Consider the following 72,089-nt stretch of genomic DNA (forward strand, 5'->3'; position numbering starts at 1 on the left):
ATAATAATTTTATACATGATGTGGCATTTCTAGCATCTTATAAATAAATCTAGGTAAATAAAAAACCAAGATCCATAAGAGCTATACTAAGACTTCAGCAAAATCATTGGGCTTTTCAGGAAGGTTTTGTTTTGTTTTTTTGAGAAGTCAGTTATATATGCACCAGAATGAAGCGTGCTTACCAAGTAGAAAAACTGTAGTTTAAGAAGTGAATTTGGAGCATTCTCTTTTAAGATATTCTTTAAATGTACCTTGAAACATTATAAATTTAAAATAAGTCGTTACAACTTTTTAAAAATATTCAACCTTGAGAAAAAAATGTAAATTCAAAAATATGTAATCAGTTCATGAAGACGTATTATAGACTAACTCCAAGTAGCTGTCATGCAAGCTAGCTAGTAATTTTAAATAATGACATTTTATTTCCATACTATGAAATCTTTCTATCTTGAACATAAAACCTTGAAAAAGAATCTCTGCTGGCATAATTCTAAAAATCATTAAGCATGAATAAAACTATGAGAGAATAATTCAATAATGGATTTCACATCTTCAGTATATCGACAGAGGGTGGTGTTCTTTCGTAATAGGCAATTTACCTCCAATACATGAAGCAGAAAAGCATCTACAGTAAAGAAAGAGGAAAAAAATGCTGGTTTGTATTATTGACAAAGATAAGATTAAACCCAAGCAAGAGATAGTGGCAACATGGAGGCTTCAAAATTCTACAATTACAATGGAAAAATAATGATGATATAATAGAATTATGTTAATGTTTCACATACTCAAATAAAATAAAAATGGAGAAAAACAGGACATGAGACTGGGTGTGGTTGCTCATGCTTGTAATCCCAATGCTTGGAAGCCGAGGGAGGATGAATTGCTTGAAGCTAGGAGTTCAAGACCAACCTGGGAAACATAGGGAGATCCTGTCCCTACAAAAAATAATTTTTGAAAAAATTCGCTGAGTGTGGCTGTGTGTGCCTATAGCTGCAGTTACTAGGAAGGCTGAAACAAGAGGATTGCTTGAGCTAAGGAGGTTGAAACTTCAGTGAGCCGTGATTGCACCACTGCACTCCAGCCTGGGCAACAGAGCAAGACCCTGTCTCTAAAAAATAAATAAATAAAAGTAAGGATCATGATTTCAATTAACTTATAAAAGTTATTTTTACAATTTTAGATATAAACTGAGGCTCAAGCTTGGCCAAAGCAGAGGGACTCTATTGGGGAAAACAAAACCAGTACGTTTTTTACATTTGTATGGGCTTGCTTTAAGAAGCCCTGTATACTTGAAATCTTTGATGAGCTCTGGTCTGGTGAAGCTTTTGTGAGGCTGGAGAGCTAAGAAGAAAGCTTCTTGAATATACTGTGGGAGGGAAACTGACTAAAGGTAATGAGTCTCTGAAGACATTTGGCAGAATTTAGAGCTTCAGGGTATTGACACTGAAAGGTAAGCTCAAAATCCCCACAAAAGCAGAACTGAATCTCCTTTCACTAGTGAAAAAATCAGTATTTAAAAATAACTCTGAATAAAGTTTTAAAGAAAGGAAATATGCATCAAATGGAGATGCTAGAATAAAGAATGAGTGAACCCAAATTACACAAAATGGAAATTATCTTGTTTTTGAGACCAAAATATGATTTGAGGAAAGACATAATCTTGGGGACCTATTTGATAACATTGAAAAGTCTAAGATACATGACGTTGGAGTCCCGGAAGATTAGGAAAATAAAGACAAAATAATTATGTAAAAAAATGACTGGAAACTTCTTAAATTTGGTGAAAGATACAAATTTACAAATTCAGAAAACTCAGCCACATGCAAGAAAATTTAAAGAAAACCATTCATAGTTATCTTACACTCATATTGATGAAAATCAAAGATAAGAAAAATTCTTGAAAATTACTAGGGGAAAATCACACATCACATGCTGGGAAGCAATATTTTGAATGTTCACAGAATCCTCATTAGAAACAAATGATGTCAAAAAGAATGGAACATCTTTAATTTCTAAAACTGAGGAACTGCCAAAACAGAATTTTACATCAGGAAAATCTCCTTTAGAAACAAACTTAAAATCTTAAAAGAGAGTGCTCCAAATTTACTTCTTTAACTAAAGTTTTTCTACTTAAGATAAGCATGTAATACAAAAAATTAACTGAAGATGGATTAAAGACCTAAATGTTGAACCCAAAACCGTAAAAGCCCTAGAAGAAAACCTAGGCAATACCATTCAGGACATAGGCATGGGCAAAGACTTCATGACTAAAACACCAAAAGCAATGGCAAAAAAGCCAAAATTGACAACTGTGATCTAATTAAACTAAAGAGCTTCTGCACAGCAAAAGAAACTATCATCAGAGTGAACAGGCAACCTACAGAATAGAAGAAAATTGGTTGCCCACCAGTGCCCATCAATGATAGACTGGATAAGGAAAATCTGGCACATATACACCATGGAATGTGCAACCATAAAAAAGAATGATTTCATGTCCTTTGCAGGGACATGGATGAAGCTGGAAACCATCATTCTCAGCAAACTAACACAAGAACAGAAAACCAAACATCGCATGTTCTCACTCATAAGTGGGAGTCGAACAATGAGAACACATGGACACAGGGAGGGGAGCATCACACAACGGGTCCTGTCGGGGGTGGGTGGGGGCAAGTGGAGAAAGAGAAGTAGGACAAATACCTAATGCATGTGGGGCTTAAAACCTAGATGACGGGTTGATAGGTGCAGCAAACCACCATGGCACATGTATACCTGTGTAACAAACCTGCACATTCCGCACATGTATCCTAGAACTTAAAGTAAAATTTAAAAAAGTCAAAAAGAAGACATTTTTAGGTAAGGAAAAACTAAGAAAATTTGTCACCAATGGACTTGTTCTACAAGAAATGCTAAATGCTGAAGAGAAATGATACAAGTTGCATACTTGGATCTTTGAAAATAAAGATCAACAGAAATGGTAATACCTGGGTACATGTAAATGATAATTTTACTCTTAATTCATTCTAGTGTGCATGACTGTTTAAAGAAAAAACATTGTCTTTTAGAGTTTAAACAAGAAATATAAAAACTATAGCATAATTAGAGAATGTAAGCTTTTTATTTTTTACGTGAGGTGGTATAATATTAAGTGTAACTGTGCATGTACAAGTTAGGTTTTTGCATTGTAATTCCTGGAACAGCAAGTTTAAAAAAGTATCCTTTTAAAAGATATCCTTTCCCCCATCATCTTTTGTAAATACAACCAAAACCAAGAAGCCGATAGATAAATTGAAACATCAAAACTGTGGGATGCAGCTAAAGCAGTTCTTAAAGGGAAACATATATCTTTAAAATTGTTATTTGATAAGAATGTTCTACAACTGTTGACCTAATATTATGCTATTAGAAGTTAGAAAAGAAGAGGAAGTAAACTTAACATAAGTAGAATAATTTAAATAAGAAATAAGAAATAAATCTTAAAATTAGAAAAAGTAAATCAAAATCTTGTTGTATGTAAATATTAACCAAATTACCATACCTTTCCCAAGACTAATGAAGAAAATAAAAAATACATTTATCAATATTAAGCATGCATGAATGGCTATTATTACAGATTCTACAAACATTAAAGGGATAAAGAGAATATTATGAACAATTTGATACAATCACCTGTGAACCTTAGACAAAGTGGCAAAATTTCATGTTAAATACAACTTACCAAAATTGACAAAAGTAGAAATAGAAAATTGAACATAGCCCTATACCTATTAAATAAAATCTGCTTGTTATAAATGAAACAACTCTCCACAAATAAAAGCTCTAAGGCAAGATGTTTTTACTCATGTGTTTACTCAAATATGAAGGAATTATTAATGCTAAACTGATACAAACTTTTATACAAAACAGGAGAGTCTCTGCACAAGTCATTTCATATGATCAGCATATTCCTAATACTAAATTTTGACAAAGAATTATAAAACTAGGAAACTATAAAACATTATCTCTCATTAATGTGGATTCAAATCCTTAACAAGATATTGCCAAATAAAATCTGACAATATGTAGAAGGATAAACACCATGTTAAAGTAGGGATTGTCTTAGTAATATCAGGTGGAAAATCAGCCAGTGTGATTTATCATATTATGACCATAAAGATATAAGAGCTTATGATATTTAATACATGCAGAAAAGACTCCTGAAAAAATACAACATCAATTATGACTAAAAAAATCTGAGCAAACCAGGAAAGTAGAAAATCTCACTAATCAGGTGATGAAGATCTTTGTAAAACCTAGAGAAAACTTTATATTTAATACTAAAAGACTTAAATTTCTCCCCTGACTGGAAACAAAGCAAGGATGCCTGCTATTATCATTTCCAATTAACATAGTACCGGATATTCTTAACACTACAACAGGACAAATAAATAAAATTCATAAAAATATTCAAGTAAGAAGTAAAAATTCTACCTATTGTCTTATGATGTATTAGCTTACATCGAAAATAACAATGAGTTTACTAATGGACTGTTAGAATTAAAAAGTTTAAGTCACAAGGTATTTTTATATGCTAACAGAACACATTTAGGAAATAAAACTTTAAAAATCCCACTTCAAATAATGCCAACAATTATAAAATATTTATAAATAAGTATAATAAAATACGTACAAATAAACTCCTGAAAAAATTCAACATCAATTATGTTGGAGTAAATTGCTGAATAATTAATAAAAACATTGCTGAAAATAAAAACATTGCTGGGAAAAATAAAGATTAAAAAATAGAAATTTACAAAAATTCTGAAGTAGACAAAAATAAATTTACTATATTTGTGGATTGAAATAATAAAACAAAAGAAAATCAACCTTTGCTATACTTTCAGACATAATGAGCATATTACTTTCAAAGGAAAACTCAAGGAGTCAACTTCTCAGATGCCATATGACTAGGTGTGAAACAATAACACAATACCTACAAAACTAGTTATACAAAAAGAATGCAATCCTAAATTTTATAGACAGCCGTATTATCTGTCATTTATTATGAAGGAAAAAAAGTATGACTTGGTAAGAGTTCAGTTAATAGGTTACCCAAATATCTAATCCAAAGACATTACTAAAGATGGAATACTAACTATAGCAAACTAAAATAGAGACTTCGAGACAAAGAAGTTCAAAGCGTAGGAATAGGAATTATGAGAAATGAGCCTTGACGTATATGAATTTAATGGTAACCCACTGTGAGAATCTATCTCCTTGAAATAAATGTACCAGTAAATAAGGACAAATAAACAGGAATATCCATAGCAGCACTACTTATAATAGCAAAAACTAACAACAGTGAATTTCCCTCAGTAAGAGAAAGGTTGTGAAGATTGTGGCATATGCATACCACAAAGTTGTGTAAAACTGTTACTGAAAGAGATAATTAGATCTCTAAGACACAATTGGGAAGGTTATCTACAATCTACACTTAAATGGGAACATCAAAAGCAAGATGTAGTTAAAGGTGCATAGCATAGTGTTAAAGTAAGTTTTGCCTAGAGCTGCCTTCTTGCATATTTTAAGTTTAGCCTAAGGGTTTCTCTGTACCTAGTAAATTGAAGCCTACCTGGATGTGTAAGCAGACTGTAACATACTCTTGTGCCAATCGCCAAGTTTTGGCCAACTAATTGTGGCCAGCGGTTCAAACTGTGTTCAAACAAGGCAAATATCAAGTCAAGCTGTAAATAGTCTGGCTGTTTCTGTACTTCACCTTTGTTTTCTGTAAGTTACTTTCCTTTTTCTGTCCATAGATCTTCATGGCTGAGCTGGAGTCCCTCTGCGCCTGCTTGGGTTTGGGAGTCTGCCCAATTTGTGAATCATTCTTTGCTTAATTAAACTCTGTTAAAATTAATTTTTCTAAGGTTTTTTTAACAATTGTGTTGAATTTTTGTAAAACACCATGAAAGTGAAGAACCCAATGATTATATGAGCCTTCTAAAAACAGCATTTCTTGCAACAACTTCAATATTCAATTATTGGCCAAATGGATTATATATGTATAGATTCAATAGATTCCAAAGGATTCTAGGTCTTCAGTGATACTGTAAAATCACTCCCCTCTTCTTCCTTTGAGTTTGAAATCATTCAGAGAAAAAATTATGAGCCAATCATGTGAGACTCAAAATATCAGCTTCATGACTTACGAGGATAAATTGGAGAAAAAAAATAAAACACAAACTTGAATTGAGACTCAGGCAAAGTTGGACATCACTGGGTCTTCCTTAAAGCGAGAAGCCATTTTAGCCTGGCAGAGGGAAAAAAATCTATGCATGTCAAGGATAAACCACTACTGTGCAAGAAGGAGCCAGGTGAGTCACAACTACTCCATCGCGTCTTCCAACTTAGTCTTCCCATGGAAGTGAAGCAAGGTGCTAGAAAGTACTTCTTCCCTGTTTCTGTTCTTCTGAGAAGTGGATATTCCTTTCGTCTATGGGAAAAGGACTGAATACAAACATTTCTTACTAATGTGCTATCTTTTAAATTGAAAGGAATGTGAGCCTAAAAAGAGATTCTTCCCATTCTCCCTCACCTACTCAAGGAACACAGCTTGGCGAAATATTTGAATTCATTGTCTTTCTTAGGCTTTGCTTTACTATCCAATGTCAGATAAATAACCAGAAGCAATCTTATAATAAAGCAAGTGTCAATGAGTCCAAGTCATCCTTTGAAAAACGTTGTGATTTATTGAATTACTTTGTGTATCACTTGGTGAGAAAGTATGTAGGTTTTATACTTTGCATTACATTTTGTAAAAAGTAGTTTTTTGACAATGAAGCTGTTAAGACTTTTTAATTAAAAACCTTAGAAAATGTTATTTGGTTAAGAAAAACTCAAATACTGAATAATTGTTTAAAAGATTTTGCAGTGCACCTGATCGTTGTCATCACAATTACTCTTGAAATTTGATATTTTTTCAGTAACTAACAATATTATATGACTTAGTGTTACACAATCTCTATTGCATTTTTCCAAAGAACACATCTAACACAGGCTTAAGTTCTCTAAACCATACAAAATAACTAAAGTAATGTGAATTATAGAAAAGTTAAGTAGACGTTTGGATAGGTAGGTTTGAGACCTATCCAAACCTACCTTATGATTGGTTCAATTGTGCCTGTGTGGAAGATCCAGGTAACTGGACCTTTTTATTCATTTTGGAAGTTAGAAGGCAGGTCAGGAATGGAGATGGGAACAGAAGGAGATAGACAGTGAGGTATAACTACAATCTTTAGGAAAGTTTTCAGATCAAGTTAGAAAATCTCTGTTATGTTCTCCTCATTTGAACCTGCAAAACTTTCATCTCTTTCATCTCATTTAAAAGTATAATATCCTAATTTTCATAGTATTTCATTGTATTCTTTTTATAACCCAAATAGAACAAGTCATTTGAGTTCAGGAAATGTATCATACTCTCGCTGGTTTCCCCACCTACAACTAAGTAGAGAGCTTTTGTCTTGAAATGAGTTCAATAGACATTTGTTAAAATAAAGAAAATATCATCCTAACTAGGTTTCCTTAGCTAAGATAAATGTCAGCTCATCTTGACTAGATAATTTTTCTTCTATTTGGAAGTCATAGATGACATACCCAAGCCTAAATAGGTTTATCATGAATATCCATTATGGGTATCTAGATTTAAAGACAAGATTGATTATCACAAAATAGTAGTTCTCCCTACAATAGGAAGTTTATAAAAGCTATGATGATTTGGTATCTCCTAATTGTAAATATATCACATTATTGTTAAATTTATAGTGGAATCATTAAAAGGAGGCTTCTGGTGGAAACTGGCTTAGGGATCATAGACCAGCAGTGACCTATTAGCATTTTCTGTGATAATGGAGAAGTCTTGTATCATCTCTGCTGTCCCATATGGTAGCCACTAGCCACGTGTGGTTAACACTTGACATGTGGCCCATGTGACACAGAAATTGAATTTTAATTTTTAAATTTTAATTAATTTAGATGTAAATAGCCATGTGTGACAGCAACTACACATTGGACAGTGCAGTAGAACTTTTTGCAAATCAAACTCCAGATCCTAAGTTGTCTTGCCTCTCTGAACTTGGGGGGACAAGCTCTGTGGCATTTATAACTGAAGGAAAAGCAATAGAAAGAAAATAGAAAGCAATATAAAGAAAATAATATTTAAGGGTTTGGCATTGAGAGTCTGCTGATCATACGACAAATGGGACCTAACAATAGCTAACATTAACTGAAGATGCTATCTATGTGCTAGCCATTAATTAAAGGATTTTGTAGGCACTAACATATATATATATATGTCATAAAACCCTTGAAATTATTACTCTTCTTATACCTATTTTGTTGATGAGGAAAATGAGACATAGAGAAGGTAAGTAACTTACCCAGGGCCACCCAACTAGTAAGTGTTGGAGTCTAGATACAAACATACAGTCTGGCTTCAGAATAGATCCTCCACGTATAGCTTTCATCCTTCCTGGGCTATATACTAGAACTTACCAAATCTAATATTGTTGGTTTAAAATTCTCCATCATTTTTTCTACCTATAAAGGAGAAAAAACCCAAAATATTGTCACTAACTGGAAGGTCATTAATTGTAAGATGTAATGAAAATATTATGATGTTAAAAAAGTATGGCTTAGGATAGATAAAGTATTTTAGCATTGCTGAGAAGACAATGTTATTTCTAGTTAAAAGTCATACTCTACTCGTGAGTCAAATACACCAAGTTGGGCTTGTTATTTTGGCTCTTCACCAATCTATAACAAGAAAGGAAAACCAACGTGGCCCAGAAATAAGAGACTAGAGCAAATACTTAGATTGGATTTTAATAAAATGTTTCAGGATCTATCCCCTTTACACAGAATAAAAACAAGGGAAGATTTGTTGAAAGCTTAGATTTATCAATCCTGATTATTCACCGTTCAATATATCTAAACACCAAACTCCACATTCCGTGTAAAATACAGATGCATCAACTCTACAGGGACAAAGCAAGACTCCATTCTGTTTGATTTTGATAGGGCAGCATTGTAATCTACTTCTGCCTTATCCCAGACTTGCCACAAATAAGGAAAGAACCACGTCTGGGTGGCACTGGGAATTCAAAGTGGCTGCTAGAGCATACAATATTTTTATAGGGGGAAGCTGTTGGAAAAGTATCTTCAATTTAGCATACTGTGACAAAGTCTTTTGAGACAGATTCTCACTCTGTCACGCAGGCTGGAGTGCAGTGGTGCAATCTCGGTTCACTGCAACCTCCGCCTCCCAGGTTCAAGCGATTCTCCTGTCTCAGCCTCCCGAGTAGCTGGGATTACAGGTGCCTGCCACGACGCCTGGCTAATTTTTGTGTTTTTAGTAGAGACAGGGTTTCACCATATTGGCCAGGCTGGTCTCAAATTCCTGACCTTGTGATCCACCCGCCTTGGCCTCCTCAAGTGCTGGGATTACAGGCATGAGTCACCACACCTGGCCACAATGCCTTTTTATTAATACCTAGATACTTAACCTGAAAAGCCTTCCTTTTCTCCCTAGACTGACGTGTGCATATCGCAAGCACCAGTTGGTCTTTGTAGCATCTGTACTACAACAGTGATGTCATGGCATTGTGATCAGGTATTTTCAAGCCTAATACGCTGTCCACATTAGTGGTTGTGTTTTTCCATCTTTAGTACCCAGAAAACTAGAACACATAGGAAAATCATTTTTGAATTAAAAAAAGCTATTCAACCGTGGGCACTTAATGACTACCAGAAAAAGAGAGAAATGAAGCGCTCTTAGGTGCTTATGACACTTCCTAAATGTATTTAACACTCTAGAAACTCTCTAAATCTTGCCATGGTAGCTAAGTAGATGTAGTGGATATGTGTCATTTGGTTTGTCTAGAATCTGTCCTCCCTTCTGGTACTTGAGACTCTATTTCTGGTGGGGTTGCTGAATTGTTAGGATGTAGATCTAGAGCTGCTGGCAGCAGCTTTTGGCTCCCTTGTGGGAAGGCCTGCATGAGAATGAAATCATCACAAACAAAAGCACAATGGAGAAAAGTAGAAAAAGATAATTCTAATAGCTTCATTTGAGCACCTGCATTTAGCAGTAAGTAGAATTTTCAACTATTTAAACTGGTGATTTATCCCTTTTTCCAAGCTAAAATAAATACTTATGTGAATAGCTGTTAACTTGGAATGTTGTCCTTTCAATTATGCAACACTGAAACAAAATACTTCATGTGCCTTCTTACAAGTGCCACTGGGTGACGAGCATGTGACAAAACTTTTCTCACACAAAATATGGAAGATATTGGTATCAATATGGAAATGTTTTACCTCTGTATCCCAGGTTCAAGTGATTCTCCTGCTTCAGCCTCTAGAGTAGCTGGGACTATAGGCATGTGCCACCATGTCTGGCTAATTTTTGTATTTTTAATAGAGACAGGGTTTCACCATGTGGGCCAGGATGATCTTGATCTCTTGACCTTGTGATCCACCCACCTCGGCCTCCCAGAGTGTTGGGATTACAGGCGTGAGCCACCGTGCCTGGCCTCAATACGGAGTTTTAAAAACATGTCTCATTTACCACTCAGTACTCAGTTATTATCCACAAAAGTGGTATTCCCTTGTTAGACTTTGATAGAGCAGCTATATATGGAAGTGTGAGTTATCATGAGACTATATGAACAAGTTTCCTCTCAAGACTGAAGCTTGAAGAATGTTTGCCCTGTAGAAGAGTACTGCCACTTACCCCATTCGTTTGACATTTAGCTAATTTGCACTATTTTCCAAACATTGCAGTAGATACTAACTTTTGAGAAATAAATAGGATCCCAAGGTCTAATACATAATATTTTAACTTGATGACTCTAACAAAGCAAAACACAGTCATGTCCTTTTCTTTTTAACCTACTACCTAGCCAGTTAGGAGATATGTGCCCACTGGAAATTATGGAAGAATGGAATACAAACTTGAATTCTAGTCCAGTCTTGAGATTCTTATCTACAAATTCAGGAATGTTGGGTAATTTGTTTAATCTTTCTGGGCTGTGAGTTTTTCACAATAATATCAATGGATTAGATTAAGTCCAAGATTTCTTCAATCCCCTATAATCATAAAATGGGAAATGATATCCTTAAAAGTTCATCTGTAAGAGTTCTCTGATTCTGAACAGAATTATACATCAATTAGCCCTGGGAAACAGCCATGAAGAAATCTCACATCTTACTTTATTCTATGAGTCTTCACTCTGACTAATAAACTTCACATTTTCATAATGAGGCCATTTACCTTAATGTTGGTAAAATATTCTTACTAAACCAGTGCTAACCAATTTGGAATTTATATTAACCATTTATTATTAATCTGGTTTATGGAACTAAACTAAATAGTACTAGAAACAGGATTCAGTAAAAAACTGTATGTAACTTACTTCTGAAATAGTCTATTCCTAATATAAATACATTTAACCACTTAAAAACTAAGAATAATACTTAGCTTAATTGAAAACTAACTACATATCCAGCATGGTACTAAGTGCATTACATGAATCATCCAATTTAAACCTCATTCTAATTGATGAGAAACATAGTTCTTATGGATAAAAACATAGAGATAGTTAGTAAATATTCAGGGCTTAACGTTTTGCCTATTTGCCCAAATTTGAACCTAAGTTACCAAACCACAATTAGATTATATTAAAATATTTTCCTCATTCTCATAATTTATATAGGTTAAAAATACTTTTTCTAAATTTTATTCATAATTCCAGAGAAAACCACAGAATTAGGAAGCTTATAATTCCAAATAATATATTATTGTAATAGTAGAATCTCTCTTTTTGGAATTCACCACCCTAGGTCTTCTAGCTTGTAGTGCCACTATTCTCTTATTCAGGATGTGTTAGATTATGCCATGGTAACAACCACAAAAATTTGATTTCACACAGCCAAGGTTCCTATTCTATGTAAAGTCTATCATAAGACTGAGCCCCTCTCCATGGAAAATTATCTTCATGGGGCCAAACCTGAAGAAACCTTCACCATCTTGCAAGTTCAACTTAAACATGTAGCCTCTTTGGTCAATGAAGTAGAGGAAAGTGAATCACTAGTAATTAAATTCTTCAGTCTAGAAGTAACCAGTATCACTTTTACCACAACTGGAAAAGGGGCTCTTGGAAACAGTTTTCTACGTGTATAGAGAAGCAGAAACTGTATATAGGGAGCACTAGCGATGTCTTCCACAACCATCTTCAACACATGATTTCGAAAGTCACTGTGCATTTCTGTTATCAAGTTGGTAGAGGGTGAAGGAACAAGAAGAATTGTACAGAAGAAATGTTTTTGCCCCAGACTTAGAAATGGCACGTCAGCTAGAAATCAGTAATATATAGCTTTGTCAACGGGAGCCAGGAAATTTCATGGAAATGTGAAGCCAAGAAGAAAAGGAAATGGATTTGATATTAGCTCACATTCTCTGTTCCATGGGCTTTGCCAGTATTTTTTCCTCTCTTGGGCCCTCTCCTCTCTCCACTCAAATGTTAATGTTAGTGCTTTCTTCTCATCATGCCAGTGTAAAACTCTGGCTCACATCTCTCCCCACATTTCCAACTTACATATAAAATTGGATATTTTAAAGTCACATTTAAAATGGAATAATCCATTACCCGTCCCACCTCACAATACTATGTCCACACCCCAGATCATTAAAGGCAATTTCCTTTATCCACCTGATCAGACAACAATCAATCAATATTTGGGAGCACTCTTGACTCTTTCTTTGTTTTCTCACATTTATTATCCAGTAGGCTCATTCCCTACGATGTGTCTTCAGACCATATCCAACATTGGACTGCTCCTCATCACTTCCACCACTGGCCCCTGGTCAGTCATCATCATGTCACCTGGATGATGGCAGAAACTTATTGTCAGCCACTTTTATCTTTATTCTAGTTCAGTTCTCATCACAGATGCCAAAATAACCTATGTAAAGCAAGAACTGGATTTTGTCACACTACATTTTCAGACCTAGGCTGGTGACATTCATTTCATGAATGAAAATATATCCTCCTGGCAACAAAGACATCTGATGTTTTGGAGAAGAATAATTAAAATGTGCTCACGCACAATCAAGATCTTCAGACGCAACCTGACTTCTTACTTGCTCTGTGAAGTTCTGTGTTTCCAACTTTTACTCCCCATATAATCGACAGTGACTATATAGAATAAGAATGTTTTCTTTCTTCTTGGTGACATTGGGAATTAGGTTTTTTCTAGTCTTTGGTAGGAATATTATAAATTATAAGACAGGTAATAATTCTTAAGATACTGAGCAAGCCATCAAGACTGAAAAACACTTTATGCTTTTGTTCCCATCTTAATTGTAATTTATATGTCATATATTGAGAGTGAAACAGCTCAAAACTTACAATATTGTCTCCTAATGGCAGCTTATGAAATTCACCTTGTCTCCATGTGAAAGCAGACGTCACAGGGGAAGTGGCAATAGCGTGTCTGTCTTAGCACAAGTTCTTCTCCCATTGCAGTTATATATACACACACAGACACACACACACACACACACACACACACACATCTTTGTCCTTCCATTATATGTGTGTGTGTCTCAATAACTTTCTTTATCACATGATATTGCTGATTTGTATCACTTTCTGTGATGCACGTTGTATCTTACCTTAATATTTGCAAATATTATTTCACGATTTCACTAAAAAATGATTTTAGTCATGTAGACAGACATTCTCTGTGTGTGTGTATTTTGCTATATTTTTGCCTTTTCAATGTACCTTTCCCCTTTATTAAATTTATCAAAGTGAAGTTTCAAAGACCCTAAGGCTCTATTACAATGGCGACAAGATCAAATTCAATTCTTTGTAAAAATCAAATGTGATTTATGGTTATGTTTTTCAAATTCTAAAATTGCCAATACATTTTTGTATTTGCCAGTTTGATTTGATATTTGCTACCTCATAGGAAGTTTGGCTGATTTTTTTCAACTTATTTTTTATTTTGTTCATTTTCCAAATCAAAATGTCTTCTACACGATTTTAAAAACCACATAGTGTGTGAAGGGTTATAACAAATACTATTATTTTACTTTCCTCAATCTAGAATGTAGTTACAGGTTAGGAAAATGTCAACTTTGGTCATCATATTCTTGAAGAGCGAGTAGGGAACACTTTTTCTAATTATGAAGCAATTTTCTTCTTACACATATAGAGCTGTTCTGAAGAGTGTACAATTTCTGTTGGAAGGTTGCATTTCTAGCGAAGCTACCATAGTTGAATGCAAATCCTAGTTACTTTCTAGTTTCTGTAGTATTTAGCAGATATGCAGAGTGTTTATTATGAGGAAAACTTTGTGTGGGGACCTGTTGAAGGACAAAATGACAACTCTATCATGAAGTTTGCTCTCAATAGGTTTGTAGTCTGGAAGGGAAATAATAAAGCAATTAAAATCCATACATGAACTCTTGCCTGATTCACCTCTTTCTACCAGCTGATCTCTTTACATTTTGTCCCAATGTTCTTTATCATGTTATCATTAGTTGTTTTTGCATATTCTACAAAACTAAAACAACTTGAAGGTAGTTAGGGGATATACTTGATTATATCTAAAAATATCTGTCACCCATTGGATACTTAATAAACATTTGTGGAATCAATAAACGGTGCATATACAAAAGGTATGCATATACTTAAGGACATTTTGATAATGTACAATAGTATTCTGAATAATTGAGGAATCTGATTAACATTATGGCTATCCTGTTAAGAAGAGGAAGGATAAAAAATAAATTATTTCTTTTATTTCATAAATTGTTTGAATTTTTAATTCACTAAGTAATAGTAAGTATTACGTTCTCCACAGAGATTTTTTTTGAGGATTCTCTCCTCTCACTCATTCTTTTTTTCTTTTTGTCTCACACATACACATACACATTCTCTCCCTCTTTTCTTGCTGAAATCCTCCCCTGGGATTGTTTAGTGGTCAAAAGGAGCCATATGTGCATTCAGACTGTTTTAAGAGGCAATCCATTAAGGATAATATATAGATACACGAAAAGGTCATGCTTGCAGGTTTTACATATATTATGGTCTTTAGGAAATAAATTCATGGGAATGAAGATCTCCCAATTCAGTTTGGTGTAAATGACTTTATTGATGTACTAAGGACCGTATACATCAGTTGTCAAATAGATAAATTTAAATCTGGGCTTTTATTTGGGGATGACAAGGAGTTTTGATGAATTGGCATGCTTGTGCATAGACTCCATGAAAAAAAGCCTCTAGGTGCAAGATTGCTTTTCCATGTTAACAATCTTTAAATAGACACTCAATGTGAAGAACCAAAAGCCCTTCCATGGTGAAACTAGCCAATTAGCTAGCCAAGGTTTTGTATAATTGGGGCAGATATACTATTTCAATGCTTAAAATAAAATCTGTGGACTTATCTGAAAACCTGAGATTTTTACTATTATTATTTTATCTTTTCAACAACATATTATCATCTTAAGATTGAGGTCTTCTAGTATAGTAATTGACATCATGAATCTTTGATTTAGCTATGCCAGTCTGTGCTTCAATTTTTTATCATTTTAAGAGAAATAATAATACCTAGGGATTATTCTAACGAATAATGAAGAAATTTTTTAAAATTTTTATTTTAAATTCAGGGGTACGTTTGCAGGATGTTCAGATTTGTTAGATAGGTAAACGTGTGTCGGGGGGTTTGTTGTACAGATTATTTCATCACCCAGGTATTAAGCCTAGTACCCACTAGTTATTTTTCCTGATCCTCTCCTCCTCCCACTCTCTACTCTCTGGTAGGCCCCAGTGTGTGTTGTTCCCGTATCCATTAGTTATTTTTCCTGATCCTCTCCCTTGACCTACCCTCCACCCTCTGGGAGGCCCCAGTGTGCAATTCTTCCCCTCCATGTGTCCATGTGTTCTCATCATTTAGCTCCCACTGATAGGTGAGAACATGCGGTATTTAGTTTTCTATTCCTGAGTTAGTTTGCTAAGGATAATGGCAATAGCTCTACCTATGTCCTGGCAAAGGACATGATCTTGTTATTTTTCATGGCTGCATAGTATTCCATGGTGTATATGCACCAATATTCTTTATCCAGTCTGTCATTGATGAGCATTTAGGTTGATTAGTGAGGAGGCCAAGATGGCCTACTAGAAGCAGCTACGGTGCATGGCTTTCATGGAGAGAAAAAAAGGGGTGAGTAAATACAGCACCTTCAACTAAATTTTTGAAAAGTATTTAGAATAGAGTCTACCTATAGTGCTAGGAAGGACTTATTAATTGTTCAAGCTTTTCATAATTGTCATGATTGTTGCTTTTATTATTATTATACAGTTACTAGCATGTTAGTTATTCACTCTTTCTATATCTCAGTTTTTCATCTGGATAATTGGAACTGTGCAATTTACCCCAAAGGGTTCATTGTAAGTATAAATATGTGATAGCTAGCTCAAGGGACACATTACACAAACTACAGCCAATATTTCCATTGTTGTATTATTGTAACCATTTTTTATTGCTATTTATTATATTTGTATTTATTTACTTACCAGCTATGTGAAACCTTGGAAATATTATTTAATCACTCTATGCCTTAATCTCTTCATCTGAAAAATTAGGACTACAGTACTATGCTTTAGGGATTTTTTAATAAGAACAAATGTAGCTCACAGTAAGCATTCAACAAATGATGGCTAAAATTCTTTTCATATTGGGATTGTTGTTGTTATTGCAGGTGATTGTGATGATTTAATGTAGAATAACTACCCATAATATTAAAAATCTGCTTTTCAATCAGCTCAATGGAATTCAATCAACTCCAACAGTTAAAAGGATTCATTAATTGAAAAGAGCAGATGTCTTGTCCTACAAAATCAGACAGTTTTAAAAATTATACTATGTAGTATATTTTATTGTATAAATCTATATATGTTTGCCCATGGATAGAATAGACATATTTTCCTTTTATTTCCTCTAACAATCATATGTTGCTTGTCACTATTTTCGAAACAAAATGCCAGCTCCAATGGGAAAACTGAAATTTCACTTGTCATAATTGTCAGGAGATTCACAGCAGATTATTTAAAGATTAATAGATGTGCTGGAAGATAAGGGAACTAGATATACCCTTGATTATCCCGTGAAGAATTTGATTTGCTAACACATAATGCATATCTATCTAGAACACAAATGGCTGGTTCAGTCTTCTTTATGTCACCTGCCAAGCATAGTTCCCTTCAGTTAAGGACAGTAAAGAGATGTTTTCAAATTAATAGAGCTTAATGAAAATTTTAGACTAAATCGTGATCAAACATCTACCCTTCAGGACTGACAATGGAGAAAAAACTTAGATGAGGAATTTTTTTTGCCTTACATTTTAGTTTTCAGTGATTTTTATTGATAATGAGTTTTTTTCTTATACACAGGATTTATATAATCTTTGTTTAATACTTTCTATGCTTTGAAGAATGTACAATCAAATTAAATGTAAGGTATTTTTTTCTCTCAAATGCAAAGCTATAGCTTTGTAAAAAGATAATAAAAATTCTCACATTGAATGCTTCTGACTAGGATCAGAATAACATTATGAATATTTAAAAGTAAGTTGACTTATAAAGTTTTATTTGTGGAGAATGATTTTTTAAGCAGAATTGAGATAACTATTACATATAACCTATAGTGCTAAGAGGGACTTTAGACAAAAATGTCCTCACCCACTAGTTTGCCCAGAACAGAACTGGTTATACCATTTATACCTCTTATAATATGTGGTTATCAACAGTATATCCTTCTCACTTCAAGTTGTCCTTGTTTGAATAAAATATAATCACTCTACTTAAAGGAGACAAAATCTGAGCTTCATTCTAAAAGATGAATAACTCTTAAGTGGAATAGGTTGCAAAGCTGGAAAGAATATACAGGAAGAGAGAATCATGTGTTGTAAGGACCACATGAATGAGAATTTTTGAGAAAACACACAGTGTGAATGAAATGTGGCATATCAGGTACTGAGAGTTAAGTCTAAACACGCAGGCAAGAGTCATTTCAATTCCCCCTTCTTGTAGATTACTTTAGTAGTTGTATTTTACTTTATTTCTCTTTATTTTATAGTATTTTAAATTTAGACTTGCTTCTAATCTTCCAGGTATCATGGCCCGGATCATGCACCTTGTTGCCAACATCTGATATCTTTTAAAGACAATGATTCTGTCATGAAACAGGTTTCCCGACTGTAGCTCTTCAAACTTTGCTCAATACCTCTACATAACCATAAATATGACCGTAGCATGCAGCTGGAGTGTGTTTCCTTTTCAATATCTCTTACTAATAAATATGACCCTCCAACAGACATTACAGGAAGTACAACTGTCCCATGGCCCACTCCACAATTCTCCTTAGTATTTGAAATTTAGCTTTAACAAGAATGAGTTTATGTTGGTTGCTGTGTGTCCTAGAAAGAAACTTGGAAACCAAAGAGAGTTAGAAGTGAAATGGAGTTTGTGATTCTTTTGCTGTTTTATAGATCATTTGGTTTTAAACTATGCTTGTATGCTCCACCCATCTCCAGAAAAAAAATCTTACTTTTTTTTTTTTTTGAGACAGAGTCTCGCTCTGTTGCCCAAGTTGGAGTGCAGTAGCACGATCTCGGCTCACTGCAAGCTCCGCCTCCTGGGTTCGCGCCATTCTCCTGCCTCAGCCTCCCTAGCAGCTGGGACTACAGGTGCCTGCCACCACGCCCGGCTAATTTTTTGTATTTTTTTAGTAGAGGTGGGGTTTCACCGTGTTAGCCAGGATGGTCTCAATCTCCTGACCTTGTGATCCACCCACCTCGGCCTCCCGAAGTGCTGAGATTACAGGTGTGAGCCACCACGCCTGGCCAAAAATACCTTACTTTTTAATATGGGTCTATATTGCAAAGAATTTTGAAATGAGAAGTCAAGAATTAAGTCTTTACTCAAGTCTTCTTCCAGTAATTAGCCATGTGACCTTCAGTTAATATTAAATCTCTCTTAGCTTCAACTCTCCATTTTCCTGATAAAGAAATTGAATATATAACTATCGCTACCCTCTGGGCTCTAAATTCTATAAAATTTAAAAATCTCTTAGAATGTCCCTGGGCCCTAGGAAGAGCCTCAAGCATGCAGACTGCATCTGGCCTGCTGAACCAAGCACAAATCATTGCCTAAGGCTTTTGGGCCTGGGCATTGTGTGCCTTTCTGACAGCATTCATGATGAATCCTGTGGTAGTCTCAAAGCACAGGCAACAGTGTTGGCCTGTACTATAGACAGGAAATCTGTCCTGCTCTGACTCAGAGGGTGACAACTTTAATGTCAAAGAGTGTCATGGTGTCGACGATCAAGGAACTGAGACGTTAATGAGACTTAAAACTTGTTTCCTCAGAAATAAGAATTGCATGTGTCTGTACAACCTAAGGATTATATGTTAATGGCAATGAACTTTAAAAGGCATGGAATGTGACTGAAAGTCTTTGCCATGTACTCATAAGAGCTTCTCTCTCATCCCTGACAACGGTCTCTGTTTCGAAGGTTACCTTTACTATTGTAACTTGTGCTATTTTATTTTGCGTTTTCCCTGAAAAGTCAGGTTCAAAGTTCTGTCCCACGTGCTGTTTTACCTCTGATAATTCTTCTTAAAGCTACTTTTCTTGGAACTGACAATTTATGGAATTTTCCAATGTTCATTCATTCAATCAACAGTGTGAATTCCACTCCAACCAATAATGCTAAAGACCTTGTGCACAGCTCAGGGAATGCCTAGGTACATCTTCCAGAGCACATATACCCACAGAATTCAGAGTATACTTTTTCTGCTGCCCAATCCACAATTTTTATCTCCAGTTTTTGGTATAGTGCGTGGCATGTAGTATACCCTTAACTCTTACCTATTACAGCTAGGAATCATGTTGACTCTTCTCTGGTGCCCAGCTTCACCAAATCACAAAATGTCAAAATTAAAAAGGATATAATTATTCATCTATCCAGGTAATCTAATTTTATAGAAGAGAAGATATCTGTAGAATGCATAAACACAAGGAAGCATGTTATATTCAAAGTCACACAACAAATCAAGATCAGAGTTGGGACAGATATATTAATTCTCTTCTCCACTGCTTGTTACAATAGCTCTTTAACAATATGCTCTGCTTTCTAAATTAAAGATTAAGTATTGCATGCAATTAGTCATGATAAATATTTATAATTTAAGTACATTATTAACTATATATTTTTTAAAGTTGAAATAATCTGAAGTTAGGCTTTTGTAGAATACATTTTTATTTGATGCCTGTAACAGTTATTATATGGGCAGAAACTAGTTTACAATTTTGTAGAGGTCGGCTTACACCTGTCACTATGTCTCAGCAAATGCCTGTCACCAGGTACTGATAGAAAAAAAAATAAGTTCACAATTAGCCTCTTTATCAAGAACAGAAATAATGACTGCCTCTGATGCCCGCTTTAAAAATGTAGCCTGAGGAAATACATCAAAATAAAGCTTTTTTAGGGAAAAGAGGCATATAATTTTCTCAAGAGCAGAGCCTAGTGCTTGGAGGCAAATACATTTAGTCAGTGAATAGGCTAGAGAGACTAAAAAGTAACAATAACTGTGTTCTTAAAAGTTTACTACTATGATGACATACCAGTTTTGTTTTACTTTAGTTTTGTTTGTTTGTTTGTTTAAGTGGTCTCATCTATCTTTTACAGCATTTTCCTGTCCTTGTGGGTTAAGGTGGTTTGCTGTTGACTGAAGATTCCCCATGACATTTCTGTGTCAGGATCTGACCCTGGGGATGGTTTGTTCCCTCACAGAGCAAAAGCCATCCACGGCTTATTTCTGAGTCCAGATGTCTGTAGAAAGGGCTTTCAAATCTGTATGAAAATGAAAAATCTAGCACACTGGATTTTCACAATGATAATAAAAATAAAAGCTCACATTTATTAAGAATTCACTCTGATGCAGATTTTGAGCTAAAAACAACATCCTTGCATATATTTAATCCTCACGACTCTGTAATGTAAGTTATGTTATGTACTGCATTCCATAGACAAGTTAAATTGGGTTAAAACAGTTAAATAGCAGTATTTACTTGGATGGAAAGCCTTTAGCAGTATAACCTTTATAGTATGAACTACTCTACATTTTCAGCCAAAATTACCCTATGCAGTAGGCACTATTAATATCACAATAATTTAGCAGAAGAAGAGACTGAGCAATAACACAACTTGCCTAGCCATACTGCTAGTACACAGAGCAGCTGGAGAGTTGAGATTTTGACTTATGTAACCCTTTATTTCACTGTTCACTTGGCATAATGCAGATCTATCATTAAAATAGTGTGTGAAGTGTTACATAAATTATCTCTAGCATAGTAAGTAAAATATAAATAGGTATATCGTAGAGTGAAGTTTTATCATAAAGTATTAGTATTGTTTCTAAATTTTAAAGGGTGGATTATAAATTTAAATTGGGAATTAGTTGTAATCGTTATTCAGATTCTAAATTAATTTTCTCCAATCACAAATAGAAACTCCAAATCTATTGGATCATCTGCAATACTTTCATTATAACATTACAGCATGAACTATGTGATGAGATAGTTTTAAATTTTACTTAAATTTACTTTTAAATAAACTAAAACTTTAATAAACAGTGGTCATAATAGAAATAATCCACAAATTATTTCTGTTATCAATGAATATGGTTTGTTAATCTTTCTTTTTTTCTCTTTACTCTCTTTGCTTCCTTCTTCACAGATTCCTTTAGGATTTTGTTAACTTTTTAGGAATCCATAAAACACTAGGAAGAAACAAGGGCTATATAAGAAAGGCCTGGCAGAAATACAGTCAGGACAAGCCCACTATGGTTGAGAATTGTTCCCACTGATTATGAAACAATGATGCCTCAGCTTCACTAATATACAAGAGGCACTTATTTTTCCTTGGCACTCAATGATCTTATCAAAATGTCTAGTTGTAATTGTATCACAATGGTGTTTAGAATATAATTTGAAGTGCCTTTTACTTTTTTAATTTTTGAGGGTACATAATAGGTATATATAATTATGGGGTACATGATATGTTTCAATACAGTCATTAAAATGTGAAATAAATACATTGTTAAGAATGGGGTATCCATTCCCCCAAGTATTTATCCATGGACTTGCAAATATCCAGTTACACTCTTTAAATTATTTTAAAGTGTTTGGTTATTATTGACTATAGTCACTCCGTCATGTTATCAGATAGTAGGTCTTACTCATTCTTTTTATTTTGCTGTACCCATTAATTATCCCTACCTCCTCACCACCCCCCCCCCCCCCACTATCCTTCCCAGCCTCTGGTAGCCATCTTTCTGTGCTCTATGTCCATGAGTTAAACTGTTTTGACTTTTAGATCCCACAGATAAGTGACAACATGCAATGTTTGTTTTTCTGTAGCTGGCTTATTTTACTTATAAAGATTTCCAGTTTCATCCATGCTGTTGCAAGTGGCTGGATCTCATTCATTTTTATGGCTAAATAGCACTCGATTGTGTACGTATACCACATTTTCTTTATCCATTTGTCTATTGAGGGACACGTAGATTGCTTCCAAATCTTACCTATTGTTAACAATGCTGCAACAAAAGGAGTGCAGATATCTCTTCAATATACTGACTTCCTTTCTTTTGGGTATATACCCAGCAGTGGGATTGCTGGATCATATGGTAGCTCAATATCCATCTGACAAAGGATTAATAACCAGAATATATAAGGAGCTCAAACAACTCTATAGTAAAAATCTAATAATCCAATCAAAAGATGGGAAAATCATTTGAATAGACATTTCTCAAAAGAATAAATGAGTTAAGGATTTTTTTTTCAAAATCATTTTGTGATAAATATTTGCATTGCATTTTGCAGATTTAAATACAGAATGTTCTTATATAAATATTTGCTAAATAACATTTTGGTAATATGTAAAAAAAATGTACTGAAACACTGGGTATTAAATACCAAAAAGTCTTCTACCAGGGAGATATTTACTTGAAGAAGTTTTCTATGATATGGCTTATTTCATTTTGAAAATTTATTGGCAAGCAACAGACATGTGAAAAAATGCTCATCATCACTGGTTATCAGAGAAATGCAAATCAGAACCACAATGAGATACCATCTCACACCAGTTAGAATGGCAATCATTAAAAAGTCAGGAAACAACAGGTGCTGGAGAGGATGTGGAGAAATAGGAACATTTTACACTGTTGGTGGTAGTATAAACTAGTTCAACCATTGTGGAAGACAGTGTGGTGATTCCTCAGGGATCTAGAACTAGAAACACCATTTGACCCAGCCATCCCATTACTTGGTATATACCCAAAGGATTATAAATCATGCTACTATAAAGACAAATGCACACGTATGTTTATTACACCACTATTCACAATAGCAAAGACTTGGAACCAACCAAAATGTCCATCAATGATAGACTGGATTAAGAAAATTTGGCACATATACACCATGGAATACTATGCAGCCATAAAGAAGGATGAATTCATGTCCTTTGTAGGGACATGGATGAAGCTGGAAACCATCATTCTGAGCAAACTATCGCAAGGACAGAAAACCAAACAGTGCATGTTCTTACTCATAGGAGGGAATTTAACAATGAGAACACTTGGACACAGGGCAGGGAACATCACATACTGGGGCCTGTCACGGTGTGAGGGGATGGAGGAGGGATAGCATTAGGAGAAATACCTAATGTAAATGACGAGTTAATGGGTGCAGCAAACTAACATGGCACATGTATACGTATGTAACAAACCTGCACATTGTGCATATGTACCCTAGAACTTAAAGTATAATAAAAACAAAACTTTGTATAATAAAAACAAAAATTTGTACAATGAAAACAAAAATTTGTTGGCAAGCATTTAAAAATGTTTATGCAGAGTGTCTGTATTTCCGTCTATGTATTCTGCTGTTTGGCAGTGAGATAGAACCGGAGAATGTGGCGATCATACATATTCTGGTGTGTTCTTTTAGTTTTTGTCTCTATAAAGAAACACTTTCTCAATGCACATTAAATCCTGAAATTGCTTTGAAAGTTTTTCAGTTACTTTGCCTGAGTTTTGAGCAAAACTCCCTTTACTCTTGTGTAAATTCAGATGAAGAAAGTCATGTAAGAAGGGCCATGAAAGAGTATGGGCAGCATTGATTTCTGAGTCCGAAAATAAGAGTGCCAAGGTTTCTTATGCTTAATGAGGCCATGGGTCCCACATTTTGAAGATTATTGATATTTAGAACTGTAAAATGGTGTGTGGTAAAAGTGGAATAAACTAGATTTTCATGATGATTTACATTTGTTTACATAATCTTTGCATTGTGCAGTCTTACAGTAAGGAACTCATATACCCTTTAATGTCACTGAAGACACAACCTTATAGTAGAAATAGTGCAATAATTACAACTGACCTTGATTTCAAGGAGTCCAAGAAATATTATTGTACCTTAGTAGCAAATATTATCATCTTACTTATGCAAATGTTACCCTACCTCCAGATTTTCTGAGGCTCAATCTAAGGGAATTAGCAATGGATAAGTGCTTAAATAAAGTATGAATGGAGTTATGCCTGCTTTCCTTTTCTACTACGGATCTTGAGTGGAAGAAAAAAACTTATGACTGGCAATGTGGACTTATTGTTTTAGGATTAATATTTTTTCAGAATCATTTCTACTGTAAATCTGTATGTTGAGAAACTTTTCCCTGAATCTCAAAAGATACAAGTGAGCAATGTTCACTGTGAAATTGGATTAAAACAGGGCATTGACTTGTACTTTATGTATTTTTCTCTTTATATGTTTTGAATCCTGTATTAATTGAATGTATTAAAATGTGTATATCAATTACATATAAACATACATACATACACGATACACACAATTTTTTTGCACCTTAGTGAAATCACTTTGTTTTTCCTGGCTTTTTACATTTTTATATCAACTTTATTGTAGTTAAGTGAAGCTAATTGTGTTAGAACAATTCACTAGTTACTAATCTTGAAAGTTAACTTAAGGCAACTTAAAAGCACAATGAGCCAATAGAAACATTTTCAGTTAGGTTCAGTGAATTTAATTATATAGAAAACCAATTATTAACTTTTAATTTAAAGGTATTTCCAAGTATCTTCTTGTCTTCTCCAGAAATACATTTCTAAATATTTATTTTCAAAATATTGCTGATATGATGATTAGGAATTACTCTGCTTTTTACCATGAGCAACTGGATGCTGAGAGACTGGAAAATCTAGAGGAAATGAATAAATTCTTAGATATATACAACCTACCAAGATTGATCCATGAAGAAATCCAGAACCTGAAAACACCAATAACAAGTAATAAGATTAAAGCCACAATAAAGTCTCCCAGTAAAGAAAAGCCTGGGACCCAATGACTTCATTGCTGAATTCTACCAACCAATTAAAGAAAAACTAATATCAATCCTATTCAAACTATTCTGAAAAATAGAGGAGGAGTGAATTTAACAGTACATTAAAAAGATCATTTATCATAACCAAGTGGGATTTATCCCTGAGATGCAAGAACAGTTCAACATACACAAATCAATCAATGTAGTACATTATATTAATAGAATGATCATTTCTATTGATGCAGATAAAACATTTGATAAAATTCAACATCCCTTCATGATAAAAAGAAAAAATACCCTCAGAAAAACAAGGTATAGAAAGAACCTATCTCAACACAATAAAAACCACATATAACAGACTAACTGAAAGCCTTTCCTCTAAGATCTGGAACATGACAAGGATGCCCACTGTCACTACTGTATTAAACATATTATTGGAAGTTCTAGCTAGAACAATCAGATAAGAGAAATAAATAAAAGACATCCAAACTGGAAAGGGAGAAATCAAATTATCTTTGTTTGCAGATGATATGATATTGTATTTGGGAAAAACTGAAGACTCCACTGAAAAGCTATTAGAACTAATTAACAAATTCAGTAAAGTTACAGGATACAAAATCAACATACACAAATCAGTAGCATTTCTACACCCCCACATTGAACAATCTGAAGAAGAAATAAAAAAGTAATCTTATTTACAATAACCACAAATAAATGCCTAGGAATTAACTTAATCAAAGAAGTGAAAGATCTCTATAATAAAAACTATAAAACACTCATGGCTCCCTCCCCATGATGGCTGCTGAAGACAAGCTACTGCTGCCGCGGCTCCCCAAGCTGTTCAAAACTGGCAAAGTTTCTGGACGAAGTAGAAGTAGCTGCTGAACCTGCTGGTTCCTGGATAGTCCAGGAGAAAGTGTTCAAGGGCCTGGACCTCCTTGAGAAAGCTGCCAAAATGTTATCACAGCTTGACTCCTTCAGCCGAAATGAAGATATGTAAGAGATTGCTTCCACCGACCTGAAGTGCCTGTTGGTGCCCTCACCATGAAATAAGTCAGCCCCAGCAAGCGTCTAGATCATTTGCAGCGGGCTCCAAAATGCTTTATAAACTACTTAACTCAGTGCCGTTACTATCATGTGGCAGAGTTTGAGCTGCCCCAAAATGAGAACAACTCAGCTGAAAATCACACTGCTAATTCCTCCGTTGCTATCCTAGCCTCATTTCTATGGCATCTCAAAGACAGGCTAAAATAGAGAGATACAAACAGAAGAAGGAGTTGGAGCATAGGTTGTCTGCATTGTAATCTGTTGTGGAAAGTGGTCAATCAGATGATGAGTGTGTTTGTGAATATTAACTTCTTCACCTTCAGAGGTGGTTTGGTATCAGCTTAGAAAAGATTGAGAGCATTGACCAGGAAATAAAGATCCTGAAAGAGAGTCTTCAAGAGAGCCCTCAACTTCTAACACATCTCGCCAGGAAAGGCTTCCAGTGATACCCTTCATTCTCGCCAGGGACATATCCAAGCCAAAGTATTTGGAGCTGGTTATCCAAGTCTGGCAACTATGATGGTGAGTGACTGTCATGAACAACATCGGAAATATGGAATGGAGAATTACCAAATCAGGGAATATCCAAGGCAACATCAGAGGAATTCAGAAAAGCAGCTCAGCAACAGGAAGATCAAGAAGAAAAGGAGGAAGAGGATGATGAATCAAACACTCTACAGAGCTTGGGAATGGGGTGACTTTCAGGACATCCATCCTAGGGGCAATGGCAACAGACAGAACATGGGCTGATCTTCCCACAATGTAACAGGACTGCAAGTGCACACTTCCCCCCTCCAAGGAAAACCATGCAGTCTTCCCCTCCCTGGGCTCCCACTTCAGCTGTGTACAATGAAGTCAAAGATGCCAAATCTTACTTTGCATTCAATAAAGTGTCAAGTGATTTAAAAATAATAATAAATAAATAATAAAACACTCATGAAAGAAATTGAAGACACACAAAAAATGAAAAGATATTCCATGTGAATGGAGTGGAAGAATCAATGCAATCCTTATCAAAATACAAATGATATTCTTCACATAAATAGAAAAAAAACCCAAAATTTAAATGAAACCACAAACCACTCAGAATAGGCAAAGCTATTCTGAGACAAAGAATAAAACTGGAGGAATCATATTACCTAACTTCAAATTATGCTACAGAACTATGTTAACCCAAACAGCATGATACTGGCACAAAAACAGACACATAGACCAATGGAACAGAATAGAGAACCCAGAAACGAAGCCACAAACCTGCAGTGAACTCATTTTAAACAAAGGTGCCAAAAACACACATTGAGGAAAAGATAATTTCTTCAATAAATGGTTTTATGAAAACTGTGCATCCATAAGCAGAAGAATGAAACTAGACCCCTATGTCTCACCATATACAAAAATCAAACGAAAATGAATTAAAGACTTAAATCTAAGACCTCAGAGTGAAACTACTACAAGAAAACACTGGGAAAATTCTCCAGGACATTGGTCTGGAGCAAAGATTTACTGAATAGTACCCCATAAGCACAGGCAACCAAAGCAAAAATGGACAAATGGAATCACATCAAGTTAAAAAGCTTCCGCATTGCAAAGAAAACAATCAACAAAGTGAAGAGACAACCCATAGAATGGGAGAAAATATTTACAAACTACCCATCTGACAAGGGACTAATAACCAGAATATATAAGGAGCTCAAACAACTTTATAGGAAAAATCGAATAATCCAATAAAAAATAGACAAAAGTTATGAATAGACATTTCTCAAAAGAAGACATACAAATGATAAACAGGTATATGAAAAGGTGCTCAATATCATTAATCATGAGAGAAATGATACTACAATGAGATATTATCACACCCAGTTAAAATGGCTTATATCCAAAAGACAGATAATAGCAAATGTTGGAGTTGATATGAGGAAAAGGGAACCCTCATACACTGTTGGTGAAAATGTCAATTAGTACAACCACTACTGAGAACAGTTTGGAGCTTCCTCAAAAATCTAAAAATAGAGCTACTATAAGATCCATCAATCCCACTGCTAGGTATGTACCCAAAAGAAGGGAAATCAAAATATCCCAGAGATATCTGCATTTCTATGTTTATTGCAGAACTCTTTAGAATAGCCACCATTTGGAAGCAATCTAAGTGTCCATCAATAGATAAATGGATAAAGAAAATGTGGTACATATACACAATGAAGTACTATACAGCCATAAAAAAGAATGAGATCCTGTCATTTGTGACAATGTGGATGGAACTGGGTGTCATTGTGTTAAGTCAGATAAGCCAGGCACATAAAGACAAACTTGCATGTTCAAACTTATTTGTGAGAGCTAAAAAATCAAACAATTAAACTCATGGAAATAGAGGGTAGAAGGATGAATATCAGAGGCTGGAAAGGGTAGTGGAGTGTGGGGGGAAAGTGGGGACAGTTAATGGGTTTAGTAAAATAGTTAGAAAGAATGAATAAGATCTAATATTTGCTAGGACAGCAGAATGACTATAGTAAATAATAATTTAATCTTATGTTTTAAAATAACTATAAGAGTATAATTGGATTGTTTGTAACACAAAGTATAAACACTTGAGGAGAAAGATATTCCATTTATCATGATGTAATTATTATGCATTGCATGCCTGTATCAAAGTATCTCATACATATATATATATACCTACTATGTACCCACAAAATACAAAACTTAAAAATTACTCTGCTTTTATCTTAATTGGAACTTATATTTCAAATCTCAGGTTTACAAACATTGGAGAATAAAGCAAGGTATTATTCATAGCTCTACTCAATTTATAACTCAATTTTTGCTATGGCTAAAGATATGATTTACAAATACATGTTCCATGAATGTAGAACTAAGAAAATATCCTGGACTTATACATTCTTTATTATTGAATGACCCATATTTCTTATAGAAATCACCAGAAGTAGGTGACTGGGGATTTAAGGTTTCAAAATCATATCAGCAAGCCAAGGGCAATAGACTTTTTAATTATAATGTATTACTTCAATATCCTAAATGCCAACTCCAGAGACCCCTAACTTCCAGCTAGTTCATGATTTTGGTAGCATTAAGTAGTATAACAGCTTTCAAATATGATGTTAAGTCACAATGGTGGGTTGAGGAAGAAATGAGGAGGAATTACAGCTGGGCTCCAGGGAATTTTTTGTAACATGATGCTTATCTTAGTATGTATGATTGAGTTATTTATGGGTTCCATAAATAATAGGCTTGCAAGATAGCCTTGCAATGCATAACAATCACATTATGATAAATGCGGTATGTGTACCCACAAACATTCACTTCACTCTGTAGTGAAAAGTAGTGAATGTAAGTCATGCAGGTCAATATTCTCTCTGAGGTATGTCACAGTGAGGGAAAGCAAGTTTGAGAAACGCTTGTGTCATGTAATGGTCCTTTCTCTCAAGGGTCTTGTTTAATCATCCATCTATCTACCGCACATATTTTTGGAAGTGCTTATTATTTGTATAGATTATACTATAGTCCAAATTCTGCATTAAACTAATTGTGAGATTCTTGAATACCTTGTAATCTCTGTGCTTGTTTATTCTTCTGTGTAATAACAAAGTTAACTCAGATGATAAGAGTTATCTGGCTAGAAGGGCCTTCACTGTCTAAGCAACTCAATCAGCTGCTTCAGCACTTTGAGAGCCTCCTTTATTTTCCTATTATTTCTCTTATATATGGTTAATTTTCCTGTAAAAAGATAAGCTTATAATTTTTACTGAAAAATTAACTCCTGCATTTTACTGTCCAACAGTATTTTTAGTCTTAGTGAGAGTGTGTTTAATGAGTTTAAAAAAAAAATTCATCCTTGGATGTCATCATAAGCAACAAGTTTGGGAAAGCAAGAAAAGGACAATCACATTCCTCTATTGATGCCTACAAATGAGAGTGATACACTCAAAGCATTAAAGAACCAGAAAGGTAAGGCATTGCCCAATCAGGATAGAAACCTACCAATTCAAGAACCCACTGGCCAGAGTACTCTGTGGGTGCTTAATGACTAAATGCCAGCTCTAATTTCAAAAATCGAATGTTAATGTTTTTACAGAAGCCAAGTATGTGGATGATTATGTTTACAGTGTAGCTTTTACTTATTGCTAAACAATTACATCTTTTGCTCTGTTTATATTAAGCAGAAACTCCATGGCAATCAAGTTATCTTCACATGGAGCCCTAATTAGTTCACATAGCAACATTTTGGTTGTGAGTATGACTTCACCAATAAGTAGATGCCTTCGCTTGAGGCAAGATGCTAAACAGAAAACCTGCCATGAACTTTGCGATCATCATCAATGGCAATTTAATGAGTTTTTGATAGAACATAGTATATTATGAATTGTATGCTCTCAGAATAGTCATTTCATAGATTGGATGGCAGGCTAAAGCTAGAGAAATGACTAAAGTTTTTAAGGACTTTGTGCTTACTCTCCTAATTATTATTGAAAAATAGCTTTAATAACGCAGGACAGTTTATGTTCTAATGTATCAGAAGAAAATGGGCACTAATATATTTTACTACTAGGTGCTATGTTTTCAAATTTTATTTTTCCACTTTTTAATTTAAGATTTATGCCCCTTTATAAGAGTTTCCATCAGATATGTACACCCCTTTTACGTTGTACAAAAATCAATATACAATTTGGAAATTGCCTTTTAATTTATTCATCAGGCTCTCATGCATGCCGAAAGCACATTACTGCACATTGAAAGGAAAAGAGAATAATTTTGTCTCTGCTTTGGTTCATATTTTCTCAATTCACAATTATATTTAACCTCTTAAGAAACTAATTCAGGCATGCTGAAATAAAGCTCATCAAAGCAGCCACAGCATAAAAGAAAAATCCTAATGAAGCTTGGATCAGAATTTATTTGAGGGTGAATGCTTAAAATGATTTAAGGGTTAAAGATATGGAAACTGCAGTTGACGCTACAATTTTCAAACATGCTAGATTTTAGAGATATTTTACAATTTGAGCAGTTTGAGCAAATTACCAATTCAGAGACTTAAAGTATTGAATGCCTACTATGGGCAATGAAGCCAAACCGTGGGAGCAGTGTGTCTCTACTTTTCCAGGGGGCTATTTGTTGGGTCATCTAGTCCTCTGGTTTTCAAAAGACAGCCTTCAAGCCAGATGCGTAAGAATCATCTGATTTATTTATTAAAGATAGAAATTCCTGAATTCCACTCAAAATTGACAGGCTAGAAATAATTAGGTGGGTTCTAGATATTAGTATTTTATTTTTATTTTTATTTTTTCTGATACAGAGTTTTGCTCTTGTTGCCCAGGCCAGAGTGCAATGGCGTGATCTCAGCTCAATGCAACCTCCCGGGTTCAAGCTATTCTCCTGTCAGCCTCCCGAGTAGCTGGGATTACAGACACCAGCCACCATGCCCGGTTAATTTTTGTGTTTTTGGTAGAGATAGGGTTTCGCCACATTGGCGAGGGTGGTCTCGAACTCCGAACCTCAGGTGATCTGCCCGCCTCTGCCTCCTAAAGTGATGTTAGTACTTTTAATGAACCTCTCCAGTTAATGCTGTCCTAGATGCAATGTAGTATGATTCTCACAAAATTCCACATGATATATTTCAGCCTTATTTTGATATTTAATAAAACGGAGAGAAAAAGGTAGAGGGTGACAAAATTGCTTTATTGTAATGGGTGCACGATGTACAGACACAAAGCTTCCTGCCAAATGAGCTTTTCTCAGAGCTCTGCACCGTTTCTTCCGGCACCATTACTCTTCGTTGCCATCATTTGTTACCTTTTGGTGAACTCTTTCTGTGATTTGAGAGGACACAGGTGCTCCAAACCTGAATAGCAGCCTTAGACAGTTTTTAGCTGTTTTGCTATTTGTAGGGAGCACTAGAATTTTTCAGATCCCTTAACTACTCTTTGTTTGACAAATAACACAATAGAGAAGATTGATATCAAGGTCTCTTAGATAATTGTGCAGGAAGAAGCTGCAGGAGATATACGTTAGCTCTACTATGTTTGTCAACAGTTGAGTTAAGTGATCCACCAGTCATTTAAAACAAATGAATCTAAGTTTATTTTAACACCAGTGCTGATAATAGCATTAAGCATTGGCTTAGCTTAGCACTACGAATAGACTTTAAATCTTTCGTAGTATATGATTGCTAATCACAGCAAAAACATTTGGAAAAGGGATAAAGAGTAAAGGATGCAAATTATACTGACCCTAACACTATTAGGTCCCTAATAAATAACTGTGAAAGGAAGGAAAGAAAAAGGAAAATAGAAAGAAGGAATGAAGGAAAGGAGGAAACAAATCATACACCTCTTTATACGCATCTGCGTTTCTAAAACAATAAATCTTGTGTGTTTACCTACGAGAATCTGCTAAACGTGTTTAGTTCTAATAATTACTTAATATAATATTTAGGGATAAAATAGCAATACATAAAAAAGAGGATTTTCAAAATAGTTTCTTAAATGTATGCCGTGAAATGTGATTTTGAACAAGCCATACATTTCTAAAATCCCGTCTATGCCACTTTTATATCTATTGTGTGACTTAATGCAACAGCGAAAGTACAGCTGCTAATATTCCCTGTGCTGCTTTTGGTTACTGATATTGTCTCATGGGCCTTTGTGCTTTGCCTTTTCTATTGTTCAAAGTAGAAAAGTAATATCTGAATAATAATATTTTACTTTGGCTGGGCGCCGTGGCTCATGCCTGTAATCCCAGCACTGTGGGAGGCCGAGGTGGGCAGATCATGAGGTCAGCAGTTTGAGACCAGCCTGGCCAACATGGTGAAACTCTGTCTTTACAAAAAAATACAAAAGTAGCTGTGCATGGTGGCACATGCCTGTGATCCCAGCTACTCTGGAGGCTGAGGCGGAAGAATCACTTGAACCCAGGAGGCAGAGGTTGCAGTAAGCCAAGATCGCGCCACTGCACTCCAGCCTGGGTGACAGAGTGAGACTCTGTCTCAAAAAAAAAAAAAAAAAAAACTTTTAGAAGGTGGAAAAATTAAATTTGGAAGCAGATGTTAAGGGTTCGAGCCTTAGTGCTCTCAATTACTGGTTTTGAGATTTGGGCAAGTCTCTTAAATGCCCCACACCTAAATCCACTCTTTGCTAAAATGGGAATAAAAATACATTTGTTATATTCCTTAGAAAGTGAGGAGACATTCCGAAGAGAGTACTCTGAAAGCTGTTCGCAGATTATAAACCACTGTTCAATTGCACTCGTTATTCTAATCTTTCAACACAACTTCTTGCCTCTGGTCGGGATTCTGGATGTTCTAACTTAGCATAGTGTCAACACACCGTTCAGCTCTAATGACAAGAAAATCCAATTCTTACAGAGAAAGAAAATGAATTGTATGCCGTTCGGTCACACATTTGGAACCTGTTATTTTCAATAATAACATGTTAGAGAAGCATTCATTATCGACTAGAAATAACTTATTTCGACAGTTAGCTGTAGTAGAGTTCATGCTGAGTGCTAAGATGCTGACATCAAACAGAAAGAGAGTAAATACAGTGAGCTCCATTCTAGCAGAAGGCATCCATCAACATGGTTTATTTGCACGGTACTGTATTATTTCTTCTCAATCAGCAAGTTTAAGGTAGGCTTTTTTACAGCAGGAAGTGTTGTCTAGTCATTTCTCTCTCCGTACTGCTCAACCTTTTGCCATTCACAGTAAATCTAAACTATTCTAAGGCCACTTCTCTTTGAACCCACAGGTCTGGTTTAATACTCAAAAGTCACCCTTAGGTTAGAGGATATAAACCCAGTTATTTGAATCTAGGAGAGCTAACCTGCTTTCGTGAAGATCTCAGCTTTAGAGTCAGATAAATGTCTTCAGATGCATTTGTGCCGAGTACAGCCAAACGATATGAGGCCAGTTAGAAGATTACATTTCTATGTTCCCTTCACAGCAGATAAGTTTATCCAGGGACCTATATCCTCTTCATTTCTCAGCAGGAAAAAGAGTATTAAGACTTCGAGCCTGATAAAATGCATAGCATAGCAATTTCATGGGTAAGACAAGAACTGGGCTTGTGGGGAAAACGAAAGCACAAAGTCTGTCCATCAGAATTACTTTAAGAAGCCTGTTGTGCATTGGTATCAAAGATCTTCCTCTGGAAGCAATGTATGAAGGGCTGGGATTATCAACAACAAAATGATTGAACTTGAAGCCAGGAGAAAAGTCAGAACCACAAATTATTCTCATAGCAGTAAGAGAAATAAGAGGTGGCAAGATATTAAGAAATTACTTTCACTGTAAAATTGGGTGCTGCAAACACACAAGAGATATGACTGCTAAGCAGTATTGTATAAAATACAAACTAACCAAAAATCTCTAGTGACAAAATGATCAATAACACTATACATACTCATAGATTCCCAAAGAGTTGTGTCAATGCATTTTGGACATTTTGGTCAGTAGAAAGATAAATAAATACATTGCAATCCAATATTGAATTTATCTGGTTGAAATGTACAAGTATACAAAATGATTATTTTGAAAACATTTTCCCACTAAAATTATTTATATTGTAATCCTATAGTGAATAAAAATCCTTTTTGTACTAGAAAATGTAAATAAGTATATAATTTTTGGATTTGAACAAAATAGCTATGTTTAACAAAAGTTTGTGAAGTACTTTTTAGTTTCTTATTATTTCAAGAAGCTAATAAACTCATCTAAATTTAAATTTAAAAGAATTTAGAATTCCTTTAAATCAATTCTAAGAATCTAGCTGTTCCTTCCCATACCAGGTGGACTACAATAAAAAAATGGGGTTCTAGTAAATGATGTAGCCCATTTTGAATATTACTTTTATTCAACAAATAAATATCAGGTGCTAATGCACAAGCCTTCATCATGTCAAACACACATCCAAGTGAATGATTTTTTAATGAAGACATTATGGAATTTGGAGAAATTACTCTTTCAGGTAATTAAAATGGTCTATGTTAGCCCCTTTCCCCACCACCTAAACCCATATCCATCTCTGTTTCCATAACTCAGATCAAAATGAATCATTTGTAAGATTTTGGAAATAAATTCACTCTACATAGTTTGCTACTTTGTTCTGTGGTAATAGTCTGTGTTACCCTGATGATATAACAACTCATGGGACATTCAGATTGGTGTGAGACAATAGGGGTTCAATCTTGGTTCTACCACTTACTGGCCATATGGCTTGACTAGTTGCTTGCAGAAAATGAAAAAAAAATACAATTTTTATGAGTATTTCATGATGTAGAGCACTTGGTACTGAATATAGCACATTATAGTGGGTCAGTAAGTATTGATTTATTATTGATATTGGTTTTTAAAAATTTTTCCTGTGTATAGTATTTGATGAGTAACAAAGAATTATAACAAATAAATCTGATCTTGTTTTTCTATTTTTAAAAATAATTATTTTCAAGCCAGTTTATTTTACGTGCTTCGGTCTTTTTTTTTTTTTTAATTTAACTTAATTTTAAGTTCTGGGATACATGTGTGGAACGTGCAGGTTTGTTACATAGGTAAACATGGGCCGTGGTTGTTTGCTGAACCTGTCAACCCATCACTTACGTATTAAGCTGCACATGCATTAACGTTTTTGCTTTTCGTGTTTCTGTAACCCCCAACAGCACCCACAAAAACAGCACACTCAGCTTTTGGCACAGCTTCAATGAGTAGCTGTGTCATGCTGTTAAGCTGACTGATTACTACCCATGTGTAAATCACCCCAGAAAGCAATTCAGCTTTAGCTTGGCAGTCTCTGGGGTGGCATGGATATTTTATCTTTTGAAATGGGAATAATGTTCAATGCAACAGTCTGGACTCCCGGAAAAGTCTACCGAGTGGTCTTCAATTACATAAAAATGTTTGCAAACTGCTGTAAATCTTGTTCAAAGTAGAAAATGCTCAACCCTATGCAAACCAGTAGTGATCTTAGTCAATTCCTTTTTCCTCTTACAGCCTCTACTTGGCAGAAGGCTGTCATAAATTTTGATGGACTATTTTTCTCTTCGTATTATGGAGAGTTTAAGTGATAGGTACATTGTAATAGATGCCTCCTGTTTTCTGCCCAAGTGATTTGAATACCATTAATTACATGTGAGGCTTCAGGATCTAGCTTCAGGATTGACTCAGTTAGCAATATTACTCCTTGGCCACAGTTTGAGGTACAGAGTCCTGGGCATGTGACTCAGGTTTATCTAATCAGATTGACTCTTAGGATATTTTGCTGGAAATGCTGGGATAAGTCTCACTTCTCCACTGGAATTAGTGATTCAAGTTTGTGAGACTTAAAACTGCTGCATTCTATGAGCAAGAGCTTGAAAACTCCAAGGGATTATTATTAGATCTGAGGATTAGGTGTAATCAGAGGAAACAGAGCTGTAAGATGAATTTGATTGGCATCTTTGAGCCATTGATTAAGTTCTCTTGGGAACTAGAAGTGCCTCTGAGCTGTTATGTCTTGTGCACCATTATTTGCTAAACCAGATTGTTTTAGGCTTTCTGTAGCTTAAAATTGAAATAATCCTGAGATATAGAGTCTCCTAAATCTATTGTATTTTAGATCATATTGAAGGTCCTGAATCCAGCATTCGTGGCCCAATACGAATTCCTGGCTGCAATTCCTTGCAGCTTTTCTCCCTGATTATTCAAAGCTTATATACTGTTAAGACTTGCCAGGACAGTGCCTGGTGAGTGTGTGTGTGTGTGTGTGTGTGTGTGTGTGCGCGCGCGCGCGCGCACGCATGTGTGTGTTCGTGTTCGAAGGTCAGCTAATGTCGGGTTATAAATCACTAAAAACACAGTGGTTTAAAGCAGCAGCCATCTATTCCTGTTAACTCATAGATGCTTCTTGGCTGTGCACAGGAAGCAAATTTGCTTCAAGATAGGGGCACTTAACCAGGGCTTGGTTTCTTGCTAAGAGTTGGGTTCAGGTTTGTTCCATGCATGCTCTCTTTAGAGCTCAGGCTAAAGAAACAATAGTTTCTCATGATAAAGTCTTGAGGTGACGATGAGGTACAAAAGAGCAACAGTAATCCCATAAGCACATTTCAAGACCCTGCTGGTGTATTTGTGTATTTGAGTGCAGAAGGTACCTCAGTATGTTTTCAGTGGATGATATGTACAAATAAACTTCTTAATACAATTACCTCATTTGAATTCAAAATAATTGAAATCTTAATATCCAGATTCTATTCCCAGCTTAGTCACTTGTTTTATGACCTATAGCAAGTCACTTTACCACTTTAGATTTTTCTCCTCCTCTCTAAAATGGAATTAGTCAATTTTTAGTCCTAAAGTGGTTGTGGAAATAAAATAAAATAATGTAGATGGAAACAAGTTGAAGGAAAAGACTCCATCCTAACTGCAGTGTATAAAGAAATGAATAACCCTAAATACCTGAAGTAGAGAAGAAATTGGGCTTGTGGTTACCAGAAAATCAAGATAGAAAAGAATTACAGTTCTTTTTTTAAAAAAATAAATAAAAAGAGAGTGAGAGAAAGAAGGATGAACATCAGCTATCTTAAAAGAGCAAGACACTCTACTAGACAGTGTTTGTTATCTCATTTAATCCACACATTTTTCATGGTGGAAAAACAAAAGGAAAGGAACATTTATTGAGGTGTAGCACTCACAAAATTCTGAACGGCCAATTTTACTTTATGGGTACATGGCTTGATTGGCAGCCTGTCTGTAGGATAGCAGAGATTTCAGAATTTTCCAGCATTATTTCTCATTTTCTGGAGCTTGAATCACACTTATGTCACTAATTAGCTCTCCTCTCCTTGGAAGTTGAGTCAACCACTCTGGGCTTTCTTTTGGGTAAAAATAAGAAAAATGATATTTACTGCAATATTCTACAACAAGAATTGAAGAATTTTTTTCGAGTAGTATATACTTGTATGCAGCGCAGAGTTAATTTTTAATAAGTCAGATCTCCTTCTGATTTTGCTTCTCTGATAACCAAAACCTAAACATAAATTTGGATTTCCCATCTTCCTGTCTCTCTATACATACACTTCCAGAAAGAATTTGATTTAACGTCTTAAGGAACAAAACTGTCCTGTGAAACATAGCGAATGTGTAAGCTAGAATCTTCCTCCATCTTTAGGCAGCTGAAAAAAAGCAGAGAATAAAAATAAAATATGGACCCCCTAAAGCTTGCCTACTATTGATTAAGGCAAGAGGAGAAGAAAAATATATAATATGTAAACATGCCTTCTTTCTTTCATTGCATTTTTCTAGGTTATTAAGATGTAATTCAGATGTTTTCCCCTCAATATTTTTGAAAAAGAAACAAGATTATAAGGCTTCTAAGAGCTGTTGAAAAATCTGGAGTTAAATAAAGTTTATCATTTTACCCTTACAAAATTTGATTGTTCACAAAAGTGAATATTTTCTAAGCTCCAGTAAAATCTTCAGAAATAAGATGATATCACAAATGTTTCTACGGTAGAAGCTACTTCCAGTGTGGTGACTACATGGTTAAAAGCATGACTTCAGTAGTTGTCCTACTTAGGGTGGACAAGAGACAGGCACTGAGCTCTCAGTGGATTGGTACATCAAATTTTACTTCTCACTCATGAAAACCCCACACGGTTCAGTGGGAGTGCTTCTCTATTTATGAATGTGCCTGGTTGAAAGTGAGAATGTTCACTTTCTCTTATATTCTAATTTGCCAGAACTTAGTCTCATGATCAATTGTATTTTTTTTTTTTTTTTTGAGACGGAGTCTTGCTTTGTCGCCCAGGCTGGAGTGCAGTGGCGCGATCTCGGCTCACTGCAAGTTCCACCTCCCGGGTTCACGCCATTCTCCTGCCTCAGCCTCCCGAGTAGCTGGGACTACAGGCGCCCACTACCACGCCCGGCTAATTTTTTTTTGTATTTTTAGTAGAGACGGGGTTTCACCGTGTTAGCCAGGATGGTCTCGATCTCCTGACCTCGTGATCCGCCCGCCTCGGCCTCCCAAAGTGCTGGGATTACAGGCGTGAGCCACCGCGCCCGGCCGATCAATTGTAATTTTAAAGAAGATTGGGAAATATAGAAAAAGTCTGGTTTGTTTCATGAGCACTAATTATCTTTGCCGCGGGAATGAAACAATTTGGGTTTGACTTACGGCTCTCCCATGTTTTAACTGCAAGTTCTTGGGCAGTTACCAATCACCTCCAAGCCTTAGGTGTTCAACTATGAAATGAAGACAATCATTGTTGCTTATTTTGAATGCCTGGAGGGTTAGACAAGATATTACCTGGAAGAGCTTGTCCTAGTGCCAGTCATATAATAATCACTAAAAATAGGCAGTTGTTATCATGCTTATATCAAACATTTTTCTCCATTGTTTGAAAGATTGAGGTATTTCTCAACTAAAAACACTGGAATGATAAACCCTGGCGCAAGGCAGACAAAGTAAATAGTACTGGGGAGGTACATTGGATTGAATGGTGAGTGAATACCTCTCTGTTGAAATGACATGAAAGTTAATATACAAAGAATAGTAATAGCAGGGAACCAGTCTTCCAGCCAATTAAAAATGCATGCAAAGGTCCCGAGGCAGATAATAGCTTACTGTCTTAGAGGAACTAAACCAAGACCAGAGTAACTGTGGCTCAGTGAAATAGATGCAGTAGGGTAGAAAGAGTGGCACTAGGATAGGGCTAGAGAGGCAGGTAGTGTCCAGAGCACAGAAACTTAAGATAAGGAGCTTAACAGCTCGCTGAAGTTTTCACAGTTAACAAGGCACCTCCTTAAACTTGTGATCTTTATATTACATCATATATTCTTCCCAGAGTTAGAGGCATAATTATAGCATCTAGTTATATGGGATGATAGAATTAAAAAAAAATTTTTAAGTATAATTTCCTTCAATTATTAAAACAAGTCTCTGATACCACTAAGGCAAACTGTAATCCATAGAAACAGATGAGAGATATATGTTCAGGGGGCTGACTGAACTAGCCAAGATCACACAGTTAGTAAGTGGTGCAACAGGGGTGTAAAATAAGTAAAACTCCTACCTGCTTTGAGGTAGGATAAGGGTAAGAAGTTGCACATGGACCATGTATCTACTATGTGCCAGATCTTGGATATTTTAGAAATGTTACTCAGAAAGATCTTTGGCAATCACATCTGCTGCAATTTGAAATAAATTAGTTTCTTTTTTCTTTTTTCTATCATGAAATGTAAGTCATGATATTCTAGTATTCTAACTCAATATTAATGAGGGGGCAGCAATTGCTTCTATTTTCAAGAGCAGATCTGCCAGAAGAAGAGAAAGGTGTTAACATATGAAATATATCCTTAAAAAGTAATAATATCCATGATGAGAATTATACAGTTAGTACACATTACCCTTATGCTTTGATGATTATATCAGTCAAAGGCAAATGAAACCATGCATTAATTACTGAGTCATTTGTTAAATACAAAATTGTGAATCAATTTTAATCAAAAGAAAGAGAGCTCACCTGAATTTAGAGAAAGTGATGACTAATAGTGCATCTAGGTAGACTTAATCCAATTTACCTAAAAACATTACATATATATTTATCCTTGCCAGAGCTTTTAATCCCAGCTAGATCCATGTTACACAAGTCATTTTTACCTTTTGGGTAATTTGTCACTATGTAAATTTAAGTGAAATTATTTATACAGATAGTGAAAACTGAAAATGATTTAAATTTGTGGATTAATTATAATGAGAATATTCTCCATATACATGTTAGACATACAAAAGGGAACTAGCAAAGTAAAGTTGGGAACTCCAAATAAATACAACATGGTTTTATTTAGCCCTGTATTTGCAATGACTCATATGTCTGACACATCTCAGGGGCTAATAACTAATTAGTAAAATAACTCTAGACATATAAAAAAGGCACTGTGATATTGTTGCATAAAATTGTTAGCTACGATGCTACTTAAGATAGGTTTGCTGGCTATTAAATGCCTAGTTGGGGTGATTTCTAACTGCACATTCTACCAACATTTTCAGATACCAAGGTCTTGTCATTAGGTGACACAATGAAAAGAGACTGAGTTTCTGATTCAGCTGGACCCACGGTGGAGCTTCACACCTTTCAGGATCTTGACCTTGAGCACATTACTAAACTTGTGAACCTCAGATTTCCCATCTGTAAGTGAGATTAACAAACCTACACCCATTAACTGTACCAGACATCTTACTGGGTCCTAGAAAAACATCTTATCCATATGGAACTTAAATTCTAATAAGACTTAATGTTATAAACTAGGTAAAGAATTCAGCAAACTACCTTGCATGCAGTAGAAGTTCAGAACTTCACAATTCTCCTGTTACTGCCACATGAGCCATGACTGGAGGTACGCTTGTTTTTTTTCTAAGACTTCTATACAATTAAACTTTACATTACTCATGTTGCCAATATATAAGGGGCCTCACATGTTACAGTGCTTCGAATTAAAATTTAAGAGGATCAAATAAGTACCTATTTCACTATTCTAGGTACATGGAGGACATTGTTAGAAAATAGGACATTACAAAGTCTCAATATAGCCAATGGTTCTTGCCATCTGACATTTGTTTGAAAGACACAAATAATGTTCTCTACAGGAGCAAAAGTCACATAAGGTCAATCATATTTTGGAGCTTGTCCCTTATGGACAAAAACAGGTAAATGTTTAACTCTACCAGTAAAATTGTGAACAACAGAGGGAAGCAATGGGCCAACAGGGTGGTCAGGGAAGGCCAGCTGCAATTATGTGAAGTCTGACCTGTGTGTCTAGTTGACCCAAGAGGAAAGAATACAATAAAGTCTCTGACCTAAAATGTATTTTTAAATGAAATTTGACAATAGCTGGTAAAATACATTTAGTGTTACATCAAGCCCCTAAATTTTGAAATCATTTAATATGTTCAATAACCCCAAAACACTGGTAGGGTCACAAGTCCCTTCTAATCCCATGATGTATTTATTGGAAAATTCCCATTTATGTAATAAACAATTATGATACTGTTGACATCCACTCTCTAGAAAATGCAGTGCACTAGTAGCTCCCTTTGGGCCCCCAGTCCCCTTGTAGAGTAGACATTCTTGCTTATGTTGCAAGAAAAAGCCTGCCAGAACCAAGTGAAATGATAGTGCTGGATATTGACAGGTTGCAAACGTATGCATATGCATGCTCTCATTCTTCATTATTCCCTTTTTAACCCCTTTATTCATCCATTCATCCTTTTATTTGCACTCATCCAACAATAAATATTTATTCAACATCTTTTGTCAACAGTCACCATCCTAGATCCGGGGGACAAAAGAGATATCTGGATTAAAACAAATCTTCTAGGAGAATGGCGTGAACCTGGGAGGCGGAGCTTGCAGTGAGCTGAGATTGCGCCACTGCACTCCAGCCTGGGCGACAGAGCCAGACTCCGTCTCAAAAAAAAAAAAAAAAAGAAAAAAATCTTCTGTTCTTGGATCTAAAAAGTCTAAAAGAGAAGAAATTAAAATAAATTTTAAGAAACTTTAAAATACTAAAAATCAGTTAAAGCATTATGTAGAACTTTAACAGGGGGCTGAAAATCAAACAAATTGGGGCAGCCAGTAGCAACAGAGGCCAGTTATTTACATAGGTGGCTGGGAATGCCCCTTAGATAGATAGTATTTAAGATGCAACCTGAGGAGTCAAAAAGAGCTGGCTAAACAATGGGTCAGATAAACAGGTTTTTATTTGGAAAAAGTTGGTTATTCAAAGACTTTGAGTTGGAAAAGAACCTGGACTATTTGAGTAAGTGGGAGAATATTGCTGTAATTGGAATATGGAAACAAGCGGCAATGATTCTAGTCAAGACGGCAGTGAGAGTCTGGGGTTAGGTTGAATAGAACATTGAAGGCCATAATAAGACATTTGATTTTATTCCAACTACATGGATGGGTATAAGCCATAGAACAGCAAGATGAAATTTCTATTTTCAAATTGTCATTTGTGCTACTGTACAGAATGTGGGTTACTGAAGGGCCAAGGAGGAAGAAGGAAAACCAGGCCGAAGGCTCCTGTGAAAAAGAAATGGTGTTGACCTAGATGTATAGATCACATCTAGAACACATATAGAATAACTTAAATTGACATCATAATTGATAATTTCTTAGGGTTAATATTTTCTAATTCTTAAATTTTATGTGTATGGGGATGGAAAACGAAAGAGTTGATGTCATGCCCAGGATCATAAGCTAGTTCATGATAGACAAATAGCTCTGCTGTTCTGGGTCCCAAATCAAGCTTAACTTCAAGTGAATAGATTCAAACAAAAAATCCTGGCTGCTCTGCTACACTGCACTTGCTGAGATATGCTGGCATTAGGGGTAGAATTAAATTCTGGTCATTTAATTAAGATGATGATGGTGATGATGATGATGATGATGGCAGAACATTTTTAATTGTTGGTCATCATATGCCAGATTCTGGGCTAAGTCATTCTTTAGCCCAAACACATAACAGTCCTATGAGATCCAATTCTGTAGTCCAGTACATCCATTCTACACACAGGTAGCACAGGCTGAGAGAGGTTTTATGATTGGCTATGTCCACAGAGTAAGTATAGAACCCATGTATAATTCATTCTAAAGAATACACTGTGTTGCCAACAATAAAATATCTATTGTTTAACAGTTGTGATCATTACATTAAAAAGTGGATAATATATTTATACATGGAAGATTGTTTAAAAGTCACCTAAAACCTCACAATCCTAAATTAATCCCCCAAAATATTTTGATAGCTTCCTTTCATACTTTTCATTACATATTGACATAGATATCAACAATATTAACCCAGGTACTACAAGTAGTAGTCATTGTTTTTGACTTTCAGTTATATACTTGAGATTATTCTACCATATCAGCTAATAAATTATTTCCTTTGCTTTCGTTTAATAGACTATTAAAGACATTGTTTTTCCTGAAATGTGACTATGTCTTCAATCTGCCTAGCAATGAGTGATAGCAATGATTACCTAATCGCCCATTCTTACATACTTGCCTCCTATAAGAATGTATGTATTTGGCATAACACGGGGTTTCAGTTGAACTATGATGATCAGAATAGCATCACATGATGGATAAAGTATGGTGATAAAAAAAATGACAGAATAGTCACAGTGAATCTGGAGTCCCATGCCACTATCTAGTTGCACCAAATTTAGCAAGGAAATTCTGGGTTCACTTTTACAGAAAAGATGCCCCTGAAAATAGAAAGATGTTTGCAAATAGAACAATGTTACCTCTAAAGTAAGGGAGTATGCTCTCTAAGCAATGCTTTGCTCCAAAAAACCTAAAGAAGTGTAGAAATCTCCTCAAGAATCTTTGATATTTTACATAAATTTATAGTTTTAAGATCTTCAGAATACATAGGAAAGGGTAAGTTACATTTATCAATTACCGTCTCATTTAATTTTCACAAAAGCCATGAATCAGGTCTATTACAAATGCCACATAGTCATGGTACTCTTTGAAGATTTCCTTACCCCTAAGGAAATCTATACCTTTTAGCTCTAGAGATTCCACTGGAATACTTAATGGATCATTATGTTAGTCTGTTTTGCATTTCTATAAAGGAATACCTGAGACCAGGGAATTTATAAAGGAAAGAGATTTATTTGGCTCATGGTTCTGCAGGAAGTACAAGCGTGGCTCCAACATCTGCTTGGCTTCTGGTGAGGCCTCAGGAAGCATTCAGTCATGGTGGAAGAGATGAGGGAGCCAGTGTGTTACACGGCGAGAACAGGAGCAAAAGAGAAAAAGGGGAGGCCCCAGACTCTTTTAAACATCTAGATTTCATGTTAACTCATTACTGCAGGGAAGGCACCAAACCATTCATGAGGGATCTGCCCCCATGACCCAAACACCTCCTACCAGGCCCCACCTCCAACACTGGGGATCACATTTCAACATGAGATTTGGAGTGAACAAGTATCTAAACTAAATCATCGCTTACTACTCCTCCCTCAAATCATTATCAAAAATGCATCTATTGAATTTTTCATGTGACTTTATTATACTTCCTTCTATTGTAAGTTGAGTATGTTTTCCTGCCTGAGTGATATTGGGTTTAGGCAGTTATTTGCTTTGGGCACTGTATGTTAGCAACACTAATTCCAGCAGAAATTGAGTGTTTTTCAGTTGACCTCTTGTCCTTCTGGCATCCATGATAAAAAAAAGCACACTCCAAATTCTTAATGGTTCCATAATGGAGAGACACTTGAGCAGACCTAAACTAAATCTGCAACCCCAAAGCAAAGCCCATTTGAGGCCAGTCACAGTCAGAAGAGCAACATTTAAATTTATAGATTTGTGAGTGCTGAAAAAAAAATGTATTCTGGCCGGGCATGGTGGTTCGCGCCTGTAATCCCAGCACTTTGGGAGGCCGAGGCAGGCAGATCACAAGGTCAGGAGATCGAGACCATCCTGGCTAACACAGTGAAACCCTGTCTCTACTAAAAATACAAAAATTAGCCTGGCATGGTGGCGGGCGCCTGTAGTCCCAGCTACTCGAGAGGCTGAGGCAGGAGAATGGTGTAAACCTGGGAGGCGGAGCTTTCAGTGAGCTGAGATCACACCACCGCATTCCAGCCTGGGCCACAGGCTGACAGAGTGAGACTCTGTCTCAAAAAAAAAAAACAAAAAAAAAAAAAAAAAAACAAAGGTATTCCTTTAAGCCACTAAGACATTGTGGAATTTTGTTATGCTGCATTACTGTAGCAAACCTAACTAATAAACTTTTAAGAGTGTCCTGTCACATGCTATTTGGAATGCCATTTTATTTTATTTTCCTAGATCTTCCTATGCCATTTTAAATTAAAATACCTTCACATGCTATGTCTTTGTTACCCTGGTAGTTTATCTTCTATGTGCATACCTTGTTTCATTGTGTTTTGCTTAACTGCACTTCGCAGATAACACATTTTTTTTACAGATAGAAGGTTTGTGAGAACCCTGCATGAAGCAAGTCTATCACTGTCATTTTATCAGCAGTAGGTGCTCACTTTCTTTCTCTGTGTCACATTTTGGTAATTATCACAATATTTCAAACTTTTTCATTATTATTGTATCTGGTATGATGATCTGTGATCAGTAATCTTTGATGTTGCTATTGTGATTGTTTTGGGACCCAACACAAACCAAGCCCACATAAGACAGCAAACTTAATCCATAAACACTGCGTATTTTGTGACTGCTCCAAAGATCAGCAGTTCCCCATCTCTCTCCCTCTCCTTGGGCCTCCCTGTTTTCTGAGACACTGTGATATTTAAATTAGGCCTATGAACAACCCTACAATGGCCCCTAAGTGTTCAAGTGAGAGAACAGTTGCATGCCTCTCACTTTAAAACAAAAGTTAGGAATGATTAAGCTTAGTGAGGAAGGTATGTCAAAAGCTAAAATAGGCCAAAAGCTTGGCATTTTTTGCCGGTTAGCCAGGTTGTGACCACAAAGGAAAAGTTCTTGAAGGAAATTTAAAGTGTTACTCCAATAAAAACAAAAATGATAAGAAAGCAAGACAGCTTTGTTGTTGATATCAAGAAAGTTCATGTCATCTGAATTGAAGATCACACCAGACTCAACATCCCTTATGCCAAAGCCTAACCCAGAGCAAGGCCCTAACTGTCTTCAATTCTGTGAGGTCTGAGAGAGTTGAGGAAGCTGCAAAAGAAAAGTTGGAAGCTAGCAGAGACTGGTTCATGAGGTTTCAGGAAAGAAAGACTCCACAACACAAAAGTGCAAAGTGAAGCAGAAAGTGCTGAAGTAGTAACGGCATCAGGTTATCCAGAAGATCTAGCTAAGATCATTGATGAAGGTGGCTCCACTAAACAAGAGAATTTCCATGCAGACAAAACAGCCTTCTACTATAAGAAGTGCCATCCAGGCCTTTCACAGCTAAGGAGGCAAAGCCAATGCTTGGCTTCAAAGCTGCAAAGACAGCTTGATTCTCTCACTAGAGACTAAAGCATCTTGTGATTTTTAAGTTGAAGTCAATGTTTATTTACTGATGTGGCTTCAATTTGTTTTCCAACTCAAATATCATGTTGAATTGTGATCCCCAATGTTAGAGGAGGGGTCTGGTGGAAGGTGACTAGGTAGGTCCTGGGGGCTGACTGCTCCCTTGCTGTTCTTGGGCTAGTAAGAGAGTTCTTAGGAGATCTGGCTGTTTAACAGTGTGTGGCACCTCCCCCTTCATCCTCTTCTTCTTGTTCCCCTTTGCCTTTTATGACTGTAAGTTTCCTGAGGCCTCCCCAGCCATGCTTCCTGTACAGCCTCAAGAACTATGAGCTGATTATACTTCTTTTCTGTATATATAAATTACCCATTCTCAGCTAGTTCTTTATAGCAGTGAGAAAACAGGCTGGCATTCACCATTCTGAAAATCATAGAGCCCTTAAGAATTATGCTAAATCTACTCTGTCTGTGCTCAGTAAATGGAATAACAAACTCGGAATGACACTGCATGTGTTTACAGCATAGTTTACTGAATATTTAAGCCCACTGTTGAGAACTGATTAGAGAAAAATATTTCTTTCAATGTATTAGTGCTCATTGACAATGTCCCTGATCACTTAAGAGCTCTGATGGAGATTGGCAAAGAGGTGAATGTTGTTTCATGACTACTAACAAAACATCCATTCTGCAGTCCCTGAATCAAGAAGTACTTTTGACTTTTAAGTCTTATTATTTAAGAAATATATTTTATAAGGGTATAGCTGCCATAAGTAGTGATTCCTCTGATAGATCTGGACAAAGTAAGTTGAAGATCTTCTGGAAAAGATTTGCCATTCTAGTTGTCATTAAGAACATTTGTTTCATGGGATAAAGTCAAAATATCTACATTAAAGGAATTTGAGGGTAAGTTTACTCCAACCCTCATGGATGACTTTGAGTTGTTTAAGACTTAAGAGGAGGTAGCAACTGCAGATACTGGTGGAAATAGCAAGATAACTAGAATTAGAAGTAGAACCTGAAAATGTGATTGAAATGCTGCAATCTTATGATAAAACTTTCGTGGATGAGGCATTGCTCCTTATGGATGAGCAAGGAAAGTGGCTTCTTAAGATGGAATCTATTCTTGGTGAAGGTGCTGTGAATATTGTTGAAATGACAGCAAAAGATTTAGAATATTACATAAACTTAGTTGATAAAGCAGCATCAAATTTTGAGTGGATGGACTCCAAATTTGAAAGAAGTTCTACCATTGGTAGAATGCTTTCAAATAGCATCACATGATGCCAAGAAATCTTTCATGAAAGAAATAGTCGATTGATGTGGAAAACTTTATCGTTGCCTTATTTTAAGAAATTGACCCCAACCTTCAGCTTAATTCGTCAGCAGCCCCAACCTTCAGCAAATGCCACCCTAATCAGTCAGCAGCCCCCAACCTTCAGCAAATGCAACTCTGATCAGTCAGCACTGTCAACATTGAGGCATGAACTCTACCAGCAAAAAGATTATGACACGCTGAAGGTTATTGGCATTTTTAGCAATAAAGCATTTTTAATTATGGTATGTATTTTTTAGGCATAATGGATACTTACACTACAGTATAGTGTAAAAATAACTCTTACTTGCACTGGGAAACCAAAAAATTCATGTGGCTCACTTTATTCCAATATTCACTTTATTGCAGTGGGCTGGAACTGAACCTGTAATATCTCTGTAATATGCCTGTAAATCTATGTTACACTCATCAATTGTCTTTTGCAGCCATTGGTGTCCTGGTGAGTATACAAAAGCCATATAAATATTTGGAAAATAGACATAACAATAAATGTTTATTTTGAAGAAAAGATGAAGAATGACTATGTTGAGCCTGGCTTCAGGGATCTTTCATAAAACATTGATCGATGCTTCGCCAGTAGTGCTAGAATTGAAGATTTTGCTTCAATATTTCTGTAGAAATATTTATAAAGAAATAAATCTCATGTTTTCTTTTTTCCCTAACATCAGAAAAACATGTTATTGTAGGCTTTGAGAGTATTGACTTTATCGTAAGGGAAATATAAACATCTCTACCACTTACCCTCAAATATGTGACCTAGAGTCTTACTCATTTTAGTTCCTAGTAAAAGGGTTCTGTGTTTTGAGTAAAACATATTGAATGTCAATTATTTCCCTGTAATGATCCCACATATCTTGAAAATGCAAGAAGTACTTTGCTTTCTGTCTGTCAGCAGCAACGCCTAGAGGGCCATATTCTGGAAGCACTGGACTTCCTGTTGAATGTATGGTGAGAATATTGACTTTTATAGAAGAATTAATGTTGATGTAACCAATTCTGGTGGACTTATATTGTTTTCTCAGTTTCTACTGCAGGACAAACTGCTTCTCAGTTTCTACTGCTTTAGAGTGACCCAGTTCTCCCTTTCTTGCTTGTAGTTCTCAAGAACAACCGTAGAATGTGCTGTGAATGCAACATTTTCAGATAGGGGTGTGTGAGAGCTGGCTGGAACAGCCAGAGCTCTGTTCAACTCTCCACTCCCAGTAGACAGTGTCCTTCAATGCTTTTAGCTCAGTGAGTCCTGTGACCCTGAGGTATACAACCCAGATGGGCTGCCTTTGGAAGTCCCTCATCTGCCGTGCATGTGGGCTATGCACAGTTAAGATTATCTACCCTATGCAGCTTTCTGAGTGTTTAGGGCCTGGCTCAAAGTAAATCCCAGGCTTCTATTGCTCTTTGCTGCCTATCTGAAAGTAATAAATCCACGTCATGTAACTTGTTGAGCATGTTCTCTCTCACCAGATGTAGACAAGTTGGCGACCAATCCACAGTGAAACTGCTTCACACCTACCCTTCATTAAGTGTTTTAAAACCACCAAAGTTAATAATAATCTATTATAAAATCTTATTTTTTTACATGTTTGATATGATTTGGCTGTGTCTCCACCCAAGTCTCATCTTGAATTGTACTCCCATAATTCCCACATGTTGTGGGAGGGATCTAGTGGGAGAAAATTGAATCATGGGGGAGTTTTCCAACATACTATTCTCATGGTAGTGAATATGTCTCACAAGGTCTGATGGTTGTATAAGGGGTTTCCACTTTTGCTTCTTCATTATTCTCTCTCTGCCTGCTGCCACCCATGTAAGACGTGACTTGCTCTTCTTTGCCTTTGCTATGATTGCTAGGCTTCACCAGCCAGGTGGAAGTGCAAGTCAGTTAAACCTCTGTCTTTTGTAAATTGTCCAGTCTCGGGTATGTCTATATCAGCGGCATGAAAACAGACTAATACAATGTTCTTTTGATGGCTGTGTGATGTACTTTAAAAATCGAGTTTATTTCTTTTATGCTAACATGTGAAAATGGTATTCAATGAGTTTTCAGTGGTTTATCCAAAAAGGAAGCAAAGTAGAAATAGAAGAGAAACACTTTATATTCTCTGGCTGTATGATTCTATGGCCAGCATGACTTTTCCATTACGTTCATGAAGAAAATGTCAGATAAGTAAATCCGATTGCTCTTTCATGTGCCTTGTTTTTTGTAAAGTCTTTGGAAGTTTGCAGACTTCTGAAGTAATTTCCATATCACACATACAATAAATGAATATCCTGACAGAGTAACGTGAAAAAATTGTGAACATTTTATATTGTTGATTTGAATCATTTAATATTGTTGTATAAAAATAATTAAACAATATTTTGGTGTTAAATTCTACTGGGGAAGTTTACCTGTTTAAATGCAAATTCAGAATTTTGACACCAGGGTTGGATGAGTGACCCATACTAGTCTTCTCTGCTCTTTCTTCCTAATAGATCAATTTGAAAGAGTTTTCCAGCTAAATCTCTGTTACAGAGGAAAGCTTTTATACATGGTGATGATGATACAGGTATTAATACTAAATGGCTGTGTTGTGTAGTTACAAATAGAGAACAAATAATTTAAGGGGACCATGATTTTAGTTCCACTTATAAATATTACCTTTTATTGGACATTCAAAGACTAGTAATACATATGAATAAGAAGAAGATATTCACAACATAAGTATTTTAAGTTCTCTGTAGTTGTCAGGACTCTCAAGTCATTTCCATTTCAACCTATTTGTTGAATGAACTGGAACAGAAAAGACAGAAGTTGCTTTTCATAAAATCTCTAGACTTTCCTCATTTCCATTGAACATTTATTTTAGAAAATAGACATTGGTATTCCAATTTATTGTTATTTACTGATTACTACAAATTTTTTAAACATGTTACATCAGTCTTATTTATAAAATAGGTTATTCAAAATGAAAACAAAATTATAATTATGAATGCAGCATTTTGCTATGAACCTTGTTTCAGTTTGATTCATTATAACAGTTTTTTTTTTTTCAGATTCCTTACCTAGTGGAGTATGGTTTTCTCACACATCATCTCTTCCAGTCTCATGTGGTAGGTTTGACACTCTGGATGGCATTATTAATGTGTCAGTTACAATTAGGCTGAAAATTCTCCAGGGACAAATGGCTTCTACAAAGCAGGTGGGAAACCCCATGATAATATTTCTTGAGACAGAATTCATGGCACTCTGTATTGCAGTGCTTTGGGAAACTCCTTTATCCATGGCTAAGCAAACAGGCTGATCCTTATCTACTATAGCAGGTAGTTCTACTTTAAATTGTCAAAGAATGCAAATGTCCAATAAACTTATTCCTTTTAGGGTTATGTACTTGTGTGTTAGCCTGTATATGTGCACTTGTATATGTATGTGAATACATTGCACATGAATAATATCTTTATTTTAGATCTATCACTTAAAAATAATGATGTAAACACCCAAACTAGCTTGACAAATGGACAAGTATTGATCTTACTGCAACTTCTCTCCATCACTTCATTGTGTAGAGCCCTCAAGAACAGAATAGCAGCACCTTTTGCATCCAGATTTTAAGGAAGAAAGACTGCCACTATAGCATAGCTGATACTTGTAGCTTCCACTTCGGAAGAAAAAGAAAAGAAAAAGAGAGACAGACATGCACAGAAAAATAAGAGGCAGTCACATGTTAGGTCAGAGAAGGAATCAGGGAAGAGAATGGCAAAGGAATGAGAATAAAGTATCAAAGGGTAAAGTAAACAACACTGTTGTCAAATCAGGCTCACTCTCTCTCTCTCTCTCTCTCTCTCTCTCTCTCTCTCTCTCTCTCTCTCTGTGTGTGTGTGTGTGTGTGTGTGTGTGTGTGTGTGTGTGTGTGTGAAATCTGGTGTGTTTGTGCTTCAATGTTCCCATTTACCTTTCTTCTCTTATGTTCCCAGCAAGGGAAGTTATGTGCAGACAAATCTATAACAAAGTAGGATTTTCCCCCAGTTTAATCTTAACTTTTATTCAAGAAACCTATTATTAATTGAAACAGAATAGTTGTACATATAATGATCAAATTGGGGTAAATGGGACATCCATCACCTCAAACATTTTTAGATACTGCATTAAATAGAGGTTGGGCCTGGATGGGACTGTTAACAGCTCTGACCTCCTCACTCCACTTCAAGTACAAAAGATGCTTTGGTAAAAGTTGGTTTGAAAAATGTTTCCAGAAGGTTTAGGAGAGACTTCTTCAAATACAGAGTGTCCAGCTATGTGGATTATACACTTGTTAATTGCCTTATTTAACGTTTTCTTCCATGTGGTCACTGGCAGATAATCTAGTAGATGGAGAATGAGTTGTCTTTAGCTTCTCTCTCAAAAGACAGATTTTAGGTATGCTTACAATATGAAGACAGGAGGCGAAAGAAAGAAGGAAGAACTAGAATGATACCTTTAAGGGGAGGTAAGAAGCCTATAACAACATGTAGCCTAGTCATTTTCATGTCCAATGAATAAAAGCCTCAATTTCTCCCCCCAGGTAGGAAGCCCAGCAAGAAGTGTAAGTGGAATTTTGTGCTCTACTCTGTAGGGCCAAGTATAAACCATGGAAAGAAGGGCAAAATCATTTCCATCATCCACAATAGATGAGAGGGAAAATTAGTTAAAAAGATGAGAGACTTTGGATACATAGATAGATAGATAGATAGATAGATAGATAGATAGATAGATAGGCAGATAGATGATGGATGGGTGAATGAATGTACAGATAGATTAATGTAAAAATGGAAAATTATAGTTGAAGTGATAGCTGAATATGTAGAGTGTAATGATTATATTGTTCAGACACTGTGTGTATTTCTGAATGTTTGTGTGAGAGAAAAAGAATAATAGTTTAAAAAATTTAGCCGTATTTTTGCTCTAAGTGTTAGAAATTTCTCCAAGTATGTGTGACTATTAATTCCAAACACTTGCTAAGTTTTCCTTCTATTATGTATTGCAATTTTTCCCTTCCAAAAAATGCTAATCGGTGAAAGGTGATAGTATTTTACAATAGCATATTGTTAACCTCTTGCACCATGCTTTTATTTACTGTGTTGTACCACCTTATGTATTCCTTTTGTTGTGCTCATATGCTCTGATGATAAAAGCAAAGAAATACATAAAAAGATAATGAGCTTCTGGTCAAAGGTGAAAAGTGCATGCTATTTTCTTCTGCCTGCCTGACATAGTGATTCTCAGTATTGTATTAACTGGATCTTATTATAATATCAGATGCTATTGTTTACATCAAAACAAAATTATATAAGACATTTAGAAATTTGGCACCTCTTTGCTCTTATTCTGTAATGTAGGATATTTTTGCTCCATAAATCCAATTCCTAACACAATCTGCAAGATGAGCAGTTTACTGATTTCAAGGGAGGCTTCTGGCAACTCCTTGTTAACTTAAAACATGACCATTCACTTGGATATTTTCAAACACATTTTCTTTCTTTGCTATGGAGATTCTACCTGCCAACATTTTATCAACATGTTTTCAATGGGAAATTTATTTCACACTTTCTCATAAAACCTCAATAGGCCACACTTCTCAAATTTGATAGGTCAGAATGTGCTGCCTGTGTACTGCTACGATAAGGGGAAAATCCCAAAATGCCAGTTTGGACTTTTCCATTCTGGTGCACTGAAGACAGCACTTTTCTCTGTTATCATGTATTAAGTATTATATATCAAACCATGGAATAAAGTTTTGCAAGGGCATATTAACGTCAATTAGGAATCATCAGAGCTATCCTACATTTGCCATAGAAGTGTCAAATTAACTAAATACTAAATATTAAAATTATCAAACCCTACAGAAAAAGGCATTTAGTTTTCAGAAAATATTGGGATTAAAATAAAATTAACATGGCATTTTGCTGCTGGATTCGTGATGAGGAAGCTTGGGCTCTGGGGCAGAGTTCCGTTCCTCATTAGCGACTTTCATCAAATTACTTATTTTCTAAGTTCTGTCTCCTCCATACAAAATAGTGCTAGTGCCTCCAATTCAGGTAACTTCAGACTTGTATAAATCCAACCGGTGATATTGATTTTTTTTAAAACATCAGGTGACATATACAGTTTTCATTTCACTTCGTCAGAAGAGCAGCTAAGTTGTATATTTCATCTCATTTAAGTCTTCAAATAAACCCAAGTATTGGCTGGGAAATAACAAAATAAGGATTCAGGTTGAATTTCCTCCCTCTCGAATTTAATTTCAACAACTAAAACAGAGAACATGTGTCTATGATTATGAGGAAGAAGAGAATTCTGGGAAAATGCCAGCTGACTCTCTTCCATTCTCCACTGGAATTCACCTGTCTTTCTAAACCAAAAGAACCACACGCAGAGCTAAAGCTAGTTCTATATTTAAATGTACATACTTATTAAAAATAAGAGTTCATATTGCTACTTACAATTCAAATTTCTATATTTATATGTACATACTTATTAAAAATAAGAGTTCATATTGCTACCTACAATTCAAAGACCAAAATCTAAGATTTCTTTCTAGCCTTCACTGCTTTTCATGCTTGTATGTCACTTTTCTAACATTGGAAAACCTGGTTCACATTATTGTCAATATTTTTACTTATTCTTTCATGATTTTACTTATTTGTTTCATGTTACTCCTCTCCCAATCAAGCCAACCACTTCTATCCATGGCCTCTCCACTCCTCTCATGCTGCCTCCTAGGCTATCAGATGCCTCCTTCATGGACACCTCTCCCTCCATTCACCCTCTACTGTCTCCTAGGCCAGCAGCACTGACAAATCCCTATTGCTCACCTCCCAGAGCCCCATTTCTTTGTTGCTAGATACCCTATTGCCTCCTCACCATCCGGTTACCTACTGCTCAGCTTCCTTGACCATCAGGAACACTGGTTCCTCTAGATGACCTTTCCCACATCCTGCCTGGCACCCTACTCTCCATCCTCACCACTCTGCCTTCTTGGTCTCTGACACATAGACCCTGCCACTGAGGGAAGGGAAGGAAGAAATGAAGGGAAGAAAGAGAGAAGGGAGGAAGATATGAAAGGTAAAGAGAAGAACGAAGAAAAGGATTGGAAAGAGGAAGGGAAACAGGAAGGGCAGAAGAGCAGAAAGAGAAGAGCTGGAAGAGAAATTGTAAAAATAGGAAAAGACTGAAGGAAAGGAAGGAACAGAAGAGAGAAGGTAAGGTGAGACTGAAAAAACAACAAAGGAACAAGAAGAGAAAACTCAAGATAGAGGACATGAACATGTAGGCAAAGGCTTTGCTGTCAACATAAAAATATCATTTATTCCTGAGACTATTTCAGTGATTCTCAACACATTTGGGCTACAAAGCAACACCCTTATTTTGGCTAACAATAGTCTCAATATATTTACTTATTTGCTTATTCAGTCTCTCAACCAGGGTAGCCAATTTGCTACCTTGTTCTCTATGAATCAAGGTCAACACGTGAAAAACCATGCTTCTTCACAGACATAGTCATGTGCAAGCATGTTGTGGACTCTTCATATACACACTCACCCAGATATAAGAAATCTTGGGGCTGGGCCCGGTGGCTCATGCCTCTAATCCCTGTGCTTTGGAAGACTGAGGTGGGGGGATTGCTTATGGCTAGGTTACAGTGAGCTCTGATCATGCTGCAGCACTCCAGCCTGGGTGACAAAATAAGACCTTATCTCTAAACAAACAAACAAACAAACAAAAACCCAGAAAAACCCTTTGTATTACTTTTAAATAAAATATGATTCTAATGTACATACAAACTTTATTTCTTTATTCTTAATATATTATTCTTTATTATGCCAAACATCTTTCAAAAACGGCTTTATCAATTCACATTTGAAAGAGGGGTATATGAGAGTAACTCACATTCATAAGAGCAATAGACATCATTTCATTGTTAGCTATACTGATAAGCATAAAGTAATAGCTCTTTGTTACTCTGATTTGTGTTTCCAAATTGTGAATTTAAGCATTTAAAAACATTTTCAGCCATCTAGAATTATTCTTCAGTGAATTGTTTATTCATGTTCTTTGACTATTGGATAATTGGGTTAACATCATCTTTGCTCAATTTCTTAAGATCTCTTTATGTGTCATAGAGAGTCATCCTTTTTGTCTTACCTGAATTGCAAATCTACATTCTAAATCTATTTTATATTACTTGATTTGGTGAATGTAATAATTTGCCACAAACGGTATTTTAAAAATATTTTAAAATTATATCTTTTCTTTTTTAGACTCAGGATTTTAAAGCTTAGATTAAAAGCTCTCTTTGACCTTAAGTTGCATAGGATTTTTGTTTGTTTGTTTCTAAGTGTTTTTGTCAACATTTAAGTATTGAACACATTTGTGATATATCTATTATATATGGTGAAAGTTAGGTAACTGGTGAATGTTTTCATTTGTTTTCCAGATAGGTAAACTGGCTGCCAGAAGTATCATGAAATAATTAGCCTTCCTTTTAATAAATTGAAAAAATCACCTTATCTTACATTAAATACGTTAATATTTTGGTACCCATTTTTGAACAAATTCCACATTGATTTGATTAATGTAGCCTGATAATATGTTTGATACAGAGTAAATTAAGTTCCCCTCATTATTGTTCATACATTGTGGAGCTATTTGAGTACTTAAAACTACTTTAAAATTCCAATATCATTTGATTCCAGTTGTAAAGAAAAAACAATTGATATCGAATACTTATCACAATTCCAGCCAGTTAATAATTAATTTGTTAATTTTAGTGGTAGTAGTTTAGACTGGTAGCCTTTTATCTCACCTAATTATCCAAACACATCTCTAGCCAGAATTTTGTTTTCAATTATGTTAAGTCTTTTAACATATATTAGTTAAAGATTGTTTGGATTCAACTAGTTTAAACTTTCATGTAAAATTACATAAATTGAAAAAAGCAAAAACACACAAATTCTGTTTATATAGTGTATCACATATTACATAGCTTAGTATAGTACAGTATATTTTATAGCACACGTTAAAAGACATTTTACATGTTACCTGAAGATTATTATTCAGAAAATGAATTTAGAATTATAAAGGGCATAGAAAGGGCATTAACAGTTTCTATAACAATTATGCCATAAGTGATGCCTAGATGGTTACATTAGGGACACAGTTTGCCTAGAATCCAAGTCTTTGATTCAAATTTCAGTTCCCAGTTCACTGTGATAGCTCATTCCAATTGGTGGTGAGATCACAGTTTGACTACTGGAAAACCTAAACTGGAATTTATGTATATAACTTACATCTCTCTACAGAAATATGACCAGCAGGCTCACCCTTAGCAGCACTACTCTTTGATGCATCTGAATAACCATGGGAGCTGAAGTTGAAAAGAATGTACAATAAGAGGCACAAGATGTCTGAAAGTTCAATGCTTCATTGGCTGACCATAGTGTCTTACAATCTACCATCACTCCATAAGAATCCTTGGCATGCCTAATGTTTGTCAATCATTCTGTAAGTCTTAAGCAATATCTCAAGATACAAAGTCTAGGCATCTGGTCCTGCATCAACTGCTTCTTTATTAGTTTTGGCAGTCTTCAAGATATGCTGAAATACCAATGAGAGTATCTTAAGCTTTTGCTTCTAGTTTTGCCTCTTGCTATTTCAGGCCAAGTACTAATGGAAAATCATTTAAATTCTTTGAGTCTCAGTTTCATCATCTTCAAAATAAAGACAGTAATACTCATACTGACGACTTGCAAAGATTTAATGAGAATAAAATAAGTAATGCATGAAACCCTAAGAGAAAAGTAACGTGGTATTTTCAGGTGGTCTCAGATAGTTTTGGGCTTCAAATTTCAACCACAGAGGATAACGGCTTAGCTTATATAATATGTTGGATGTTGCAAACAACTTATTCATGGTTTATTTCATTTAATATTCAGAAGCTTTTGTATTAGTCTCTTGTTTCCTAAATGAAGAAGGGTTGAGGCATACAAAAATTAAATACATAGTTGACAAGAGAACTAGGCAAGTCCCAGGTTTTCTAACTCCATACTGACTGCTCTTTTATGTGTTTCTATTCAGAGCTTCATTGCTTCATAGTGTAGAACATAATATCACTAGAAATAAAAAGCCACTTAACCCAACTACAGTGGTTTTCTTTATTCCTCCAGGAAAAACTGATTACTCTTTAAGTACACAATTATATGACTCTAATAACCTCAAAGTACTTCCAGCAATTTCCAAAAGAGCTAATTCATTGGCATTTTCACAACTCAAATACAAAATTGAAATAGCTTAATAATTCAGAATAATCCTACACTCTCTTTTCCTAATAACCCTCTGAATGTGCTTTTTATTTGCAAACTCATATTCCATTTAATATCTCTCAAAACTCCATTCTACGGCTTTGATTTGAGTGCCTGTCTGATTCTCTAGTGCTTTTTGTCCTTTGAAGAGCGGAACTGTGTCTTATTCATGAGTAGACTTGAAAGCAGTGAGAGCTCCCTGATCTCTTATTTTAAACACCCTTTCAATTTTGTACCTAGAATGATTTTGCACATACTGAAAACAAAAAACAAAAACAAAACAGCTGGTATCCACTGAGCAATAGTATGAGTAAAGATGTATTTCATAAATGAACACAGTTAATCCTCACAATAATCCAATGAGCCAGATATAATTATCATCCCCATTGTATACATAAGGTCACAGAGGCTCAGGAAGGCTAGGTAATATTCCCATGTCCAAAGTACTGGCAAACTTAAAACAGGATTTTAATCCAGGCCATCTGACTCCAAAGCCTTTACTTTTAGCCACCTTGCTACTTTATCTCCTGTGATAGGTAATTATAATGTATTTATCAGAAAGAAGAAATATTGCTTCAAATTGAAACATCTCAAACCAAAACCTTGCCTGGTCAGTTGGTTTACAGATTCATTTGATCTAAAAATTCAATTAAAAAGCTCCCAATAACTGGGAGGTAAAATGAATGAAGGAACCCACTACTTGTACCAGATCAATGGAGAGTATACACAATGCAGTTTAGGAACTGATGAAACACATTTCTAACTTCATGTAATGGAAAAAGTGTCTGAATCATAGCATTATATTTTGAAGTCCTCCAGATTCCTGTAGATGTATTACTTCAAATAGAGTATACCACATCAGCACCCAATACCTACATCTTCTGAAATAAATTATTTGCATTAATTTTTGCTTTGTTGGTAAGGTGCTTACCATCCTTCTGAAATACATTTGTGTGAAAGCAATTTTGAGTACCTTTTCTCCAATTGGAATACAGTTGACCTTTTTCTCCTCCCTACCCCTCCAAGTTTTCTTTGCCACAGTTCAAACCCTGGCCTTCAAAGTCATAAAAATTTATTTTATTTCTGTCTGAGGGCTTCTGACAAAATTCTCAGGTACACAAATGGGAAATGATGCCAGACCTGAGAGTTTCAAAGGAAGAAGTAAAGAGTTGAAAATTAATTGTTTCTGTATGCAGTTTTGCTGCTGACTTTTGGGGGGTATTTTGGTTTGTTCCAAGTTGTTCTCCTCATCTCCCTTTCCCTTCAACACACGTCGGGAAGAAGAATGACTCAGAGTCTTTCTCCTGCTCTGGAGGAGGCACCCTACACACAGCAATTCTAATACATAGGCTAGGCATAACAGAGAAAGGGAAGGAAGTATTTGACATTCTCCCCCTTGGTAGAGTTAGAACGATCCAGCATTGGTGCCTGACTACTTAGCTTCATCTTTCTTCTTTGCGCTTGAGGAAAGATCAAGATTCTGAAAAATTATAGTTCAACCTCCAACTCTAGAACTCGCCATTTTAACACCATGGGAAAATTACTTTCAAATAGGTGATATAAAACCCACATTCGTTGACATTTATAAAGATACTCAACTATTGGGAATGGTCTGTTATTGGTAGCACACAATTGATTATAAGAGTTTATGCTGACACTTCCCAGATTCATGATGGGCACAATGCTGGTGTTAATTTTATAAGTAAGAACAGATCCACTCAGGAGTAACTATGTTGCAAAATCATTATTTTTCCATAAGAAAAAGTAGTTCTGTAGTTAAAGAGCATGGAATATAATTTTAAGATCTCGAATTTGGCTCTGCCACTTACTGACCGTGTAATTTTCGGCAAATGAAACCATCTACCTTCTCCTGCTTCCACATATTACATTGTCCTGGGTTCTCTAGCAGTGCTATTGTCCTTTATTTTTAAATCAAGAATTACTTATACTTGCATATTATAGGACAATTATGCAATCTGTCTCATGACTGTAATTTATGTCAGTGCATTTGCGTGAAATGTCTTCACATGCTGATTTAACAATCGTAATTTAAATTTAGAACTTGATTTTAAAGCTTACTACAGTTTAATACAAAAATTTAGCTCTATGTTATTTTGTTTTTTTGATTAGTAATTTCTGCAGTTTGTTCATATGTTACTCCTCCTGGTACAATTGTTTCCATTATAGATGAAGATTTATGGGTAGCCCAAAAAATCATTATGACGTTTGACACACACTTTTAAGTTAATGGGATAAATCTGATTTCCCTCCATCTTCCAATATCTAAACATCTTTTCTGAGAGTCATATTTGTGAAAATAATTAAGCTCAGATAATCAGTTTAAAAACATGAAAGTAACATGTCCCTTAGGTGAGAATGATTAGGAATATAGGAAACATGCAATTAAGTTTAATTGGACTAAGTAGAGCAGGCTGACTTTCATAATTAATTAAGTCCCATGATTGGCCTTTAGGGGCACTATCCCAGATGAAAAAGATGATTGTGGTGAAAGAGCATGAACTACTTCAAGATATCGACCAAACTACAGATGATTCAGATAATAGGAAAAAGTAAGTGACTGTAGCAAAGGAATAGGATGCAATATCAATGTACAAATGATAATTGTTTTTGTACTTTCCAGCAATGAACAACTGGAAGTTGGATTTAAACATACAACAACATTTATATTATAAACAAAAAATTAAATGTTTAGGCATAAATCTAAAAAATAGAAAATCTTTATGTAAAAAATTACAAAACTTTGATGAAAGAAATCAAAGAAGAACTAAATAAATAAATAGATAGTTTGTATCTATGGATTGGAAGACTCAATATTCCTAATATATTAATTCTTCCCAAATTGTTCTATAGATTCAATGCAATCCCAATTAAAATAGCAGCAAGCTAACTTGTGGATATCAACAAACTAACTATAAAGTTTATGTGGAAAGAGAAAAGTTAAAGAGCAGCCAACACAATATTGAAGAAGAGCCAAATTAGAAGAATGACACTACCACACTTCAAGACATAGTATAAAGCTACAGTAAGTGAGACAACATGATATTGGCAAAATAATAGACACCTAGATCAATGGAACAGATTAGAGAGTCCAAAAATAGATATACACCAATATAGTCAACTGACCTTTGAAAAAGGAACAAAGGCAATTTAATGGAGAAAAGATTGTCTTTACAAAAAATGGTGGAGAGGGACAAGACAGATGACTAGACTCAGCCAGGAAGTGCTGCTCCCTCTGAAAGAGCAAATTATCACGTAAATCAATGTAATTTGGGCAGATCTTCAGAGAGAAAACACCAAGAAAGGATGGAGAGGTGATGGTGACACCAAGGCTGAAGAGGGAGAAAGCTGCGACCCTGTGTCAGGTATCCAACTGCTAGGGGTAGCTCCCAGCCCTGAATGGTCACTGAGGAAGGGGTGAGTGAGGGAACTGAGGGACAGCCTACTCTGACCAGAGACTTTTGGGATGTGAGCTTCAGGGGACCCTATTCCCCCTATGGATGTGTGACCTGGCAGAGGGATCTGCCTGGGCAATAGACATAGACGGGGCTTCAGCAGGCACAGAGCGCAGGAGATTTTGTGTGTGGGGTGGCTTGGGCAGAGCACAGCCATGGATGCCCATTCCCCAGGGCTCTGCATCTCCCTCTGAGAGACTCCAGTTCCAGCTGACCACTGGGCTAGCAGAGAGCAGGACTGGCTTCCCTGCAGGACTGGGGAGCATCTATTCTGCAGGCACTCCTGCCTGCCAGCCCCTCCCAGGGCCCTTGTCTAGTCTCTCTGCAGGAATGTGTGCACAGCACAGCCTCTGCTGCCCAGCCTGCATGCTTTGCTCCACCTGAATGTTTTCTCAGTGACCTGGGAGCACTTTGGATCCCCCAGGGCAGCTGAAGCCCAACCTCAGGGCACAGGTTGACCTGGAGCCCCAGGGCTGCAGTGAACAGCTTGAGAATGCCAAGTGGAGGGCTGTGGCTGTCACTGGAGTAAGGAAGGAACCCCCACTCTCAGAGCGCTGAGAAGGGTGAAACACACAGATTTGTGAACCAGCATGGAAGTGGGGCATTCCTCCAACCCCTACAAATACCTAAGAATACAGCTAACCAAGAAGGTAAACAATCTCCACAAGCATAACTACAAAACACTGCTGAACAAAATCAGAGACAACACAAGTAATGGAAAAACATTCAATTCTCATGGATTAGAAGAATCAATATCATTTAAATGGCCATACTTCCCAAAGCAATTTACAGAGGCAATGCTATTCCTTGCAAACTACCAATGTCATTCTTCACAGAATTACAAAAAACTATTGTAAAACTTATATAGAACCATAAAAGAGCCTGAATACCTAAGGCAATGGTAAGCAAAAAGAACAAAGCCAGAGGCAACACACTACCCTACTTCCAACTGTATTGTAAGTCTACCTAACCAAAACAGCATGGTACTGGTACAGAAACAGACACACAGACCAAAGGAACAGAATAAACAACCAAGATAATAAAGCTGCAAACCTACAATCATCTATCTTCCACAAAGCTGGCAAAAACAAGTAATGGGAAAAGGGCTCCCTGTTCAATAAATGGTGCTGGGATAACTGGCTATTGATATGTAGAAGAATGAAACTGGGCCCCCACCTTTCACCATATACAAAAGTTAACTCAAGGTGGATTAAAGATTTAAATCCACCTTACAAGACCCAAATTATAAAAATCCTAGAAAATACCCTTCTTGACATCAGCCTAGGCAAACAATTTTTGGCTAAGTCCCCAGAAGCAATTGCAACAAAAGAAAAATAAACAAGTGGGACCCAATTAAACTAAAGAGCTTCTTCCCAGAAAAGAAACTATCAATGGAGGAAACAGACAACCTACAGAATGGTAGAAAATATTCATAAAGCATGCACCCGGCAAAGGTTTAATATCCAGAACTTATAAGGAACTTAAACAAATTAAGCAAAAAACAACCTCATCTAAAACTAGACAAAGGACATGAACAGACACTTCTAAAAAGACATGGAAGTGTTCAGCAAACATATGAAAAATGCTCAACATCACTAATCATCAGAGAAATGCAACTCAAAACCACAATAAGATACCATCTCACACCAGTCGGAATGGCTGTCATTAAAAAGTCAAATAATAACCCATACTGGTGAGGTTGCATAGAAAAGGGACCATTTACACATTCTTGGTAGGAGTGCAAATTAGTTCAGCCACAGTGGAAAGCAGTTTGGAGATCTCTCATAGAACATAAAACAGAACTACCTTTCAACCTAGCAATCCTATTACTGGGTAAATGCGCAAAAGAAAATAAATCATTCTACCCAAAAGACACATGCACTTATATGTTCATCACCGTGCTATTCACAATAATAAAGACATGGAATCCATCTAGGTACCCTTCGATGGTGTATTGGATAAAGAAAGTGTGGTGCGTATATACCATGGAATACTATGTAGCCATAAAAAATGAAATCATGTTCTTTGCAGCAGCATGGGTGCAGCTGGAAGCCATGATTCTAAGCAAATTAATGCAAGTAGAGAAAATTTTCACTTATAAGTGGAAGATAAACATTGGGTATTCATGGGCATAAAGATGGGAAAAATAAATATTGTGGACTACTAGTTGAAGGAGAGAGGAAAGGAGACATGGTTTGAAAAACTACCTATTGGGTACTATGCTTACTAGCTGGGTAATAAGATCCTTACCACAAACCTCAGCATCATGCTATATACTCGTTTAATAAACCTCCCTAAGTATCACCTGTATCTAAAACAAATACCGAAATTGTATAAAAGAAAAAAAAATGGTATTGGAACAACTAAATTCCACATGCAAAGGGAAATGAATCTAACCGAAGATGTTACAACTTTCACAAAAAGTACTCAAAATGAATTATAGACCTAAATGTCAAATGCGAAACTCTAAGACTTCAAAGAGATAACAAAGAAGAAAATGTAGGTGACCTTGAGTTTGATGGTGATGTTTTTGATACACACCAAAAGCACTATCTGTGAAATAAAAAATTGATATTTTGGACCTAGTTAAAATTGAAATGGTCTTCTCTAGTAAAGACACTGGTAAGAAAATGAAAACACAAGGTAAAGACTGGAGAAAATATTTGCAAAATACATACCTGTCTCATAAAGGACTTATCTCAAGAAATATAACCAGGACTCATCAGATTAAACAATAAGAAAACAAACAGCCCACTTTAAAATAGATAAAAGTTCTAAACACTTCCCCAAAGGTCTACAGATGGAAAATAAGAAGAGACAAAAGGGCAAATGCTGCATGATACCACCTCCATGATAAATCTCAAAAAGTCAAACCCACAGAGGAAGAGAATGGAATGGTAATGGCAGAGGCTGGTCAGAGGGGAAAAAAAGAAGAGGAGTATTAGTCAAAAAGTACAAAGTTTTGGTTATATAAGTAAGTCCTAGATCTACTGTACAGCAAGTGTTTATTGTTAATAATATGGTATTGTATACTTAATTTTTTTCTGAGGACAGATATTACATTAAGTGATTACATCATAGATAAACAATTATAGTAAATAAGAGGATGGGAGAAAACTTCTGGTGGTGGTAAATAGGTTTATGCCATAGATTTTGGTGATGGTTTCATGGATGCTATTTAGCTCCAAACTAATGAAGTTGTATATATTAATTATGTATGGCTTTTTGTATGTCAATAACTACTTGTTTGAAAAAGAGAAAAAGTTGAAGTTATACTGAAGTAGGATGGGCCTCTAATACAATATGACTGGTATCCTTATAAGAAGGTGGCCATGTGAAGATAAGCACACACAGGAGAATGCTCTGTGATGATGAAGGCAGGGACTGGAGTTACTCTGTTGCAATCTGAGAAAGGCCAGGGATTTGCAGCACACCACCAATAGCTAGGAAAAGGCACGGAAGGATCCTCTTCTTCAGGTTTCAGAGGGACCCTGGTCCTGTGGACACCTTGATTTCGGACTTCTAGGCTCCAGAATTGTAAGACAATAAATTTCTGTTATTTGAGCCATTCCATTTGTGGTACTTGGTTACAGCAGTGCTAGGAAGCTAATGTACTACTTCCAAAATGGTCAAGGTCATCAAAAACAAAGGAAGTCAGAAGCAGTAGCCAGGAAGAACCTAAGGATACGTGGCTATGTACTGCAATTAGGTATCCTAGATAGAGTCCTGAGCCATACAAAGGACATTAGATAAAAACTAAGAAAAATTGAATAAACAATGATTTCAGTTAATCATAGTTTATCTTTCTATGATAGCTCCTCAGTTTTCCTGTGAAGCTAAAACTGTTCCAAAATAGTCTATTAACAATGAAGATAATGATCATTATAATTTTTTATAAAAGCACACAATTATAAGTTAAATATCCAAGAAAATTTCAATGTAAGGAAAGAAATATATTGTAAGTTAAAAAGAATTAAACAATTATACCCTGTGAAACTTAGATTAAGAAAGAATCTACTTTAAGGCAAGATAAAGAGTGATAAAGAAAATAGGCCAACACAAGAGAAAGTCATAATAGTGCTAAATTTTTACATACATAATAACAAATATTCAAAATATAAAGTAAAAGCAGGACTTAAAAGTGTGAAATACAGCTGAAGATTTTAGCATGAATTTCTCAATAATGCCACAAACAGAAAAAAAATAGACACTGAAGATGTGAACCACACAATGAAATGAATTGCCCAAAGTGACATATTTGGGCATTGTGCAATATTTCAGACAGAATATAGATTCCTTTCATGTGCACAAGAACTTTGTTTTTCAAGCTAGGCCGTACTCAGAACCCTAAAGTAATCTGAAGCAATTTTAAACAAACATACAAACTCTCTTGAAAGCATTGCTAGAATTCTTCAGTTTGGTATTATTTAACTCCATCTGTTAGGAAATACAAGTAATTTGAAAATTTTAAAAAGCACATATGGCTGTATTAATGAACGGATTATACTCACAAGATGAGAGAAGTGGTGAAGAGACACGATTCTGAAGAAATGACTATGGGAGAGTTTAGGGGATGTGGGGAATGGAATAAAAGTCCTAAAGGTTTAACATTTTCCTAATTATACTTTTAAAAAGAAAGATTAAGGAAGAAAAGTACTGAAGAGGTTATGACAGTTTGTTAACAGGGTTGATGCATCCTTTGATACCCAAATCACAAGAATCTAAAGCAGGAAAAATTTGAAACAAAGAAATCTATACCTACTCACATCCAGGTTTACTGAATACAATACAGGCAAACAAATGATGTTAAAAGCAGGAAAAGAAAAAAAAAGCAGGAAAAGAGAAAAATCATATTATCCTTCAAGTAATTTTATTTTATACCTATATATAGATAAATTATATATATATATATATATATATATATATATATATATATATATATATATATAATTTTTATTTTGGGACGGAGTTTTGCTCTTGTTGCCCAGGCTGGAGTGCAATGGTGCCATCTCGGCTCACTGTAACCTCCGCCTCCCAGGTTCAAGCAATTCTCCTGCCTCAGCCTCCCGAGTAGCTGGGATTACAGGCATACACCACCACGCCCAGCTGATTTTGTATTTTTAGTAGAGACGGGGTTTCCTCATGTTGGTCAAGCTAGTCTTGGACTCCCAACCTCAGGTGACTCGCCCCCCTCAGCCTCCCAAAGTGCTGGGATTACAGGCATGAGCCACCGTGCCAGGCCTGTACATATATATATATATATATTTTAGAGACCCAGTCTCACTATGTTAATCAGAGTGGTCTCACACTCCTGGACTCAAGCAATCCTACAGCCTTGGCTTCCCGAAGCACTGGGATTACAGGCATGAGTCACCATGCCTGGCCCTTAATTTTAATTTCATTTAAAATTAATGAAAGTCACAAAATATTAGACTATTTTAATAGCACTGATAGAAAATAATAATCTAAAATTATACACTTAGTCAAACAATAATTTGAGAACAACATTGAATTCAAAATATATGCTGACAAACCACCAAGCAAAATTTTGCCAAGTTCCCTAGAACAACTTTTGAGCAATCTACTTTAAATAGAAGAAAAATTAAATGCAAAAGAAAGAATAGCAATTTAATTTAAAAAATTAATTAGTAAACAACTTAGTACATCTATTGTTGATAATATAAAGCAATAATACTATCTAAATTGGAGGTTTAAAGAATAGAAGTAAGCCTCAGAAAGTAATGACATAAATGTGCAAAGGGAAATGGTTTTCTAAGAGTTTTGTACTTTTTATCAGGATTATAAGTGTAGTGACTTACGTGAGAAATATGGATGTAGTGATCTAGGCTAAAATTTAAAGATAACCTCTGGAAGAATAGAAATATGATATATGATAGTGAAAATAGTGGTGGAAAACAAATCAATGTAAAAAAAAGACAGAAAACTTTAGTTTCAAATAGTACTAATTATGTTAATAGAAATTAGATCAAATATTTCACCAAATATGTTAAATGTCAGTTGATTAGACTTGCCAATTAGAAGAGCTGAAGATGAAAAGGGTAGAGGAAAGGCAACACACCAGCAAACGCAAACAGGAAGAAGCCCTGTGTGTATTTGAAAGCAAATGCTGCTAAAGTAAATATAATCAATACATATGAATAAACAAAATCATCCAGAAAATGTATCAGTCCTAACTGATCTAATGAATGCATGTAAAACTGCGGAATCATTATCTTTAGAAAACATACTTTTTGTGTCCACTGGAACATTTATTAAAATTGACCAAGCACTAGGTATTAAACGTGTCTCAAGAAATTTCAAAGAATCTTTTAGCTCTTCCGTAGTAGATCTAGTAAATTATAAATTCAAAAAGAAAGATAACAAACACCCTGAAACATATACAAATATAACAAAATTGTAAAAAACTCAGGAATTTTTGGAGAAAAGTATCAATAGAAGTTATGCAAATACAACAGAACTTAACAAAAAAATAAAAATATGAATGAAAGAATAAAACTCATCTTAATTTTCAGAGACTTATCTACATAGAAAAAATAAAGTATTTTAGAATTAACAAGATTGGAAGGCTGCTGACATAAAAATCAATTTTTAGTAGTCTATTAAATTCACACAAAACAGCAAAACGAGTGTAGAAAAGTGTTATTAAGAGCACATTTTAGTGTATTTTTCGCAATTTTGCAACTAAAATTTAAAAGTAGCTAGAACAAGACTAAGAGAAGAATTGCATTTTATGGCAAAATTATTTAAAAATTGTTGAAAACCATAAAAGACCTAAAAATAAAGAGGAAGAGAATATATCTATGGATCAGAAGACTCAATATGGTAAAGGTAGAAAATCACCTCTATTTTAGTCAATATGTAAATTCAAGTGATTCCAAGTAAAGTTGCAAAAAATACTTTCAAAAAAATTGGCAGCTATAATATTTGTATGGAGCCAGGCATGGCTGTACACTCCTGTAGTCTCACCTACTCAAGAGGCTGAGGCAGAAAGATTGTTTGAGCCCAGGAATTTGAGATCAGCCTTGGGCAACATAGCAAACCCTCGTCTCAAAAAAGTAAAAAATTACAATATATGAAATTTCAAAAGTCTATAAAGAAAAAGATGAATACAGTAAATAACTATAAAATGTGAATATGCGTTATAATAAAAAATCAAGACATAATCAAATATGGTATGTAAAATAGTGTAACTTTATCCTGATTAAACAAATAAACTGGAGGACTTACTATGAAATCCACAAAAATTTTCAAACTTAATAGATGATAAAGCTGGATTTCAATTCTGTATCATTTTACTTTCTTTTTTTTTTTTTTTACTTAAAAACCAAACACTTATGACAGAATGCCCATTGCTGGTAGTGTTAAGACTAGGTTGTTACAAACCATCCCTTCTCATGGGGAAAAACTAGAAAACCTCAGTAAAATATATTTTTTTAAATTTTGTGCAGCTATCTGATAGCTACAAGGGAGCAAACACTTGCTACCTTGAACAAGTGATAAGTTTACTGAGCTTTATTTCGCATAATGGCCGACCAAAGGAGACATATCTCCATTTTCATCGATAATTTATATTGCCTTGAAAGAGGATTTGATTTCTTCACAAGAGGCACTCTGTTGTATGGAGTTTCAACCAGACCAGGTGGAAGTGGACGTCTTCTCTAGTACCAAATCCATCCTTAATTACCTTAGGCAATTAAGGCCCGAATCCTCAGTCAAATCATCCATGGCCAAAAATGCAAGTTTCGTTTTGGATCATCTAAAGCCCAGAAATTTTGGCCAAGTAGAAACAATTTGAGCCACTTTTTGAAGTTTCTTTTTTACAATTTTAGAGACATTTCCTGAAGTACATTCAGCACTTGGTTAAAGCCAAGGAAACACGAATAAGTCATTTTCATTCTCATTAAAAACTCTTGTATAGCTAAAAATATTTTATTTGGTTTGGCTCTGTGTTCCCAACCAAATCTCACCTTCAATTGTAATAATCCCCACATGTCAAGGGCCAGACCAGGTGGAGATAATTAAATCATGAGGGTGGTTTTCCCCATACTGTTCTGGTGATAGTGAGTGAGTTCTCACGAGATCTGATGGTTTTATTAAGGGCTTCCCTTTTTGCTCGACTCTCATACTCTCTCCTGCTGCCCTGTGAAGAGGTGCCTTCTGCCATGACTGCAAGTTTCCCGAGGCTTCCCCAGCCATGTGGAGCTGTGAGTCAATTAAATCTCTTTTCTTTATAAATTACTGAGTCTCAGATATTTCTTCATAGCAGAGTGAGAATGGACTAATATAATATTATTGTCCAATTTGATTACTATCTTTATCAATTCAGCCTAACAAACATGTTTTAAAGACTCTTGTATATTGATGAATGTTCTTGGTTCTGTGATAGGTCAGAATTCTTCATGAGAAATATAAAATGTTCTAAAAAAATAACTATTACACAAGTCTGCATATAAAAGTTGCCTAAGCAGAAGTATAGTCTTAGCATACTAAGCTATGAAAATAGTTTATATGTTTTCATAAAATTATAAAAATATAAAGTCCATATGTAAACTTACTGGAATTTCTTACAGTATAAGTTTCCAACTGTGTATAAAATCTTAACTCCTTTTATTGCGACAAGCCTACCAAAAATAAATGTTAAATAAATTCTTCAGAATGGGAAAAGGGAATTTAGATTTCAAAGGAATCTAGAGCACTAATTCTTCATAGAAATATACAAGTTTGTCCTCTTTTCCCACTGTGTAGCCAGAGGCTCTTTCTAGCAAATGACGTCCTAGAAAACCCCGCTTATTCTGGTACTCCTTCCTGTTTTTCTATAATTAAACTCACCTTTGCTGTGTTCAGTGTTTCCGAAAATTCTGGTGAAAATAGCTCTCCCTTTTTTTTCCTTTTTAACCCACTTTTTAATAGGTGCTTTAAAGATCTATAGATGTGATGCCAGAGAAGTTTCAGAGAATTGAATTCACCTGCTGAACATTGAAAGCCTATTTGAGTATCACAAGGTAAAATCCAAGGGTGAGTAGCAGTCTAGCTTTATAAATAGTTACTCCTCACCTGCAATTGAGGGGTATTATACGTTTACAGATTACATACATGCATAGTGATATAGAATGTTAGTTCACTCATTCATTCTTCGATCCATACAATCAGTTACCAAACTTTTATTAAGCCACTTATAATATGTAAGTATTATGCTAAGCATACAAAAAATGAATAAAATGACATTGTTCGTAACTTAGGATATTCAGTCTAGTGAGGAAAAAGAAACAAAAACTATAACCCGGTGATTACAGTCAAGTGTGCTAAATGAGAGAGCTTTGTACATAGGTGACGTTAGCAGATATGGAAGGAGGCTAAAACAGGGCTTAGATTCTCTCTAACACTCCACCCATTGAACTGCTGCTTCT

General features: G+C 35.5%; 1 pseudogene; it reads left to right on the forward strand.

Moving 5' to 3' along the window:
• The first annotated feature begins 26,292 nt into the window (after window positions 1-26,292).
• LOC101145778 (immunoglobulin-binding protein 1-like) lies at window positions 26,293-27,294 on the forward strand (annotated as a pseudogene).
• The last annotated feature ends 44,795 nt before the right edge of the window (window positions 27,295-72,089 follow it).

Source organism: Gorilla gorilla, chromosome 3 (genome assembly GCF_029281585.2).
Source record: "Gorilla gorilla gorilla isolate KB3781 chromosome 3, NHGRI_mGorGor1-v2.1_pri, whole genome shotgun sequence".
NCBI classification, from domain to species: domain Eukaryota; kingdom Metazoa; phylum Chordata; class Mammalia; order Primates; family Hominidae; genus Gorilla; species Gorilla gorilla.